This window comes from Myodes glareolus, chromosome 27 (genome assembly GCF_982192425.1).
Source record: "Myodes glareolus chromosome 27, mMyoGla1.1, whole genome shotgun sequence".
Taxonomy (NCBI): domain Eukaryota; kingdom Metazoa; phylum Chordata; class Mammalia; order Rodentia; family Cricetidae; genus Myodes; species Myodes glareolus.
The window spans coordinates 33,970,595-34,042,683 of record NC_142052.1 but is presented as its reverse complement, the minus strand read 5'-3'; the positions used below and the strand labels follow the sequence as shown (position 1 = coordinate 34,042,683).

Sequence of the window (72,089 nt, the reverse complement as noted above, 5' to 3'; positions counted from 1 at the left end):
GACAACAGGAAGTGAACTGTCTCACCGAACATGACTTGAGCATATATGAGACCTCAAAGCCGGCCTCCACAGTGACACACTTCCTTCAACAAGGTCACACGTTCTAAGAGTGTCACTCCTTGTGGGGGCCATTTTCTATCAAACCACCACAGAACCGAAGTAGGAACTTCTTGTGGGTTTTGAGACACCCAGGTTAGGCTTCCTGTTTCAGACTCACCATAAGCCTCTTTTTATCTGGTCTGGATTTGAATTTTAATGGTCAACAATACTCCAAGAATTAATACTCTTTTATTGGAAATGTGCTTATACCACAAGACACACACACATCCACACGCTGTATGTAGAGCCTGCATATACACACATAACCTGGTTTGCCCTCCTCCCTGTCACTAGAGACTGAATCTCTCCATCCATTGGATGATTCAAATGCTAGGGAACTCTTCTTCCACCGAGCCTCAGTCTTCCTTATAGAAAAGGAGAGACTTTGCTTTATATGGATACCTTTGTGTTGTAGCAGGCTGCTTGTTCGTTTTCCCGGACACCCAGACTCCCGAAATCACCATACAGAAACTGTATTAATTAACTCACTATAGCAAATTCCTAGCAAGCTCTTTCATATTAAATTAACCCATTTCTATTATTTTATGTTTTACCACAAGGCCCGGCAAGGTTCCAGCTGGCAGATCGCATCTTTCCCCTCTGGTGGCTACATGGCAGTTCCCTGACTTCCCCTTCTTTCTCCCAGCATTCAGTTTAGTTTTCCCCACCTACCTCTAGTCTGCCCTGCCAGGCCCAAGACAAATTCTTTATTAACCAATTGTAGTCACAGTATACAGAGGGGAATCCCACATCATCTTTGTAAATCTTTCTTTTTGTAAGAAAAAATAATTTCATTTGGCAAAATTGTTGACATGATTTTTTTTTTGTAAAGTAGGGCAAACCCTATGACCCAAAACAAGTTGGGGTGCATCAGTGAAAAAGATGGTTCATGTCCACTATTTCAATATTTACTTATCATTATTCCAAGTCATGTTTTTATCATTTCAGATAATTAGCCAAATGCCAAAGCAATTATTAGATTGAGAAACGTTGTTGGCATCTGGTCAGACACCCTGAAGTACACACAAGGTTACATTGTTCAGGGTGAAGAAATAGTTCAATTAATTAAGTGTTGGAAGGTTTTCGTTTTTTGCTTGTTTTTTAACCTCCCTCGGGGGTCAGCGAGCCACTCGGCTGTCCTTTTCAGAACCTGAGATTTTTCAGCTCAGAAAGGTGAATTAGTTGCTGGTGAGAAACTAAGAGAAAGAATCGAAATGTATGAATGAATCACTTTGATATGAAAATTTTACATCACTATCAGAAGTTTCTGAAAATGTTAAACTGAGAATCCAAGAAGAAAAGACCAAGTCCGTGCTTGTCCAATCAAAGCAAGCTGCATTGGTGGCGGATGGCACCTGGGACTGGCCAGGGAGCTGCCTCGCCCTAAGTAGGAATTTCAGAAAGCAGCTGGTGCTGGCCTCTTGAAGTCCCTTTTAGAAGAGAGATAAGGTGTCCATAGGGGCGAGAGAGTTGGCTGTTGGAAAACCACAATGAAAGGGAAGGAACAAGAGAAAGAACAGACATCGTGGAGATGGGGTTGCAAGCGGTTTGCATCAGATCTAAGAAACAGAATCATTTTTTTCTTTTTCTTTCTTTCTTTCTTTTTTAAAATTTAACTTTATTTTATGTGCATTGATTTGAAGGCATCAGATCCCCTGGAACTAGAGTTACAGACAGTTGTGAGCTACCATGTGGGTGCTGGGACTTGAACCTGGCTCCTTCTAGAAGAGCAATCAGTGCTCTTAACTGCTGAGCCATCTCTTCAGCCCCCTTTTTTTCTTCCTTCCTTCCTTCCTTCCTTCCTTCCTTCCTTCCTTCCTTCCTTCCTTCCTTTCTTTCTTCCTTCCTTTCTCCTTCCCTCCCTCCCTTCTCTCTTTCTTCCTTCCTTTCTTTCTTTTTTTTGAGATAGGGTTTCTCTGTCCTGGCTCTCCTGGCACTAGCTCTATAGACCAGGTTGGCCTTGAACTCACAGTGATCCACCTGCCTCTGCCTCTTGAGCGCTGGTATCAATGGCTTGCGTCATCTTTGCCAGGGCAGGAACTTATTCTTAATTACAAAGAGAAACCTCATTTGGCAAGGACTTAACACAGAACAAACAGGGACTTACTCTTTAACTCCAAACAGAACCCTTCACCCGCACAGGACAAACAGGAACCTCTTCTTAATTGCAAATAGAAACCTTAACTTGCAAGGCTTAACATAAGACAAACAGGAACTTATTCTTAACTGTCTTAACAACAAATAGAATCTCTTAATCTGCACGGTGTATTTTTCCTGTGTGGTCTCCCATTAACTTGTAAGGTATATTGCTCCTGTTTTGGTCTCACACAAGCCTTATGGCAACGGTCTATGTCTAATTTCTAGCCTTATATATATTTATTTAAAAATCACCGAAACTTACATTGTGGCTTTAATGCCAGCAAATCCTATATGATTATTACTTTCTCTGCTGTGTCTCAATACAGGGAAGAAGAGGATATAAAAAAATTGTGAATTTTTTTTTAGCAGTATAGACATTTGCAGACACTATTAATCGTATAGTTCAACACTAGTTTTAAAAAATCTACTCTTTCTCAGGCTAAATGAACAACCATCTCATCCCACTGAAGTTCATTGGAAAACTACACATCCGTACAGATCACCTAACCTCAGAAAAGTTAAAGATGGGGAGGGGGATGCTGTAGGGTAGAAGAAGCCTTGTAGCTAAATCTGCTGACCAATTATTTTCTGGTTTGTCCTAACTGAACTGTATCACTGGGGAAACACACATCAAATAGTTAACAGATATTTCAGTTCGAGGAACTTCTGGCCTGGGAGTGGAGGAACCACCAGATGTTCAGAGACCAGGAGTGCACAGTTAAGCAGGTCTTTAAAGGACCATCTTATGGTGGTCAGGATGGTGGGTGTTCATAGGTCAGTGCTCAGAAGACAGAGGCCAGATTACATGTGCTCAGGAATTGTACGTTTGTATCCAGTCTGGACAAAAATGCAAGACTTTGCCTGAGTTTGTTTGCTCTTCTTTCCTTCCTTCCTTCCTTCCTTCCTTCCTTCCTTCCTTCCTTCCTTTCTTCCTTCCTTCCTTCCTTCCTTCTTTCCTTCCTTCCTTCTCTTTCGTTCCTTCCTCTTTTCTCCTTTCTTTCTTTCTTTCTTTCTTTCTTTCTTTCTTCCTCCTTCCTTCCTTCTTTCCTCCCTTTCTCCTTCCTTCCTTCTCTCTCTTGTCCTCCCTCCCTTCCTTCTTCTTCCTCCTCCTCTTTCTTATTTCTCTCTCGTTCTCTCTCTCTCTTTTTCCCTTCCTTCCTTTTTCCATTTCTTTTTTTTAATATCAGTCAATTTAGTGTGAATGTGATGAAGAAAGGAATGGAACAAAAGCCTATTTTTGCAAGTTTTTAAAAACAGCATACTTATTCACACTGCACAACATGAGTTTCTATATTCATCTTGAAAATAAAACAAAACATTCAAAATGTAAAAACAACTTATCAGTTACTGAAATGGCATCGGTAGGATTTACAGCATTTATAAGCAGACCAAAAAAAAGAGTCGATTGTTACAACTTTTCTGAGTTTGATTTGTTTGACTGAGAAATTGCTGCTGTTTTCTGACCTACCTGTAGTAGGGTGTGTTGTTCAAAACTAACCTGCCAACCTTAGGCTGGGGACTGATTCACTGCAATGCTAAGGATCCACTATAGCTTGAGGGCATTTATGTGTGTATGCGTGGCATGCCAAGTATGTGTTACAGTAAATGCTTTGACGTGGTCATTTTGAAAGCTCTTCAGTCTCAAGGTGGAGTAAAGGATTGTCCTAGTAAAGAAAGGGAAAGTTAGTTGGGGTGTAGCTCAGTAGTAGGCTTGCATAACAAGGCCCTAGGTTGCATTCCAGTGTCGTCATCATCATCATCATCATTATCATCATCATCATCACCATAATAATAATAATAAGTTAATAGTAAAAATTCTAGGAAGTATCTTTTGCAAGAAAATACTAGTGATAATTCTAATTCATGATGATTCTAAAAAAATTATTTGTCTGTTTTCTGCAAGTCCCTTTTGAATCATCAACCACCTCTTGCCCCAAACTCTTCTTAGCATAGAATCATTTATTAGGAGAAATTGCATCCTTTGATGAGACTTTCAAAATGGACTCCGCTATTTGCATGCAAGGAACCATAAGAGAATTTACAGCAAGAGAAGTCAGCATTTTTTTAAAAAAGTCATTGTATATCCTGTTGAATGCGTCCTACCAAAAGGTCAAGCTATCAAGTTACATCTCTTCTGATTATTGCTGAATTATTAAACAGTCAAATTAGTTCAGACAAATGTCATTGTTATTTTTGCATTTTTTTCCCTAATAGAAAAGCAGTCAAGTATTAGGCAAATGTCATTTTTAGTGTTGCTGTTGTTTGGTTGGTTTAGTTTTTTTCCTGTGAAGCCTAGGCTGGTACCAAACCATGACCCTCCAAGTACTGATATTACCAGATATGAGCTGCACACGGAGCTAGAAATTATCTTGAACTGATTCCAGCATAGTTGGACAACATTTCCTTTGGTTCTATAATCAGTTCTGCTTCATACCCTAAGAGTCACTTTTGGATCTCTCCCGATAACTGCCAAGAGTGAGACCACATGGCAAAATCAGAAGGCTCCTGTCACACCCTGAGGGCTTGTGGGAGTTATGTGTGTTATTCTTTTGGTTTGGTCCCTTTAAGGGCAAGCCACGCCCACTCCCAGCCACTTCTGACCTCCTCGTTGCCATCTTAACCTTTTTTTTCTGTCCCCCCCCCTCTCGGCGTGTGCACACGTGTCTCTTTGTTTCCTCTATGTCTGTCTCCATGTCTTTCTTTCTCTCCCTCTTCTTTAAGTAATAAATGTTTACCTTTATGTTTAGCCTTAGGTCTATTTACTATGTCCTGTAATCCTTTTATCCGCCGCACCCGCCCATCTGACTCTCGCGGTTGCATGGCTGGTACGAGCCTGTCTGGGATGAACCTGCTGCCAGTCACCGCGGGGAACCTGCACCGCTCTAGCCGTCTCTGCCTGGACTAGCGGCGGAGGTCACGCAACATTATATTTTTTAAGAACAAAAATGTGAGCCTTCACACTGGGATACTGGCAGGAAGAGTGCAGCTGATTGTATCCGGTGACAATCTGGGGTCCTACCTGGCAGAAAGATGCGCAGGCGAGTGGACTCAGACTCTTATCTCAGAGTAAGTCTGTGAGATCTAGTCATGGCCATTTTAACTCCCAAGAGAAAAACGAGGAAACACTTTCTCCACAGATCGATTGTAGGTTTTTCTAGCGAGTTGATCAGACTCAGCACTTTCACAAATGTGCATTTGTTCATCGCTTTTCACGACACGTGAGTCTGAATTCAGTTCATTGTGTATCGACGGGGCTGCTTCCCTCCTTGGAGGGTCCCCTATTTCCTGTGATGTTGGACGTTTTCTCTATTAAATGACCACAGCTTATGATACACTAAGGCGGCCACATGTTCCATGCCAATGCTTTGGAGGAATTGTGGATATTCTGGCAGGACGGTAATCTGAAAGCCTGTTGGCCTCTTTTAATGCCAGCTGAAGGCCCTACTTCTTGGACTAGGGATCTTTCAGAAGTCAGAAGAACAGGTAATTGCAATTAATGCCCGGTAAGTCAGCCACAGGAAACATTTATTACTTATTCCACAATCCATCCTGCCTCGTTTCCATCCCATTTTATATTCCATGCCCATGAAAACACTGACAGATGTGTTTAATGTCTCTGTATAACAAGGGTTCTCTTTGTTCACAGATACACACCTACTTATTAGTGGACAAGTAATAACATTGAAAAACGCTAAGTGTGTTAATGAACCATTGTCCTTACAATAAATGCCGTTGTCTTTTCCTTACTTGGCTCATTGACAGTGGTCATATAATGGGATCTATTTTTCGTTTACGGCAGGGCGTTTGCACCATTGTAAAAGTCGTACTAGTTCGCTTCATTGCTGGTTGACTCCCAGAGCAACATGACAGGTAGTGGCAGGGGGGAGGAAAGTAAGTGGCACCTGGAGTCCCCAGTCTTGTCCAGGTTTGTTCTTGTTTGTGGGGTAATGCCAGTCGGTAAAATAACATGTGTGCCTAAGGCTTTAGGAAAACCTCATGTGATCGTTTACAAGTAAATTGGAACTACCCACAACTCACCAGGCTGGATGAACAAATCATGTGCCTCACTAAGAGTCTTATACCAGATAACCTTCACTGTCTTCTCCCTCTGTTGCCCCTCCCTCATCTCACTTTGTCTCCTGTCCTTCGTCCCATCCCATCCCATCCCATCCCATCCCAGTCCTATCCTGTCCTGTCCCATCCCGTCTCATCCTGTCCCATTCCGTTTCATCCCCTTCCTAATCTATTATCTTTTTTGTTTACTTGCTTTGGTTTTTCAAGACGGGGTTTCTTTGTGTAGCCCAGGCTGTCCTGAAACTTGCTTTGTAGACCAGGCTGGCTTGGAACTCAAAAAGATCTGCCCGCCTGTGCCTCCCATGGGCTGGCATTAAAGGGATACACCACCATTGCCTGGTTAATCTTTGTTTGTATGTTTTGTTGTTGTTGTTGTTGTTATTTTGTTTTTATGTGTCAGCCTGTTTGTATCTGTGCATGAGTATATACAGGTGGACTTCATGTGCACATAGAGTATCTTCTTTAAACATTCTTAAACTTGGTTTTCAAAACAGTCTCTCTCTGTGCCTGGAACGTGCCTTTTTAATGAGACTGGCCAGACTGGATGGCCAGTAAGCTTCAGGATCGTCCTGTATCTGTTTCCCATCTGTGAGACCATAGCTACTGTTGACCTTGACTTTTTACATGGATACTAGGGACCAAACTCAGATTCTCTTTCCTCCTCAGCCTTTCTTTTATTTCTTAAAAAAATTTTTTTATTAGTTCTTTGAGAATTTTGCAATGTGTCTGGATCACATTCACCACCACCCACCTCTCGAGTCTTCCCAGATCTACTTCTTCCTTTACTACTCAACTTTGTGTCCTTTAAAAAACAAATCTTCCTTTCAAGGCCATTTCGTGCTGCTCAAACACCTGTGGTCTTCCAGTGGAATATGGTTGGCTTATTAGTAGCTACACCCTTGGAGAAAACTGGCCTTTTCTCTCTTAAGAGCTAACAATTGTCAATAGCCTCTTGGCTAGGGGTGGAGTTTTGTGCCTACTCCCAAACCATGCTTGAGTTGGTTTAGCTTGTGTTGACACAGGCCTCATGCATTCTGTCACAATTACTGTAAGGTCTTATCTGCTGTGACCGGAAGACACTGTTTCTTTGTAGTTGTCCACCACCTTTGGCCCCTACAGTCTTTCAAACCCCCCTTCCCCAATGATACCTGGAAGAGAGGCTGCAGTGCACATGCACCACTTAGCACTAAACACTCTGTCATCTCCAGATTACTTGGGTTGTGGTGTCTGTGTTGATTACTGGAAGCTTCTCTGATGAGGGTTGGGAAATGCCTTCATCAATGGGTATAATGATGCCATCAAGAGTTGGTCTACACTATGTCCATTTAGCAGAGTAATAGTAAGCATTTCTCTCTTAAGGTCTGTGATGTGGCTAGCCGTAGGTTCTTGGTCCAGTAATGATGCCAGCAGGTATGTGTTTCACCCTGTGGAGCGGGCCTTAAATCCAACTAGAAAGTAGTTGGTTACTCCCATGACAACTGTGCCACTATTACTTCAGTGGGCACATCTCATCAGGCCAGTCATTATGTAGCTCACAGGGTTCACAGCTGGGTTAGATGGTAGATGACATTGATGGCAATCTTTGTGCCTCCTGTAGTATCCATAGCACCTTCTAGCACTATGACAGTCCCAGGTCAGTAGCAGCTTGATTTCTTCATGTTCTATGACTCAAGCCTGCGGTGTTTTCAGGAAACGAGACTTCCCACTAAATTCTGGAGGGTAGCCAAGATCACTGACAACACCCTGTGATGTTTGGAGATCTTTAGGAGCTCAACGGCCAACAACTCCAACAGAAGTAACCCAGTCCTGGCACTGATTTGTTGTTGTTGTTGTTGTTGTTGTTGTTGTTGTTGTTAGCCTCAGTATCTACTAGACGCACTGTTACCCCATTAAATGATAATTTCATTTTGACTCATTTTATGTATTTTAGGAATCTTTTACATTATAAATTCTCATTACTTTTGTTATTTATTCTTTCCATTTTCTACTTTGCCCTTCCCTTCCCCTCCAACTTAAAGCCTTCCAAAATTCCCTTGTAGCCACTTATATCATTGTATTCTATTTTTGCTTCCTTTAAAATTATTTTCCATGGATCCTCAGCATTTTCTGACCTCTACAGGTATTCCAAATGAAACACACATAGCTAAAGATTTAAAGAAAACAGAATAATATATGTCTTTATGGGTGTTGGTTATCTTACTCAGAGTGATTGCTTCTAGCTCCATACTTTTAAATCCACTTCACTTTTTTTTAAATAACCCATTGTAAATAGACCACATTTTCTTTTTTCTCTTTTGTTGAAAATAGATTATTTTCTCACATAATATATTCTGATTACAGGTTCCCCTCCCTCTGCTCCTTCCAGCTTCTTCCCACATACCCTTCTGTCCAGACCAACTCTTTTTCTGTTTCTCATTAGAAAACAAACAGGCTTTTAAGGGATAATAATAAAATAAAATAAAAAAAATAAAACTAATACATTGAAATTGGGCAAAACAAATAGAAGGGAAAAAAATCTAAGAGAAAGCACAAGAATCAGAGACCCACTAGTGTGCACACTCAGGAATCTCACAAAAACACTTAAACTGGAAGTCATAACATATGCAGAGAACCTGATGCAGACTGGTCCAGGCCCAGTGCTTGCTGTTTCTTCCTCTCTGAGTTCCTGTATTCGTTGATCATTCTGAGTGAAGTAACCCAGACTCACAAAAATAAATTCACTTATATCTGGATATTAGACATTAAATAAACGGCAACCAAGCTACAGTATAGAGAGACTAGGCATAGAGAAAGGGGACTCATGGATTATTGAAAGGCCCTCCTCCCGCCCCTTCCTCCCACCCCTTTCCCTGGGCTTCCTACTCTCTGCCTTCCTTATTTGGTTGCTATCCCTGAGCTTGGCTGCCTGGTTTATCTTAAGGGTGACCTTTGACACAGTTCCCTGCAAGTGCTCTCCCCATACCACCTGGATGATAATTAGGTGTTGTGCTCCCGTCTATGGAATGGGACCCTGCTGCCAAAGGTGAACACAACATAGTTTGAGTACCTGTTAGGTGACTCCCCAGATGTTGTCCCCATCCTGTGTATTACCCTCACTCCCTGGAATAAAACTGAGCCAGCGACTCTCAGAGATTATTTCTGTTGTGCTTACAGCTGTACACACCCAACTTGCTGCTTCCGCTCCCTGTGTCTTTGAAGCCTGGTGGCTAATGGGCCACAAGGAAAAGGGAGACCCCCACATGAATCTCCCTCGGGTGGAGAAATAGAATAGATTTTACTGGCGAACTGAAGTCAGTGGGAGGGGGATGAGAATGGAAAGCTCAAGTGGGAAGGAGGAGGGGAGATAGGGTTGAGTGAGGGAATGAGGGGAGAGACAGCTAGAACTGAAGAACATTTAAGGGGTGGTAAAGAGACCTAGAGCAATGGAAACTTCCTGAGGTATATGAAATTGATCCTAATGAAGTCTCCAAATAATGAGGGAGAAAGAATTCCAACTGGCCATCTCTTGCCACCAAACAAATATTTCAGTACCAGGAATAGGTTTTATCCAATTGAGTTGCTGCCCAGAAAGGTCTCATGGAAATCCTGAAACAACTCAGGATGTTGTCAAGACAATAGGCTGCTCTCCAAAAATGGACAGCAAGGTCCCATTGCTGAAGACAATATCCACACAACTCACTGAAGATGTAGGCTGGTGCCTACATAGAACCTTTACCCCCAGGTTCTGGTATCTTTGACACAGAAAGGTATTGTCTTAATTAAAGTTTTTTTTTATTGCTGTGATAGAACATCATGACCTAAAAGCAAGTTGGGGAGGAAAGGGTTTATTCAGCCTACACTTCACAGCACTGTTCATCACTGAAGGAAGTCAGGATAGGAACTCAAACAGGAACCTGAAGGCAAGAGCTGATACAGAGTGTAATGGTTGTTCTGTCTCTTTAAGAGACAAGCCATGCCCACTCCCTCCTCACTTGCAGTCTTAGGCTCTCATCTCCATCTTCCTCTTGAAGAGGCAGCTGCTGCCTCCTCCCACATCTCCTCCCCTGCCTCTCTCTCTCTGCCCCTCTGTTCTTCTCCCCCTCTCCCTTCCCTTTCATAACCACTAAATAAACATTCAACCTCACTCTGTATGGTGTGCCTATCTGTCTGTCTCTCACCTTCTGCCCACATGGCTCACTGCAGGGGACACCCCAGGGACCAGCCACCTTCAGAGACCTGTGGCATGGTCTCATGCACAGTCCCTGCCTAGAACTGGCTGCTCTCGGGACCCCCTGCCCACTGCCTGCTGGCCTGGATCCCCCAGCAAGCTTCTCGGGGATCCACAGTAATTTTTAATAATTACACAGAGACCGTGCAGGGTTTGCTTTCCATAGCTTGCTTAGCCAGCTTTCTTACAGAACTCAGGACCACCAGGCCAGGGATGGAAACTAATTATGGGCTAATTAAGAAAATGCTTTACAACTGGCTCTTACGGAGGCGTTTTCTCAGTCAAGGCGCCTTCCTCCCTGACGACTCTAGCTTGGATCAAGTTCACATAAAACCAGCCACTGTAGGTACTCTGTAGGCTACAAAAAGGGAAACATAAACCCCAACCCGGCTGCAAAACCTTGATCTACAATCTGTCCTTCCTGTAAAATATGCTAGGGCAATGATGACACAAACCATGTGGGAGCAACCAACCAATTTCTGATTTGGTTTAAGGCCCACTCCATGAGATGGAATCTATCCATGACACTGCTTTGGATTGAAACAGTGTGCACATCTGTGTATGAGTATACACACAGACAGCTATACATGCGTAGAGGTGCATGCATGTGTATGAGTGCACACACAGACACCTGTACATGCACAGAAGCTCACACGTGTTTATGAGTGCACACACAGATCCCTATTCACACACAGAGGCCAGCAGAGGTGTCCAGAGTGCTCCTGGGTGTCCTCCTATGTCACCCTCTGATTTATTCCTTTAAAACAGGTCTCTTGCGGGGCAATAGTGATGCACGCCTTTAATCGTAACACTCAGGAGGCAGAGGCAGGAGGATCTCTATGAGTTCGAGGCCAGCCTGGTCTACAGAACGAGTTTCAGGACAGCCAAGGTTATTACATAGGGAAACCCTGTCTTGAAAACCAAAAACGACAATGCAAAACCCATAATGAAAACAACAAAAAGCAGAAACAAAACCATGACAATAGAGAAGACCGGTCTCTCGCTGAACCTGGATTTCACTGTGGAGGGGTGAGGCTGTTGACCAACATGCCCCTGTCATCTTTTTGTCACCCCCCGCCGCCTTCCACCCCCACCTGCCCCCCTACCCGCTTGCCAGTGCAGGAGGTACAGGTGACTGTAGCCATGTCCATCTCTCATGTGGGTGCTGGGATATGAACGCAGGCCTTCATGCTTGTGCGAAAATCACGCACACTCTCTCAACCATCTCCAGTCCCTGGACTGAGACTTCTACAACCGTGTGCCAAAATAAACCTCTCTGCTTACTTTTTTTTATTTATACTCTCAATTGTCAAAGCAATTGAGAAAGCTGACTAGCGCCCTGTGCTTTTCCATGGTGCTAAATTTCTCCGGCTGTGTTCACGGCCGGTGCAGATATCTGCTCTGCTAGGTGCAGATACCCTTTTGCTGCTTAGTTATTTGGAGTGTGTAATTTAAAGATGAAGTGAAACAGAGGGCCTAATCCTATTGTATGCCAATATGGTCATTGGTTGGGTACTGGTTTCTTATTACATGAGCCTTCAGAGTTCAGACTAGTTATCTGATAACTAGTTAACCACTAGTTATCTGATAACTAGTTAACCACTAGTTATCTGATAACTAGTTAACCACTAGTTATCACTGGTGAAGACTGGCAGCTTCTGGATTCATGGGTCACAATCTCTGAGTTTCCTGACATTTTTAGTTATCTAGTTATGCGTAGGAAATTTGACCGATGCATTGCAGCTCTCAACAGATCCTTCCCATCTCATTCATGTTTTCTCAGGGGGAACGTGTCTTTCTCTCAGGGTTTCTCGTAAGGTTAAAAGCAGGTTGCTAACTAAAATTCCTGAATTTAGATTAAAAGCACGACTGAGCTGGAGGACCCACCTTTCAGTCACTTCCTCCTGTGGCTCTTACATGTAGGCCCTGGTTCGTCCCGGTGCTGGGCCTTCAATGGATCTGCTCACAAAATGGCAACTGGTTCCGCCCATAGCGGATGGGAAAAAGGAAGAAAGAAAGGGAGAAAGAAAGAAAGAAAGAAAGAAAGAAAGAAAGAAAGAAAGAAAGAGGGAGGGAGGGAGGGAGGGAGGGAGGGAGGGAGGGAGGGAGGAAGGAAGGAAGGAAGGAAGGAAGGAAGGAAGGAAGGAAGGAAGAAAGAAAGAAAGAAAGAAAGAAAGAAAGAAAGAAAGAAAGAGAGTAGGAATGAGAATGTAAGACAGAAGCAGTGATGTCTTACAACATTAGTTCAGAAATACAGGTGAACTCCAAATACAGGTGAACTGTAAAAGAGATGACATACGGGTGTGTGCGTCATGAAGAATAGACCATCTGGAGTCGTTTTGGAGGCTGGCCTTCACTTACACTAACTCTCTCATTTAAACTATCCCAGCTCTGCACGGGTTTTCATTCGTCACTTTTGGTTTTCCTCAGTTTCCTTCCCAGGTAAACTGAGAATTCCAAGGATATTGATAGCTTGAGAGAAATTCTCTCTCTCTCCGTGTGTGTGTGTGTGTGTGTGTGTGTGTGTGTGTGTGTGTGTAAGTGGGTGTGGGGGGGCATGTAGTCCTAGGGATCAAACTCAGGTCTTTACACTTGCTAAGTACACCCTACTCCTAAGCTATACCCTCGTGGGACCGGGGGCCCTGCTGACCCACAGAGGCCTCTGGGCACTTGCTGGGTCACCCATATGCACCTCTTGGGCCGGGCTGTCCTTTGTGGAACCACCACCACTGGCCTTCCCCCTTCCGTATCCTTAAAAGAATAACACCCAGGCATGGTGATGCACGCTTTTAATTGTAACTCCCAGGAATCAGAGGCACAGGGACCTCTGTGAGTTCAAGGCCAGCCTGATCTGCACAGTGAGTTCCAGGACAAGGCTACATAGAAGGACCCTATCCCAAAATAAATGAATAAATAGACAGACAGAAGATAGATAGAGAGATGATAGATAGATAGATAGATAGATAGATAGATAGATAGATAGATAGATAGATAGATAGAGACAAAAATTTCACTTAAGGAATTTTTGGAAAACATATTTTAGGCTCCTGTTCCTCATGCTCAAAACTGTTTTAGATTCAACATGGAGAGCAAAAAGCTGAAGATTTGGGATTCAGAACTTAAACTTCAGAGATGTTCATGTCAACTCAGCCCTTCTGGGATCAGAATCAACATTATAGCTGGAAACCTTGGCCAGAAAAGGAATTTGTAACTTTACCAGCTCATCACTTTCTGCACTTTCTCTTGTCAACTAAGCCAGGGCAAGAGATTTCTAAGGCTTATTTCAACTCCTTTCATGTGGCAGACACTATTGGGTATCTAGCCAACAAGTGTTCCTGTCTTTCTTGCCACTGGGATCTCAATTTATGTGGAATACAGTGGTAGACCTTCCCACTGGAGTGAATAGGAGATATATATACTCCTATGGGAATGACATTAGCAGAGAAGCCATGTGTTATTTGCGTGATTTTATCTGGCAGGAGGTACGCACTCTCTGCCACCCCTCGTGAGAATGTGGCACAGCTTGGCAGTGATGCCAGAATAATACTGTATGGGAGGTAGGCAGGAACACGTGAACAGCCTCGATCTGTGCCTAATCAGTTATGAGCAAATCCAGTAATCAATCACCGATAGTGTCAGGCCCACAAGAGAACAGCTGCCCTTGTGGCCCACTAAGGTGCTGTGGCTGCTTGGTTTGGAGTCTAGGAACGAAGTGGCAACCTGCCCAGCTCCAGAGGAAGAGTCAAAAATCACACTAAATAAACTCCCTTTCTTCTTTCCAGACATAACAAAGTCAAATGGCCTAATCTTAGGCACTGAACTAAACAAAAATTGCCTGTCGAGAACTTCTGGAAATGGTTTTGCTTTTTGGTTTCTGAATAACATGATTTAGTAGTTGGCCAAAACTAATGACTTTTCACCTCTAAACTTTTAATTTAATCAGGACTTCTGGATCTTTCTTCCTTTTTAAAAACTATTTATTCATTGAGACAGGGTCTCTCAACATAGCCCTGGATGTCCTGGAACTCACTATGTAGAGCAAGCTGACTTTGAACTCACAGAGATCTACTTGCCTCTGCCTCCTGGGAGCTGGAATTAAGGTGTTCTCCATGTCCAGATTCTTAATTTTTTAAAATAATTTATTTTAGAGTTTTAGATATGAGTATACAGTATTTGTATAATTTCCATTGTTCCTTGCCCCCTCTAATTCTCCTTCCTCCGCCTCCCTCTCAGATTCATGACTTCTTCTGTCTCTCTCTCTGTCTCTCTCTCTCTCTGTCTCTCTCTCTCTCTCTCACACACACACACACCCTTCTGCATCCATTAGTGTTGTTCATGTATACACCTGTTTAGCTCTGACTACTTGTGACTGGACAACATATCAGGGGAGGGAAAAGAAGCAGAGTGCTGCCTACACATTTTTTTTTTATGAGTAGAGATGCATAAAGAGCCAAGTACATGAAGTAGAAAACTAGATACACAGAAAGTCCTGGAAAAACTCACTATGCTACTGGAAACTGTTTGTTTTGGAAGAAGAAAATATGAAAGTAGAGAGAACTATTTCTAATCAAACAGACAACTCCAATGCTTCTCAAAGACAGACACAACACAGACATCCTTAGTTGTACAAAAATCCGTTCCTGATGTTGTGCTCTGGCAAAATCCCCTGGTGTCGAGAGAGCAGCCATGGGGAGGACGCAGCCTCGAGTTAGGCACACTATATGACTGATTATAAGAATGCATCCTTTAAAATGCTGGCAATCTGGGAGAACAGCCAGGGAAGTGAACATGGAAGAACAAAGCATATTGACATGTGCGCACACACGTGTGTGTAGATGCCGTAATGAAACCCTTTACTTAGTATGTTAGCCTAAAAACTTAATGAGATAGACCTCCCTAACCAAAGATAAAATAATATGGCGGACACGAACTACCTAGTAGAAATGCTAGCACTCGAAACAGACAAAACTGGATTCAAGCGCACACTTGAAAAAGCTCTTTATGAAACCTTTGCGTTTTTGCTGGAAAGTATGATGTCACCTGAGTTATTGTAGGATCTCAGGGACTGGTGACACACCCGGTCTTCTGAAGCACTCTGAGTGTCTCTTGCCTGTGAAATTCAGAACAGGTGCAACCAGAATGTGCTTAGACAGATAAACAAGGGTAGGCGGGAAAGATGTCCTGATTGTAAGTGTGATCTGAACTGGGAAACTTGAATCCTTTCACGAAGGGTTTCCTCACCAGAAAGTCAACCTAGTTAACTCCTAGATCAAGAAGACGCTCAGAGAGGCCACAGACGAAGACTTCCGAGGTCGGTTTGACCTCAACTGTCACTTGCTGTTGAAACTTGAAGCCCACGAGCAGGAGATCTTCCAGACAGGATGCCTTCCAGGCTTGACGATCAAAGGGCAGCATTCCAGATCCTGAGTGCAGCCGACACACGGACACACGCGACAAAGCCTGCTGAATTGTTTTCTCAATCACAAACCATCTTGTATGGCCAGAGCTGGCTCCCAAGTTGTGGAATTTTTATGACTTAGTTACTCCAGGAGATTGAAAATAGAAAACAAATCCTTATTTAAATGTGTCTTATACAGTTAACGCTGTGACATAGTTTTCTCTTACATTTTTTCCTTTGCTTTTATTTTATGTTTAGGGGTGTTCTTCATGCTTGTTTGTCTATATACAACATGCATGCAGTACTCAAGGAGGTCACAAGAGAGCACTGGGTCCCCTGAAGCTGGAGTTATAGGTTATGAGCTGCCATGTGGGTTCTGGGAATGGAACCTGGGTCCTCTGGAGAAACGGTCAGGGCTCTTAACCATTAAGGCATCTCTCCAGCCCCTGAGTGATTTTCTTTAAATTTTTTTCTGATGTCTTTTTAAAAAATGCAATATTTGTATTAATTATTGGAGAATTTCAGAGAGTATATTTTGATCAAATGTACTCAATTCTTCCCCCAATTCCTCCCAAATCCATCTCCACCTCCCTTCCTCCCCCAACTTTGTGTTATTATCTAAAATTAGAAAAAAAATATGATCTATGGAATCCATTTTTTTGCTGCCTATATACTATTGGGTGTGGAGGATAGTTGACCTACCAGGGGCCATACCCTTAAAAGAAATCAACTTCCCTTCCTTAGAAGGCATCAAATGGCTCTTCAGTGAGAAGTGGGGAGCTTGTGGATCCATTCTTATGGGGTGATTTCTAAAGGATGTGTGGCCAGGAGTCCCTGGTCCTCTTCACGATGAGACAGTGCAGGATCATAGTAATCTATTACTAAGCACAAGGAGAAGCAGGATCATTTCAGCGTGTGGATGGGCATGTTTCTGAACACCAAGAAGACGATGCAAGGATTCCCTAAGAACACACAAGAGCAAAGCAAGACAGGCGAGTATAACACAGCCCCATCTGTGATCAGAACTGCATTAGGATCAGTCACTAAAGCAGCCTCTTCATCAGGAGACTGAAAAGTCACGCTGGGATGCTGTACAGTATCTCAGCAAAGCAGAAGCTATCCAAGCTGGATGTTCCCCTAAACTCATCGGTTCTATAGCTGCGAAAAAGTGACTGAAGACTGTTTTCCTCAGAGGGTGTGGAGTGTTGCTTCTGGCTCACTGGTCCTGTGTCACAGGCTCGCACCATTTGTGCAAATAAAATGCAGAAGGAGAATGGTATGTGTCTGTGCCAAAAGATGCTGTTGCTGTTCTGAAAGCCAATGAATCTAGTTTTGTCAAACCCCGGGGGTTTGGAGATGATTTATCCTCACACAGCTCTTTGGTCTCTCCAGGTAGATGTCAGTGGCTTTCAGAATCATGTGACCTTGTCGTGTCCGCTTTGACCAGCAAAGAAAACACAACACCGAACTCTTCTCAATGCAGTTTAATCAGGAACCTTGAATAGTCTTCTGACCCCGGGGAAAGCCAGCCCACAGCTAAAATAGCCTCTGGGTAGCCAACCCCAGCATGCTACGTGGGAAATGCAGTTAGGTCCAGAAATGCGGAAGCAAGCCAGATCCTTAGCCTTAGCCATGTATGGAGTTGTTTACAACCTAGAGCACACACCATGGAGGGGGGGGCAGAAGGCAGATGCCAGCGTCATCTTTAAGGTGTGGCACAAAGCAGCTCTCTACATGACCTCACTTACAAAACCAACTCTCCTCACCTTGTGAAAGTAGTCACTATTCTGGCTACTTCTAGCGTGCACGGACCTAAAGGGATCAGCAGTGCGTGCGTGTGGGATGGCAGGATGGGTGTCCTCACACTGCTTCCTCACCCACCTTACCCTTTCACTTACTCCTGAAGACAAGGCTCTCCCAAGCTCTGGGACAAATGCCTACACTTACCCTTCGGCAACTCGGTGACAGCTGAGTCAAAGGTATTTATAGCTATTGGGGATCTCTCTGTGTGGGAAAGGAGGGTTGGATTTTCTCTCATGTTGTCTGAGTAGCCTTGGGGTTCAGAGAGCGACTGAGAATGAACAGCTATGGTCCACCTTGTGTAATGTCTCCCAGGGTCAGCATTTTAATGCGTATTTCTATTGTTCAAATCCTGGGCTTAATTTAGGCCTCATGCTTCAAAATGTTCATATATGGGCTAGAGAAATAGCTCAGAGGTTAAGAGCACTGGCTGATCTTCCGGAGGTCCTGAGTTCAATTCGCAGCAACCACACGGTGGCTCACAACCATCTGTAACGAGATCTGGTGCCCTCTTCTGGCCTGCAGGCATCCAAGGAGGCTGAACACTGTGTATACAATAAATAAATAAATAAATCTTTAAAAAACGTTCATATATTTAGAAGTTTATAAGTCTTCCTCACTGAACGAAGTGATCCCCTTGTGGATTCCATACTCACATCTCGAGAAAGAAAAAACAAAAGGTGACATCATCGTAGCTTGTCGCACACCCGACTTTTCCTGTCATTATCGAGTATTTGGTTTATATCACAGGTAATACGCTTCCAATCCATTCTTATGCCCTTACTTTTGCTTAACTGATTTAGGAAGACTGAATACGTTAAAACGCTAAGAAACAGGATGAAGCAGCCAGGCATGATGGCTCTCTAATAGCACACCGGACGCTGAAGCAGGAGAATGGCATAGGCGTAGGAAGCCAGCCGAAGCTGCACAGCGATTCCAGGCAAGCCTGAACCAGAGTGCGAGTCTCTGTTTTAAACAAACACATGAACTGAGGTTACCAGCCGTGACAGTTCACAGTCTATCGCTGGCATTATTGGGCACTCACATGGGTTCACACGGGATGAAGCCCAAGATTTGGGCCGTGGAGCGAAAGGAAGGGAATTAGAGTCTGAGTACTGTCACTTAACCGTCATTTGATTTTTGGGAAGTCCTTTCTGAGCTGTCCCGTTCATTCTTCTGCTAACTTATAGTTAATCAGATCAATCAGGTGTTCTATCTGTTACATCGTGTAAACTGCAAAGGGACCCGATAGGTTTGGTTCTGTTAGTAGCACATGCCCCAGGGTAAATTGTACAGTGAGATGAATGTGGATGTATAACCTCATCTGTGGATTCATCTGCTGGTGAGTTCAGAATCGAATGAACTCTTGGGAGGAGGTGGGGACCGAGAAGATGGAGCCAGTATAGAGGCAGGGTGTCGCTCAGGACCTGTCCTTGAAGGCTGAGCCATGCTCTGGTTCAGAATAAGTTTTTGCTTCTTTTAAGTGGTTTCTCAGGCGTGTAACCACAGCAAAGAAAAGCTAGCTAAGAATGCAGTCGGAATCTGCTCTTTAAATCTTTTTATTTCTTATATTCATTGTACATAGTAATGGGTTTTATTGTATTTTATTTTATATTATGTACTTTAACCACATTCACCCCATCCTACCACATTCTATCACAAGTCTTTTATTCCATGTTTTTGATTATGTTATATGCATATACATTATTTGTTATCAATTTATATATACTCAAAATTTTATAGGAGGTTAATGTTAAGTCTGGCTTATCTCATGTAATACAATGACCTCTGGTGCATTCATTTTCTTGTAAATGTCATAACTTCAGTCTGTTTTGTAGATGAATAAAACTGTACTCTGTATATATAGCATACCCTATAGACACACATATCACACTTTCTTTATCCATTCGTCTGTTGACTGATACCAAGGCTAATGAAATGACTTGATTGTTGTAAATACTGCTGCAATAAATGCGCATGTGCCATATCTGATCTGCTCTGAGTCCTTTGAGTAAGCACCCATGAGCGGTATGGTCTAGTCCTAGGGGAGTTCCACTTTCACTGTTTTGAGGAACCTCCATACTGATTTCTACAGCGGTTGGAACCAATTTACATTCCCACCAGTGGTATCGAAGGCTTCCCTTCCCTACATCCTCACCAGCATCCGATGTTCATTTTCTTAACGGTGGTTTTCTTACTGCTGAGAGACAGAACATCAGTGCAGTTTGAATTTCTCGGGTGGTTAAAGATGCCGAACAGTTTTTATATTTTTTATTTATTTACATTACTATTTTGCGACAGTGTCTTGCCGTTCCGCACTGGATGGCTTCAGACTCACAGGGGTCTGCCGCTCTTGTCCTCCCGTGCACTACTGTGATGGAAGGTGCGCATCACTGCACCCGAGATTTTAAAATAGTTTTATAGGTCTTTTTTGTTTGTTTGTTTTCACCTTTCGAGAACTATCTCATTAGCCTGTTGTCTGACTCTGAGGATTTCGGTCTTTAGTGCCAGAGTTCTTTTCTATATTCCAGAAATTCATTCTCTGTCAGATGCACAGCAAATTCAGCTTCTTCCTGCCCATGGGCAATCTTTTCACTCAATTAATTGTTTCTTTTACTATCAGAAATCCGGTTACCTTGTTCAGCTACAGTGGATGGCCAACCGTCTTACAATTGCTCTAGAAGCACAAAGAACTTCATCTGCTTGTTAATGGTGGAAGAATTCCCCTTCTTCTCCAAAAGACACAACTTGAGAGTACACTGAAATCGGACCTAGATGATTTTGAGTGAGAAACTTAAAGGGTTGTCAAAAAATGTAAGTCATTTATTATCCGTGTGCTGTTCAAGTCTCATGAGTCGCCGTGTATGATGTAGTTACTCTTGTTGGTTTCTAGTTTTGTTCCACCATGAACGGATAAATTTAATACTTACTTGTATCCTAAAATGTGCTTAATTTCAGATAAAGTCTCATGGGCAACGGGTATAATAGGGTGTAACTGCAGTGTTTGGGTATAATAGGGTGTAACTGTCAAATTCATTATATCTATTATCTTTACGGTTTTTTATTTTGTCTTACTAATCTGTCTTTTAGTGAGATCAGAGTACGAGAGTCACCTACTACTACTGTGTTGGAGTTGATCTATGCCTTTACACCCAATAATATTTATTTATGAAATAGAATGTACTGATGGTCAGTGCATCTAGGCTTACAATTTTCCTCTTCTTGATTTGTTTCCTTAATGAAAATAAAATGTTCTTTAAAAATAAAACAACTTGGGGCTGGAGAGATGGCTCAGAAGTTAAGAACACTGGTTCTGAGTTCAAGTCCCAGATACCTCAAGGTCGCTCACAACCATCTGTAATGGGATTTGGTGCGCTCCTCTTGGGTGTAGGCATACATGCCAGAACACTGTAAGCATAGTAAAGAAATAAATCTTAAAAAAATAAGTAACACAGCTCTTTTGGTACCCTTGCTGTGAAGCCCATCTTGTTAATCTCAGTGTAACCACACCTGGCTATTCTTGTTCCTTTTGCTTAGAATGCTTTTCCATCCTTTCCCATTAACCCTGTGTTTTTCAGGGTTATTTTTTCCTTGTTATTGAGGTTTCTTTGAACAAATAGATGTCTTTTTTTTTTAACTGAATTTGCTTGTCTTTTGATTGGATAATCAAAATAGTTATCATTGTTATTGTTGACAGGTGCATTTTAATTCCTGTCATTTTGCAATGTTTGGTATTTCCTTATTCTTTGGTTCTTGATTTACTGTTTTAGTTTAGTTTGTTTTTAGTTGTGGCCTCATGATTGCATCTATCTCTTTTTCCTATGTGAGGTCTCTTCCGGCATCTTCCCTATTACTGGCTCGGTGCTCATGAATTACTGCAGTTTTTATCTATTATGGAAATATTTCTTTTTTCCCTTGGCTATAATGGGCCGATCTGATGAATGCAGCAGTCCAAGCTGGCAACTGTTGCTTGACATACATCTTGACACTTACTTCCTATTGGGGAATCTGCTGTTGTTCTAACTGGTTTGCTTTTACGTAAGACGACACTTCTCTTGCTATTTGACATTGTAGTCTGCCTATGATGATGATAGCCCTGACCTGAGAATCAGACCAACTTACCTAGTTGGTGGCTCTGACATGGACAGAATAAGCCCGAGAGACACAGAGAGTTGTGACACAGGCCACGCCTTTAGGTCAGGCCTCAGGCTGCCATGACAGCAGGAGACGACAGTGTGATAAAGACCAAACATAGAACAATTCCCAGCTCATAAATCACGAGCCGTGGAGCCCACCTAGCCCTGGAATGAGCTCTGTTCCAGAAGAAGTAAGCAATCAGATTCACGGTCTCCAGGAACGCTATTTCAGGAGCGTTAAGAACCCTGGCCTTCCTGCTAGGCAGAGACATTGCTTCTTGGTACTCGTCAAACTGGAGTTTCCAGTTGCCGTGTAAATCATTTCATCTGGTCCTCATTATGACACCCGAGTGTACGTGGGTGTGAGTGTGCTCATGTTTGTGAGTTATTGTAATCCACAGGAAATTTGTCTTTGATCCAGAACACTCTGTATGTTCTAATCAAGATTCATTAAGACGAACACTCAAAAGCTCAATGATCTTTGAGCGAATTATAAAATTATTGCATGTGTTTCTAGTCTGGAGAATTGACAGTCAAGACGTAGCCTCAACTGTGGGTGCATTCTCACGCGCTTCGCTAAAGAAATGGATGCAAACCATAACATGTTTTATTAAAGGGAAAAAGCAAAGCAAAACAAACCCTACAAGTGTCAGGCAGGTCTGGGAAGACAACAGAGGAGACATCACCATTGTTAATGGAACCACACTCTCCATCCTCAGGTACAGTTCCTACCACAATACCCAGAAGTCCTCAAACAGAAGGAACAGGAGGGGGCATTGTTACAGACTGAATGTTCATATTACTTCCAGATTCATGTGTTGAAATCCTACCATAATATGCTGGGATTAGGAAATGAGGCTCAAGGACTCCCTGATGACTTTCTAGAAGTGAAAAGAGTTGCGGGTGTCTGTAGCTAAAAATCCCTGTTCCTGGAGGGGATGACAGAACAGATTAAATAGCTGTAGGAGCAGAGGTCAGGGGCGTAAAGGCCTGGGTTCTACTTATGCTAGTTAGCCTTTGCCAACTCAACACAAACTCGAGTTACCTAGGAAAAGGGGACCTTGATTGGGCAATTATCTCTACTGGGTTGGTGTGGGGCCTTTTCTTAATCCATGATTGATGTGGGAAGGTCCTGGCTTAGCCCATGTGGATAGCCCCACCCCTGGGTGGGTGACGCTGTGTTGTGCAAGAAAGCAGGCTGGACAAATTGTAGAGCAAGCCAGTAAACAGCTCTCCCCTGTGCTCTACTTCAGTTCCCGCTGGAGTTCTCGAGTTAACTTCCCACAATGATGACCTGTACGCTGTGAGGTAAGGTAAACCCTTTCCTCCCTCAGTTCCCTTTGGCCAGTGCTTTAGTACAGCAATGGAGAAGCTAAGCATGATTCGACTGCCCTAGGAGTCATACCAAGGCAAGGTGCTGGTAATTTTTCAGAGGCCTGAGGGTAGACTTTGGTCCCTACAGGTTCAAAGAGACTCATTCTGGTATAATAGTAATTCTCCCTACATACAGGTTGCACAAAAAGATCCAGGGCAATAATCATTCCTTCCTGCTAGCTTCACGCTCCAGGTTTGCCTCCGAGGTGGGCTTATATCTAAGAGCCAAGACTCAAGGCAGCGAGAGGTACGAATGGAGGTTCAGAGGATCCAAACCAAGATCTCAGATCTCCACCAGCAGATCCAGCATGAGGGCCTGAGATACCTTCTTTGCTCTGACCACTCAACATCAGCTCAGAACTCCTCCAGCAGGTCCAGCATGAGGGTCTGAGACATTCCCTTTGCTCTGTCCGGTGAATGGGCTTAAAAATATTAAAACCTCAAAAATGGCAAACAGTAAACATAAAAAATTAAACACAACCTGAAGCTGCCAAGACTCATCATCCTTTGGATGGTGTTTGTTCAAGAGAAGTGGTGTCAGAGGTCCTTCTGTCTATGTGTTGCTTTTATTGGTTAATGAATAAAGAAACTGGATTGGCCTGATAGGGTAGAGTAGAGCTAGGCAGGGAAAACTAAAGTGAATGCTGGGAGAAAGAAGGAGAGAGTCAGAGAGAAGCCATGGAGCCGCCGCCAGAGACTGACATGTTAAAACCTTTCTGGTAGGCCACAAGCCTCATGATAAAATATAAAATAATGGTGATGGGTTAATTCTAGATGTAAGATCTAGTTAGCAATATGCTTAAGTAACTGGCCAAGCAGTGATTTAATTAATATAGTTTCTGTGTGGTTATTTTGGGAGTCTGGGCAGCCAGGAACGAACAAGCGGCCTCCTTACAACAGAGGAGACATCACCATTGTTAATGGAACCACACTCTCCATCCTCAGGTACGGTTCCTACTACAATACCCAGAAGTCCTCAAACAGAGGGAACAGGAAGGGGCATTGTTACTGACTGGATGTTCATATTACTTCCAGATTCATGTGTTGAAATCCTACCATAATATGCTGGAATTAGGAAATGAGGCTCAAGGACTTCCTGATGACTTTCTAGAACAAAATAGCTCCACCACTGACTCAGATGGCACTTACCTTTGAACTTCCTGGTCTCTTGAACTATGCAAAATATATTTCAGTTGTTATAAGCCATTGGGTCTATATTATTCTGATCACAGAATTCTGAAATTCTTAGCAGACTAAGAAAGGCAAGCTCTAGGGACATTTAATTACATTCTAGATTTCTGTCTCTACGAGTATCCTGCCATGCAAAAAGAAGGAGGCTGACACGGTTTAGCCAAGGCAAAAGGATGTCACTACCACCTGATGTTTGATGAAATTGGTCAATTTAAATAGAAAGATCAGAGAAATCTTTCCTAAGAATAATGGTAGTTTCTTTCATGAGTCTCAGATGATGATGTACGTTGTCCAGGAGACAGTGAACAGAATCAGTTCCAGAAAGAGGAAGACAGACTCTAAGTTGAGCACCAAATGGGCCAATGGATTCCTTGTCCTTCACAAACGTCATGTAGTTGTTGACTGCTTTTACTCTTTACTCTTTATGGAGGCCTGTCACCCACCTTTATTTGTGTGTGCAAATAAATCACACATGGAATCGTATTATTACTTATGAATGCCCAGCCTTAGCTTGGCTTATTTCTAGCTGGCTTTCCTTAACTCAAATAATCCTGTCTAGCTTTTGCCTCTGGGCTTTCTCCTTTTCTTACTTCTGTATATCTTACATTCACTCTTACTTTGTGGCTGGCTGGCTGGCTGGCTGGCTGGGTGGCTGGGCCCTGGAATCCTCCTGTTTTTGTTTTCTTTCTTGCTCCTTCTTCCATCCATTCTCTCTGCCTGGAAGCCCCACCAATCATTTCCCCTGACTTGCTATTGGCATTTTATTAAACCAATCAGGTGTTTTAGACAGCCAAAGTAACGCAGCTTTACAGAGTTAAACACATGCAACACATCTTTATGTCATTAAACAAGTGTTCCACAGCATAAACAAATACAGCACATCTTAAAATACTATTTTACAACATTATGCCAGCACTATTTGTTGAATGTGCTTTTTTTTTCATTTTATACTTTTAGCTTCTTTGTCAAAAATCAGGTGTATGTAGGTGTGTGAGGTCTTTGATTCATTTCCACTGGTCCTACTCTCTGTTTTTATGCCAATGCCAGGCTATTTTCAGTACTATAGCTCTGTAGTACAGTTTGAAGTCATGGATTGTGATGCCCCCATAAGTTACTTTATTGGGATTATCAGGTGGTTTAGACAGGCATAGTAACACAGCTTCACAGAGTTAATAGCAGCATAAACAAAAGAAACACACCTGAAAAGTTAAAAGCTTCCTTTTATTTAGGCAGAAAAGGGGAGTTGATGTGGGATTCTCCTTTGTATGCTATGAATATGTTTTATTACCCTTGGTTAATAAAGAAGCTGCTTTGGCCTATAGCAGGGCAGAAAATAGCAAGTCAGAAAATCCAAGCAGAGATAGAGAAGGAAAGAAGGCAGAGTCAGAGAGAAGCCACGTAGCCACCCAAGAGGCAAGGGGTTACAAACCACAAGCCTCATGGTCAAATGTAAAATAATACAAACAGGTTAGTTTAAGATGTAAGAGTTAGTTAACAAGAAGCCTGAGCTAATGGGCCAAAACAGCGTTGTCATTAACACAGTCTCTGTGTGATTATTCCAGTCTGGGCAGCTGGAAAATCAAAGCAGAGTCTCTGCTTGCATAATAGTGCTTCCCATTTTTTTTTAATGGGGAAAAAAACCTCTCTTTTAACTAATTCCTCCCTTTAAGCATTCCCAATTTTCTTACCAAATCTACTGCTGATGTTGATGAAAATGTGAGGTTTATTGTTGCTGCATAGAAAAATAAAAGTTTGGCTGGATTTCAAGGCAGTTATCTAGTTTGGTAACAACCGGAGGAGGGGGTTTAAGGCGAGCCCACCAGGAGAGAAAAAAGAAAAACCTAGCCAGTAGGGCAGTGACTGCAGCCATGTTTAGCTCCAGCCTATGCCCTTGGCTATAAAGACACAGGCAAATATTTTTTCATAAATTCATACACCAAACGTTGAATGTCAAATGTACCACGAATAATAAAAACCCAGAGACAATGATTGGGGCTCGACCCGAAGATCAGAAAACAAAGCAGTCAGCCACTGGCTCTTACTTCTACTTCAGACCAAAAATGGGCAAGATCCTGCCTCCACGAATCCTGAAGACTCCACACCCCACACTCCACTGAGTTCCTGTCTCTGCTCCTTTATATTCCTGTCTCTGCCCAGCCATATCTCCCCTGTCTCCCCTCCCTACTGCTGGGATTGAAGGCCTGTGATCCCAAGTGTTGGGATCACCTCTGTGTGAGTTCTGTTTCTTTTTTAGACAGATTCAATCCTGTTGTAGCCCAGGGTGGCCTTGAGTTCACAGAGATCTGTCTGCCTCTGTCTCCCAAATCCTGGGATTAGAGGTGTGTGCCACTATTCCCTGGCCTGTAGGACTGACTAGTATTGCTGCTTTGCCCTCTGATCCTCTGGCAAACTTTATTTATTAAAACACAAATAATATATCACTAAAAATTGTGTCAATGGCTCAGATGAGTGAGTGTTGAAGGAGGCCATTGTTGGTTCCCAGCTGCTCAGCCCTGAAATAATCACACAGAAACTGTATTAATTAAATCACTGCTGGGCCCATTAGCTCTAGCTTCTTATTTGCTAACTCTTACATGTTAATTTAACCCATTTCTAGTGATCTGTGTATCGCCACATGGCAGTGGCTTACTGGGTAAAGTTCCAGTATCTGTCTTCTGCGGGGGCTACATGGCTTCTCTCTGATTCTGCCTCCTTTCTCCCAGCATTCAGTTTAGTTTTCCCCACCTAGCTCTGTTCCCCTATAGCTCTGCTATAGGCCCAAAGCAATTTCTTTATTCATTAATGGTAATTACAGCATACAGAGGGGAATCCCACATCAAGGGAGAGCTGTTCCCAGGTCCTACATGGAGTTCCTTTTGGCATAGATGGCACTCACTACATTACTGAGCTATGCAAGCCAGACGGACATTTCTGGAGAAACAAGGTGTTTACTTTCCTATGGGAACTACAGCGCAATATCAATATTTGTATTTCAAATGCTTGTTTTGGGAGCACACATTCATTCACCCTTCCGTTTAATTCAGGCGACCGTGGAGTGCCGGGGGTTTATGAAAACCCCACAAAACAATAGGAGGAACCGTTGCGCTTTCATGTCTGATTATTGCATTTTGTGAGCCCGATGCTCTGATCTCCCAAGGAGTTTCTGAATCAAAGGTGTGTCGTCTTTGAGCTGGCTCACCAACCAGAACTGTGTTTCCAGACTTCCTCTCTGTGAAGCATGGATTTAGTATGACAGAGCAGTTGATCGCTTTGGGGTGGGGTAGGAGTCCGAGCCACATGGCCGGGCTCCGGGGTCTAATTTAATGTTGTGGTTGCGCAGAAGCAGAACTGCGAGATGTCATGTTGTCTGATTCTGCAGTTTCGAGGAAGGAACTGTGATTCAGAAGGCAGCGGCTTGCTCACGGGGTTTGGCAAACAAATCAAGCAAGAAATGTGACCACTGCTGAGGTCTTGGATTTGCTGCTTGTTTTGATTTTGTTCTAGATAGGCCCCGCTGAATACAGTCAATCCTAGCTGGGGCTTTCTGCTTTGTTTCTATCTCAGAGCCGTTTCTTTCCAGCGATGATCCTGTCGGGTTTTAAGTCCTTTCCGGGTCTTACTTCTTGCCGGTTCAGCCAACCTCATAGGATAATGCGGAATCCTGTTTTAAACACATTCTTTATATCTTTTAAAGATGTAGATTAAACAAGAGGCTATTAAGACTTTGCTATTGCGTATGTATGGCTCCCAAACCAGAAGATGTCTAATGCGATACTTTCCTTAGTGAGCTAATTAGACGTAATGTTTCTAAGGGAAACTATTTGACACTATACAGATAGATACTACTGTTCTCTAAAATGATTTTCCTTTCAGTTGCTTGAAAGTCGTAAGAAGGCCCTGCAATTGACAAAGAGACTTCGAGGAATGAAAAGTCTGGAGAGGAAGTAGAGCAGTTGTGAAATGCCATTGTAGAGAGCCAGGCAAAACGGAGCTTCCGTGACCCTGCGGGGAGACCTCAGACTGTGAGGCAGGAGTGCTGCGGGCTGGAAGAGCGGCTCCCCGCAGGTGGCTCTTCCTTCATGCTGGTCCACTCTGCCCTTGCTTCTTGGGTGCCCTTTTCTTCTCTTTCATTACTTAACAATTTTTTTTTATTTTTTGTCTTTTTTTCATTTATTTATTTATTTATTAAAAATTCCCACCTCCTCCCTGCCTCCTTTTTCCCTCCCCCTTCCCACCTCCCCCTCCTCTCTAGTCCTAAGAGCAGTCAGGGTTCCCTGCCCCTTGGGAAGTCCAGGTCCTCCCCCCCTCCATCCAGGTCTATAAGGGTGAGGATCCAAACAAACCAGGCTCCCACAAAGTCAGTCCATGCAGTAGAATCAAAACCCAGTGCCGTTGTCCTTGGCTTCTCAGTCAGCCTTCATTGCCAGCCACACTCAGAGTGTCCAGTTTGATCACAGGTGTTCATATGTGTGGGTATGGTGTGATCTTTCAATACAAAATACATGCATAATGATCAGACTGGAATAATTAATTTATTGATCCCCTTGTACACTTTACTTACCTTTCTGGGCCTTCATTATTTGTGATAGGGACATTTAAGTTATTCGCTGGTTTCAGAGCCAACTGATCCCTGTCCATCACTGCTTTCTTCATGAGCTACAGAACATTAGAAGTTATTCCCTCCGTTATATCTGTGCCCATCAATCGTCCTTTCCTTAAACCTCCACTTGAGAGAAATTTAATTTGGCATAACAAGGTAATTTGATCATTTTCTTGGCTGCACGCGACGGAGTTAACACAGGAAGACACCGCTTCTAGAGGTTCAAATAAGGTAGCCCTACAGAATGACCACTGCATTATGAAACTCAGGTCATTTCAACCAGATGGTTCTATTTAACTTAGAGGATTCTATGAGAAGTTCCTCTGCAGTCGCGGTACAAAGACTTGGAAAACATCCACAAGATTACACCACAGTCTGCAGCTCTCACTTGGGTGCTAACCTCTAGTAAGAAAACAAACCAAAACCCAAAACAAACCAAGGAAAATCCAAGAATGGTGTTCCATCGTAACAAAAAACCTGTTTTAACTAATATGAAACCATCCCAAAGCTTAGATTTCTTTTTAATCACAACTTGTTTATTCTCTAGTGTATAATGTCACACAGTACACTTTCCCCTTCCTATCTGCAAAATGACAGACATAATGGGGAAAACCATCTGCCTGAGCAGGGAAATTCTTCAAGGAGAGGGGTTGGAGCTCAGACAGCTTTCAGGACGTCAGCTGGTTCAGAGCCATAAGGAGCCGTAATCAGTGGGGATTAGCCCTAAATCTGGGCCATTTTGTTTACTTCAGTTCGTTCCCGATGACAGACAGCTGTTGTGTTGGAGACAGTTTTATTCCCAGAGTGCTTAGCGTTCGGAATTTGCCAGGCATAATTCTTGGGGTTTAAGTCCACTTTTGATAGACCAAGGATTGAAAAGCTGTACCTCACATCACAGACACAATGATGAGGGTGGTTCATGCCCTGGTAAAGATGAGCAGAGGGAACAGTGTTTGGTGGGTTTTTATGTGATAATGTGAGTGCAAGACCATCAGTTCTAACAGATGTAATCACTGTTAGTTGATAATACAGAATTTAGTCATGTGTAGGGGAGGGGACTTGGAGAAATTTCTTATTAATCTTTTCCTCAGTTTTGCTGTGAGCTGAAAATTGATTTAAGAATGAGGGCTGGAGAGGTGGCTCAGTGGTTAAGGGTGTGTACGTTTTGCAGAGAGCGCTATCTGAGCTCTCAACACACCTCAGGCTGCTCATAACCCTATAGAACTCCAGCTCTGGGAAAAAGATCTCCTCTAGTGGCCTCTGTGGGTATTGCACTCATAACTCCTTATACACTCCCCCATATACACACGATTTATTTTTTACAAGCCTTAAGTCAATAAAGAGCAACTTGTTCTTCTAAAGGGACATAAGACGGATGGATCGGGCTATGAAGTGATGTTCAACGGCACAACTGATTTTTCAGTTCGGTACAGTCACGTTTCAAAGGACATGAAGACAAATCGACCCGTGGTTCTACTACTGGGTAAACATGCAAGGAAAATGACCACCACAGAAGGAACGAAGCGCCGACACAAGCCGACATGAATGCTGCCATGTTTGAAAACGCAGTCAATGCTCTCTATGGGTTCCCTTAGTGGCCTGGGCTCCAGCTGAGGACTTAGGTGACAGGATTGTGGTGTCTGAAACTAAGTTCCTCCAGGGACTAATTCACTGATTAACAGCCAGGCAGACGAGGTCCTTGAGGCGTCCTTGAAGGGTTAACTTGTCCCGCACCCTTCCTCCCTTCCTGCTGTCACTGTACACAGGGAGCCTGACCCCACACCCTCCTCAGGCAGGCTCTACTACTTCACACAGTTCTGTGGTGAGGGGCCCAGCAGACCATGGACACAGTGCACCTCAATCAAAGCTCTCGTCCTTTCAACCGGGCTACAGTGAAGAACCTTAGGGGAGCCAAGCCAGAGCTCACACAGCATGACTCCGTTGAGATGAACTGCTCGGAAGTGGCAAGTTTGTCAAGGTAGATTATTGCTGCCTAGCAGGCAGGGTGGGGAGGCTGAAGGAACTGGGTGTGTGTGGGGGGATTAGAGGCATGAAATTGCTCAAAAGCTGGATTGCATGATGGTATACAATCATGTAAACATACCGGACCTCAGAGAATTGTTCACTTTACATGCGGGAGTGGGGAGTTCTATCTCAGTATAGTTAGTATTCAGTACCAATTAAAATGAGGGTCATTACTGCTAATACAACACAAGGCTACTGACTGGGGGGCTTCTACTTTGTCTTGAGTGGTAGAGACTGGGAAATCTGACCAAAGAGAGTCATGTCTAATGGGCGAATAAATCAGCCACATCTGGCAAATAAATGAATTTTGCTGTCAAATTTAAAAGTAACAGTGACAAAGCCTCTTGACTTTTGAATTTCCTGTCTTCAAGTTAACTTGAAGTTCGTGTGTAAAGTACAGTCAGCTCCGTCACATCACCTAGAAACAATGCCACCAGGAAAGAAAGGTTCCTCCTTGATTCAAAACAGAAACCTAGGGTGATAAATGCATAGACGCCACAATTGCAAGGCCCGACACCAAGAGAGCTGTACTTTACACTAAGAGTGTTCTAGAAAGCCTGGCCAGGTGGTTGGCGAGTTTGCTCGGTGACTTCAGAGTACTTGCTGCTCTTCCGAGGACCCTCATGCCGGCTCATCATCATGGGTAACTAGCTCCAGGGGCCTGGTGCCCTCAGTTGATTTTGGTAGGCACCAGGGAAGCCAGTGGTATACATACATGCGAGGAAAACATTCATACACATGAAGTAAAAAAACCTAAACACAAACAAACCTGACCCGACCAGAGATAGCAGGTCTATAAACCTACTACTGACTTGGGGCGCTGAGAGAGGAGTCTCAAGTTCAAGGTTAGCCTAAGCTACTTATCAAGACTCTAAATAAGCAAATACACAAACAAAAGACTTTTAATATTTTGTCTTAAAAATAAAATAACTTTAGAAGTTTGAGTATTAACAGAGGGTAAAACCTAAGTACATCATGTCTTTGTATTGTCCACAGCCTCGGCCTACAGAGCTGCTAGCCAGCTGTAGTCTACTTTTCTGAACTTTCTCAGCTCTTTCTCTTCATATTTCGACAGCTGATGTATAACATCGTCCCTCAGATCCGTGTTATGCGTTTCCTGGGCTTTTTCGGTAACATCGTTTTCTTCGTCTGAATCGTCGCTGTCTTTGTTCTCTTCCATATCTACTTCATCGGGAACTTCTTCCGCACTTCGACGACAACAGAATAAAATATGAACACCGTTAGACATTTCGGAAGTAGGACGCACATTGACATACCACACAGAAAAGATGACCCCGCGATGAGTCTTTACGGAGCATGGCCATAAGGGGCAGGTGGACTTAGAGAAGGTGTGATTCTTAGCACATCTCTAACCATGCACAACACATCTCCCCCAGTTAGTTACAGATAACTGTACTTAATAATCTATGTCATCAGCTGCATTTCAAAGTGGACGACGTTCTCGAATGACACCGAAGAAGAACCATCTGGAACTCTTACCTTTTGGTCTCTTTAGACAGCAGCAGCGAGTTCACAAACAGAGAACACAGGAAAGAAGCCGACGGCAGCACGTGGGCCGGGGTGTGGAGTAGCTAGAGGTAGCAGAGAGACAGACTTGGTAAAAGATCCTCCTTCGGCACAGGGCTACTTCCCTTCCTAATCCCCTTATTCTAAATGCTAAGCTGAACACAAAAGGCTTCCCGGGGAATAACGAGGTCAAAGGAGGCAGGCCTTCCAGCTGCCCACACTGAGCAACCCAGGTCCAGGAGGGAATCCCCGCACTGCGGGACAAGGATGAATCCCATGCTCCTGGAGGCAGAGCATGCAGTTTCAGGGGCCCCTGCATCTGCTGGACTCCTTACTCACCTCATTAATGGCAGGGATGTTCTCCGTTAAGGGGAGTTGTACCAGCTCGTTCTCTGAAGTCTCACTGGACCTCGCATCCTGCTGCTGCCTGTGTTTTCCCAATATAAGAGAAAACGGGGTCGTCGGCAGACTTTCTTCTGCCAGCAGCTGCGCGGAGAGAAGAGAAAAAGACATTATTTCAATGGAAAGGTGGAACTTCTTTGACTTAACAGGTAAGTGCCACTGAACTGTAGGTGGCTCTGGTGAAGGGGCAGAGATCACTCGGAGTTATTCTCCCATCAAAGAAAAGCAAATGATGCCTAGGGTCCCACTTTCTACATGGGAAAGCCAACCACAGATGCCGAGGGGAGAACCATGGCGGCCTTGCTGGGGCTTAGAAAGACCACAGCGGGCACGCGCTCACAGGGGCAGAGGAAGGGTGAGAGGCCACATGACATGCTGGAAGGAGAGCATCTTAGTAGAGCCAAGAAAGCAATATTCTCAGAACACCAAAGTGAAGAGGTGACCAAAGACAGAGCAGTTCTTTGGGATCCAGTGTCCTGAGGGAAACGAATCCCTGGGTGAACGCAGGTCCTAGATGACCACTGTGTAGCAGATTCACAGAACAATTAGTCCAGACTGAAGAAATGCACAGGCTTGTGAAAAGCTTTTCATGACTTGAAAGAATACTTATGTGTCTGAAGATTCTGAAAGAATTAAGTTAATTTGCATAAATGCTAGAGTATCAGCTTACAGACACGCACTCTACAATTCTTTCCTACAGCCCAGCTAACCCCTTTCATCCGAGCGGAATTCTAAAAGCCGGCTTTCTTTAGGAAGACAGCATAGTGCGCGCAGACAGCGGCAAATGCCTACCTGTTTGCTTGTTGGTGTGAGTTTCTCTTCCGGAGACTTCGTACTGAAGGTTAACAAACACTGAAACGACAGGTCAATTAATGGAGCATATGAACAACATTAAATGAGATGACACAAGGGAAATATCAAATTTCCATTTTGATATATACATCTGCTCACAGAAAAGCTAGGAAAGATTTAAAGTTGCTTGAAAGGTCCTGTGAGAGTTACAAGACTTTGAGTCTCAAGACTATGTTTTTTGAGACATGTAAGACCTGGTAATAAAATAATGGCCACCAGTTTCTTCAATAGCAAATCAAGCTATAAAATTAGGGAAAATGTTAATAAACACAACTTAAAATGGTTCTGGTGCTTGGGGCTTTGCTGGGGTCAGAGTTAACAGACGGCCTTGCGGATGTGGGGGTAACGCGCTAAGACAACCACGTTCACAGCACCGCTGGGCTGACGTTTACCTGACGACTCCATTTGGGAAATAACTCTGTAAAGCCATAGTTCTACCTAGTAACCAACTTTCTAAAGTTATGTCCATAAACTGGTCACGCTCCGAGGGAGTTAATTACCTGCGACTGCGTTAGGAAGTAAAACTGGGACCTGTTCAGCCACTGGTGAGCTTCTGAGGTGAAGGACTCCGGGACGTCGCGCGGCACGAACACGCCCCACTGCACTTCCTCTCTGGAGATGGTCCTCTGGACGTACAGCGGCCTGGGCTCGCTGGGTTTAAAGACGAACACTGAGGGGAACAGAGGAAGATGGCACTTGGCCTGTGGAGGTTGCCTCTCCCTCAGCCTGCAGGCTCACACTCAGCCTGTACCCAGCCCTCCAGGTAAGAGCCCTCTTCGGACTGTTTCAAATCTGCTGTTGTTTCTGCTGAATCTACCGAGCGCCTACTGTGTGCACCAAACAGGGACAGAATGAGGACTGGAATCCGAAAGAGAAAAGGAATTCTGTTCCAGAGACCAGGGGCATAGGAAGAAGAGACACCAGAATACCGTCCAAGCGTTTGTCTTAAGGATCAGGAAAGAGATGCAGACATTGTCTCAGAAGCAGACGAAGCCCAGGCAGACATCTAAAGGAGACTGTGAAGGCTGAGTGGGAGCTGGCCCGTGGAAAATCAGTGATGTACGAGAACACTCTAGCACTAAGCATGAAAGCACACGCTATAGGTGTCTGGCAGGAAAGGAGGAGCTGTAGACAGGTTTCTGATCCACAGCGCAAGTGCTTCAGCTTATAGGGAAGACACTAGAAAGAACACTCGGAAACAGGCCTGATGCCATCAGAGCGTGGTGAGTACTTACAGTCTGAGCCCGCTGCAGACTGCATAACCGCGGCAACATGGTCTGAGTACGGGTCAGCTTCCAAAACGCTAACATTTAATTTCGCGCTCCACTGCACTGTGGGAAGAGGAAACACATCTGAGAACAGGTTGGTCAGGAGCTCTTTCTGACTTTACGATGGGTCCTCTTCATCCTTCCCGGCACAGTCTAGCACGCCACTATTCTATGGAAGGAGTTTAAGCTCTCCCTAACAACAGACTCACACTGCCATCCTCTGAGGAGGGTTTGGTGAAGTGTGCAGCAGACAGCAGGGCTACAGAAAGAACTTCAGGTCCTTCCGCACACTGTCACCAAGCAAGGCTCATTCAGATCCAGGGATGCGGCTGTTCTGCTCTCACACACATTTGGTACAGACCACATCACGCAAATCAGTCAAAGGCCAGCAAAGCCTCATTTTCTAGGAGTTCCGGAAGAGATTGCTTTCAGATCTTACACTGCCCGGGATCCTACCATCAACAGAGCGTTGCTCAACTCAGAAGATGAAGGTGGAGGCCTGCACCCGGGGCACACTGGGCACAAGGGTCTCATTGTTTACAATACGTAACCTACTACCAGCCCACTGATCCGAAACTTTCGGTCAAGTGAAAGATTACGTACATATTATTATGGGAAGGACACAGCCACAGGACCCTTACGTCCTGAAACGCCAGCGCCTAAGCGCAGCACCCCATGCGCTCTCCTAGGCCGCCCCAGAGTAAAGAGCAGCTACTCTCCCCGCCCACAGGCCGTCACCTCAGCATACACACAGCTTACATGAACAGCTGAGCAGGTTCCAGCAGCACAGGATGGCGTTCTCAGTCGTGCCGAGAAGGAACTTAGAGCACGTCAATCTTCCAAAGCACAGGTGCCTAGGTCAGAAGCACGCCAGGGTGAGCGGTGGGCAGTGCCAGCACATTTACTTACACAGAGCGGCGGGCTGTGAGCCCTGGGCTCAGTCCTATTCAGCGTAGATCAGGAGCAGGCACGGCTTTCCCTTCTGTGCTCCTAACTGTTCTGGCGGCAATGGAACAGGGGCTAAGGCAACACAAGGGGTGTTTAGGTACTTGTAGTTCTTTAGGGAACTTTGGTGACCGACTCTTACGTGCTGCGTCAAGTAACAATCGCCACACAACACAGAGCAACTTATGGAAAATGTGTGATGACAATTAACAAAACCTTACGGTCTTTACCTACAGGAGAAAATCTGTACTCAAATTTTTAAAGAAAGTTTTACAAAGTAAATTTAAAATTCGATATATTGGAGATGAGATGGAATCAGTCACCTGTCAGCACCGTGCTCAGGTCTGGGTACCAGCAGTAACGGATTGAGCATTCCATTGTGCTCTACGGGAGCACAGAGGTTAGCACAGCCTAATTGCTTCCCAGGACCTCCATTCAATTGTTTACTGTTCTGAACAGAACTGGATATGGTCGTTCAATGTCGTCGATCCTGGCTTAAGAATGCTTATAAACTGCTTATGCGCGCACGAGTCTCAGTTCTCGAACGCTTGTATTAGCTTACCCTTACTCCCCAGCATAAGACTGCTTCTATTGGGGAACGCATACATCATTACCGAAGTTTAAAGACTTACTTAAATTACAAAGATACACAGACTTTGGTAGCAATTCAAACTAATTTACCCACCTTATTTTCCCAGCTCGTTGGCAAAACGTACACTTTAGTTCCCACGTTTCTGAATCCCATACTGTAACTATTTCTTCGAAGCTAACTGCTAGCAAGGAGCTGTCTTCAGAGAAACAGCAGTTGGTTGCTTGGTACTTGTGATAACTGCCCACAAAGTCACAAGTCCAGCCAATGGCTTTTTCTGTGGAGAAACAGGTCACAACAACAACGTCACAAATATTAATAAATAGCATTACAGACACGTTATAAGAGCTAAACAAAGAAAGCAAAATAAAACCAAAAACCAGATTCCCCACACTGAGAAGTTTAAAAGTGCTGTTCTGGTATCTTCCCCTTCCTGGAGACCTTGACCGCCCCCTAGTGGAGAAAAGAAAGGTCCAGCAGCGAGAGCCCCTTCAGCTGCCCAAAGGCACAGACTCTGGTGAAAGCGTACGCAGAAATTTAACACGAAAAAAAAAATTAACATGAAAAAAAAAATCTGCTGAAATTAAGCAGCAGTTTATAGAACGTAACAAGGCAGAGAACCCCTTCTCAAAGAGGACATTAACAACGTACAAAGACATCACTTCTTCCAACGGAGACTTCCCAGCACCATCTACGTGCTAACTTACTGTATATGTCGGAGTCATCGGCTAACACCCACACTTTGAAGTGGCCATCTCTGCTGGCTGTGACCAGCATGGGTCTTTCGTAGTTTTCTGCGTTATTGAAACAGAGAGCTGTGATGTGGTCGTCATGTGGCATGGCGATCTTGGTGTTAAGAGAGAACCTAGCAGAAGGAAAACCACACGTTTACTCTCAGAAAAGATACGGGAGGCTAATATTCCGTGCAAAGCGCGATGGTATCTTTAACATGGGAGGGTGATAAGATTGTCACCGACACACTCAGGTCAAACAATCACAGGGCAGGTTCTAGCATCACGTGCGTCCGGGGTGACTCAAACGCTGATCATTATATCCAGCGGACAGCTCACTGGCAAAAATGAGCCAAATGCACAGCAAGCCACGCTGAAGGTCTCTGCAGGCTGGTTACAAAGAACGTAGAGGTCTGCTTCTAAAGACAGACACCCGAAGGAAAGAACGGCCTTGAGAGGCTCCACTTAGGTTTATAAGGTGAAAATACGGCATCAGTCCCAGCACTGCTGTGTGTCCCGAGAGAGCAGCAGAACGGCGTATCAGGCGCCTCAGTGCGAAGAGAGGGGACTAGGAAGGACAATCACTTAACGCTTGGGCCTCTTTCCTCATGCGTGATAAGTGCGGCACAGGCTCAGGTGGCCGCATTCTTTAGAAACTTCCCAAGCCGGCTGTGGTGGTGTGTGCCACGACTCCCAGCCCTCGGGAGGCAGACACAGGCAAATCTGAGTTTGAACCAGTCTGCTCTACGGAGCAAGTTCTAGAACAGCCAGGGCTACACAGAGAGAGATCTCGTGTCTGGCACACAAAGGCCCAACGAGCAAACCAGCGGGGATTATTTACTTAAACAAATGACTCATGTCTATAACAACACGTCTATACTCAACTCTGAGAGACACTGAGGCACATTTGGGTTCAAATTCTGGATTTGCCTAGAATTGTGTACTGTGTTGTGGGGCTACAATTCTTTCTCACGTTTCATCATTTCTGGGATGACACAAGGCCTACTTTACACGAACACTTTCTCAAAACGGAAAGCTAAACAAAGCTTTACTGTTAGAATAATGTCCCAACCCCATCCCTATGTGTCAAAATGGACCAGAAAGACCAACGGCTTTAACTGTGGGACAAGAATCAAGTGAGGCCACACAGTAGGATTACCCTTGCGTCTTCTTGCTGTAAACCCACAGCTTCATTTGCATTTCCAGCTCAGATGGGTTTTCTTGCCGTTGTTCGACTGTGGCCAGCCAAGTGCCCGAGTGGCTAAAGGCGGCCTTCTTCAGTTCAATCTGGATCAGCCCGTCATCATTGATGTACTCTTGCTGGATGATATCTAACTGACGAGGTCAGAGAGGATGAGATGCTATTAATACAAGTGCCTTTAATTTATGGCCATATTTTTTCCAAGAAAACTTCAAGGCTAAATTAAATTCTCTATCGCTTTAAGAGAGGAACAAAATAAAAAAAAAAGAACGACGGTCGAAGTAGGCTAAGCCTTTTCATTTATGACGGATCTTTTAATCCCTTACAATGGGTTGTCTAGTGTTTGCTAAGATAACGAAGTGGTTGCTTTTTGTTAGGGAGCCCTTGTTTGAACAGCTGATCTGAATAGTAGATCCAAATGGTCTCAGATGTATTCGACGGTTAGGATGTTTACATAGTCACAGGAGGTATCTGGGGGCTAGGACCCAAGTCTACACATAAAATCCATTTATGTTTTATGTGCACTTAAATCTATTGCCAGCCTGGGGGTAATTTTATATAAAGTTTCAGCATCATGCTGTGGTATAACTTCACATGAAGTCAGGCATAGGATTTTCCTCTTGTAGCATCAGAAGGTACTCAGAAATTTTAGATCTGAGAACATTTAAGAGTCTGGATTTTGGCCAGACATGGTGACCCATGCCTTTAACCCCAGTACCCAGGAGGCAGAGGCAGGTGGACCTTTGGGTTCAAGGTCAGCCTGGTGCACAGAGTGAGTTCCAGGACAGCTAAAGAGAGAAAACTGTCTTGAAAAACAAAAACCGAGCAACCAAACAAACTAAAAGACTTTGGATCTTGAGACTGGGGATGCTCAAACTGTATTAAGTGTAGTAACTGCCGTTTCAGAAGATGCGGGGCTATTAACGTTTCTTTAAGTTTGTAAGATATGGAAAGGGAAAAGAGAGCCAGTTACTGCAGCACTAACATAAGAAGACCAGGGCAGGCGCACGGAAAAGGTGGGATTGTGCCTTTTCAGGACCCAAGTATTCCTGTTTAATCTGCACTAAACTTTAACTCCAGCATGCGAATGACAGTTCCCCACACAGCAGACACGATTTGTATGTCGATCCACACAGGCTAATGCCCTACCACCGCGACTGAAAGCTCACGCGTGGGCAGCAACGACGGCACTAGAGCAATCACAGACACTATCAGCCACGTGCAAATACAAACGCATAGGATCAACATCGGCGTTCCCAAGAACCCAAGGCTCCAGCAGCAATGTGAAGACCTAACCCTCATTTTAAAACTTAGCTTACAGATCAAAACCTTACATTATACAACTGCTTGTCACCCTGGAGGGAGTAAAACTGCAGGTGGCCAGGCTTCCCATTCAAAACTAAGGCCTTGGTTTTCGGGTCGACCATCAAGCCAGTGGATATGCTCCTATCTGCAAGAGAGGAGACGGTGGGTGATTCACGTGTGGGCAGCGGCTGCTTGTCAGGGCAATCCCGCATCCCCGACAGTCCGCAGTACCTTTCACTAGGCCTTGGATTACTGCACATGCGTCGAGGTTTCGTTGAATAACGGTTATCTCTGTTAAAGCAGGGAGACAAATCATTAACACAAATAGGTAAGAGTACCAAGGTGAAGAGGACCCACCCGTGTTTATGTGACTTTGAAATATGCCAGAACACAAGACAATCCAGTAAGTTCAACTACATCCGTGTTACTAGAAAACCAGAACTAAATTTTACAAGTTAGTTGAACATTAGGGACGGGGATAGAAGTTTCTGGCAAAGTCATTAACCTTTTCTTTCAAAGTCTGTGTGTTCTGTGTGTTGAGGGGCAGGTGCAAGTGCTCTAAGATGCTCGGTGAGAACGCTGGGTATCCCCAACCTGGAGTTCCAGGTGGTTGTGGGCCTGATGGGGGTGCTGGGAACTGAGCAGGGTTCTGTAAGAGGAGGGCATCTACTACCCGCTTTTACAGACTGCGCTCAAGGACAAATCATGGCGTACAGACTGGTCTAGCTGGGAAGGCACGGGAAGAAGAGCCATGCCTCTCCTCCCATCGTACACCTCCATGCTCCCTCACCCCCTAGAGCTGTGACGAAAGATGCTCAGAGCCCTCACGACAATGCCATTACTCGTGGGAGCAGGAAAGCCCACTTCAAACACGCCTTCCATTTTAGAAGTTTTTGAAAATATAACTGCCATAGCAATAAACGAACACATTTAGCCTTATGTCTTCATGAAAACAATTTTGAAAATGATGGATCTGGTGACATGTGAGGTTAAGGGGGGGTGGAGGAAAAAGCCATGTATTAGTAAGCCTCTTCCTGTTCTAGGTCCCTGTTTCCCGTCCAGAGGCTGCTGTCTAATGCATTGCCTCCTCGCACCGAGACTCAGACTTACTGTTGTCAGAGTGAGAAGTGCAGAACAAATCTCCGGCAGGGGAGACGGAGATGTGCTCAATCGTGGAGCCCAGGCGAGGCAGGAACTCCTTGTTCTTCTCGGCTCCGTCCCGCCACTCGACCAGCACACACTCGCGCCCGCCGCTCAGCAGACTGCTGCCTTCACAGCCGAGGACACACGGGCAGAGTTTGGAGGGAAACAAAACAGAGGCAAACAGAATCAGCCTTTAGGGGATTTCTTTGGAAGTTTACAAACGTGCCCTCCTACCATTTTAACTGCTTTCATTGATTATCTTGTCTTATTTTAATTTTATTTTTAATTGACATAGCTGAGCAGATATACATGGTACAACATGATGCTTGCGCACATATAGAGTGTAATACTCAAATCATGTCATTTGAACATCTGGCACCGTGGGCATTATCGATTCCTTGTGATGAAATAATCAAGCTCTTTTTTTTATCGTTACAATAGTAATAGTGACAGCCACACTATTGTGCAACAGAGGAAACAGAGCAAAGATGACCTACAGATAAAATGTCTGTCGGTCAAACATCTAATAAGGAATTGAGATTTATAGGGTATAAATAACTCAAATAGTTAAAACGCATAAATAATACAACTGAAGAATGGACCAAAAGAAAACCCTTTAATATGGACATTTCCCAGAAGATACACAGAAGCCCAACAGGGGTATGAAAACATCCTCCACATCAGTAACTATCAGAAATGCAAACAGTCAGAATGAGGCGGTGCCTTACTGCACCGGAATGTGGAGAAAAGGAATTCTGAATTCTTGCATGGTCGTTACAGAAAACAAAGTCTAGACTGTACTTGGCAAGCTTGCTCTGGGTATACACCCAAGAGAAATGAAGCCGGCACACTGAAGAACGCAATTTATTACTATCACGCACCAAAACTCAGGCTCGATAATATGAACTAACCGCGCTCAGCCCAAATGAAGAATATTGTCAGCAACTTTGGGAGGAGGTAAGACAGGATTTAGTCACATGATGGTCACAGTGTATCCTACTGTATGTTTATGACCATTCCTGGCCCTGAGATGGGCAGAGACCACAGTAGGGAGATGAGAAGGAAGGGCAGGTTAGATCAGGGGAGAACCAAGACATTTCATGAAATGCACACACACATGGACGCGTATACCAGCACACCAAAACCACATAGTATTGAGTTGTATTTCTGGAGGTACGAGGAAAGGAGGGTAAAGGTGAGTGAAGAGCCCACATTTCTTCACCTGTAGGGTTAGCTCCCCTTCCTTCTCTTTTGTCTCGACCCTTATGTCACAATGGTACTCAGCAGACACCAGTCCAAAGCTTCAGCAGACTGAGTCTAGCTCCTGGCTCTGAGGAGCTAGCCCTAAGTTCACCTGCAGTATCCAGAGCACACGGGCATCTAAGACCTGCCCAAATTCTATTTACTAACCATCAGACCTGTCCGGTCAGTTTCCAGGAGGAACAGGAGAAGAACAAGCCCACTTTCCTGTCCTGTTGGCAGGCACGCGGTCTACCCTGGCGTCCTGTCAGAATTCAGACATGACTGACAATGATTTTGTCACACGGGTGTGTGGGCACTAACAGTAAAAGAGGCCATGCACTTCCCATGTCTGCCTCACAGCCACCAGGGTCTAGATCTAAAGGAGGGAATACCTGGGCTGGAGAGATGGCATGGTCGTCAAGGGTAGGCTCACAACCAAAACAATAAAATAGGGAACACTCAGTCAGTCTGTCCATCAATTAAAACATGGCTTCTAAGTTACACCCAGGCCCAAATTCTTACTAACCACCAGACTGTATGCTAACTAGCCACTGCCTCAGCTCCTCACGTCCTTCATCCGTGAAAGGACAATCTACAACACACTTCACAGGGGTGAAGACAGATGATGGAAAACACGGGCAGCTATCTGCATTTGATAGACGGCAGCAGAGTTACGGACTAAACTCTACTCTAAAGCTGGCCTAGACTTTACACGGGTTTTCCGTGTCAGGAGAGATGAGCACACATGTACACTCTAGAATCTGGAGAGTTAAACTACATGCTATCGTGGCAGGCAAAGCACAACAAAGAGTCATAAAAATAGTGTTCCTAGCCGGGCGGTGGTGGTGCACGCTTTTAATCCAGCACTCAGGAGGCAGAGGGAGGCGGCTGTGAGTTCAAGGCCAGCCTGGTCTACAGAGTGAGTTCTAGGACAGGCTCCAAGGGAGTTACAGAGAAACCCTGTCTTGGGGGAAAAAACAAGTGTTCACAACTTGACTCCCATAACGTGTTGTTTGTGACAGGGTCTCTCTACAGAGCTTAGGCAGGCCTTGAACTCATGGTGATCCTCCTGCCATGGGCTCCCTAGAAACGGAATTACAGCTGTATACCATACCTGGTGCCTCAAACAATTTTAAATCTTAAACTATAAACGTTGTGAATCCCAACATTTGATTCAGACACTTCTAAACATCCTTTTAATTATCCAAGTGGCCTTACCTGACACCGTAAAAGCCAAATCCATTACCATATCGTGGTGCCAATGCAAACACGTGTATGTGTACTGCTTTTCATCATGAAAATTCCTCCTGTTGCAGAAAAAGTACTTTTTAACATTGCTTTTCCTCTTATAATATACCCTGATTCTGGCTTCTTCTCCCTCACTCCTCCCCGCCCCTCCCGTCTAGACCTACGCCCTTTCCGTCTCTGATGGGAAAACCAACAGGCTTCTGAGAGAGCAATGAAATAAATTAGAGTAAAACAAAAATTAACACATCAGAATTGGATTAAAAAAAAAAACAAAACTAAGAGAAAGCACAGGAACAGAGACCCACTCGTCTGTGCTCAGGAATCCCATAGAAACACTGAACTTGAACCCGTACTACATAGGCAAAGGACACTCTTTCTGCCTCCTCTTCCAAGGGGTTCCCTGAGCCACGAGCAAAGCTCTTTGATGGAGACATTCACTTAGGGCTGAGGAAACAAAACTCGTAACTTGACCTCAGATGCAAGATAGGAAATGATGGCATGCTAAATAAAACAAATCGCCATCTCCAGCATTCTGGCTTCAGTATTGGGAAACCGTTTGTTATTCCTAACCACAACCCCCTCTACAGGTAGGTTGTTATGATACCACACCACCCAGTAGGCGCGCGCAATGTCACACTGTTCTGTTTTAGTTCAAAGGCTGAGAGCCTAAGATGGTTCCAGGTGACAGAGAGTGCTTCCTTTCTCCAGAAGCTTAGGGTGAGGTGTCTTCCGGGACCTATGAAGGGAGAGCGCGGCAGGCAGCACAGCCTGGTCCTCCGCAGCTGTGATGCTCACACTTCCTTCTCTCGAACCCAGGGGCAGTGCTGCTCTACAGGGCGAGGGGGAGGCAGAGTGCAAGGGACCCCATGTTTCCCCGAGCTCACTGACCAAAGGCGGATCTTGCCATCCATGTGGCCAGATGCGATGCAGTCTTCCTTTGGGTGGCAGGCGACACAGGTGAACCTGTTCCTAGCGTTCTTCTTATTTTTGGTGGATGGTAACGTAAAGCTAGGAGAAAGAGAAACAACTTTCCTTGGGTTCTGAACCAAGCATTCTGTTTGGCTGACATCTATCAAAAAACAGCACAAACTTCATGTGACTCGTACCTCATCCCAAGAACTGGCCAATGGAAGCTACTAAGGTAAGTCATGAGGACAGTCCTTTTAGGACCTTTTCCTGGCCTGGGGACAGCTTATTCAATTTTCTCTCTGCACCAAACTTTCAGCATTAAGCTTACGGCCATGCTTATTAAGTCCTAACTGCAACAACCGACTTTGTGTCCTAAAGGGCCACGATAGAGAAATCAATAGTTTGCTCTGTCTATGTGGGCTCACTTGTGAAGACGGGAGGATCTTAGAAGGGAGGCTGGGAAGATGCCCGTGGCCGACAGACACCGTCTACACAACACTCAGCTGGCACCGCAGCCTCTAAACACGGATCTTATTCATCCTTACAACTCAGTGAGACATTGTCTCTACTTCAACATATTAATTTGAAGTACATGGTGTCTGAAATTGCTAAATAGTTTAAGACCATGCTGTGATTTTTTTTTCCCTTGTCACCCTGACACAAGCTAGGATCACCCAGCAAGAAGAAACCTCAACTGAGACAATGCCTCCGATTGGCCTGTCGGTAACCGTGTGGGGATTTTCTTGATTGACATTGATGTGGGAGGGCCTAGCCCTCTAGGAGTGATGCTACCACTGGGCAAGCAGGCCTGGGAGGTATAAAAAGCAAGCTGGGGAGCCACAGAGAACAACGATAAACAACATTCTCGGCCTCTGCTTTATCTCCCCCCTTGAGTTTCTGCTCTAACTGCTCTTTACGACGTACTGTGAGATCAAGATGCTAGTTGGACTCGCCCTTTCCTCCCCGGCTGCTTTTGGTAAAGGTGTCCTTCTCAGCAACAGGAAGCAAACTGCAACAAAGCCCCAGTAACCTCATGCCTATTTCGGTTCCTACGGCCAACGAGAACCATCAGGCCAGGCCTTGTCAATCTAAATCCATTTTTACACCAAGTCCACACTTGGTGCATGACATATATGGGGGCTGGGATGGAGGAGACCCCGAGCTAGGATCCCCACCTACACTGTGGGTTCCCACTTCTAGAAATAAGACCCAGGAAACAGGTTTGTACCACACCGTAACAAGGGCTCAGGCAAATACAACCAAGTTAGTAAAAGGGAAGCCTTACTTGCATGTTTTTTTCTTTTTGAGAAAGTAAATGGATAAGTAGAAGTCCCGCACCGCAGCGATATAGTCTCCCTGTGATTGAAGCAGAAGGCAGTGTTAGGAGGAAAGCTCTGAGACCACACCGCTGCAAAATGACATGCTAGACTTCCCACGGAAAGGGCTGTCTTACCTTTACAATCAAGAGGAAGCAAGCCCTAAATTCTATGACACTCTCCAGCTTTAATTGCAGTGACTTACATTTTTTTCCCACTAGGCATACATATGATACCACGCCATGTTTGAGTCTGTCCACAGCTGCTGCCACAACCAAGACCTAGAAACATTTCCTTCACCCTGAATGTCCCTTCCCTGTCTGTCAATGTCCCAACTCTCACCAGCAACGGCCATTTTTATCATCACAGCTTAGTTTACCGTATGTTGGCGGAGGTGCACTCAGCTGAGTAAGCGCACCAGAAGTCTGTTGTCTGGCTGGCGGGCTCTGGTCGTCAGTTCGTGTTTCAGAGCTATGGGAACATCCGTCACTCTCACACACACTCATTTACGGTCATGCTCTAATCTAGGGCCAGGTAGTCTAACGCTGATTTCATCCTGACACCTTTGGCAACTGCAGCAGAGGTGAGGCGGACTCTAACTGATGACCAGCAACACTGAATACTGACCTACCATGATGAAGCCATCTTCGCTAACCCCGCCCAGGAGAAAGAGAAAGGAATCCTACAAACCCCAAGGCTGACGTAATAGATCTTTGGTGGCATTTTATTTTAAAATAATAAGTTATTAACATAACTTATTAGATAACTTATTAGCTAGATAATGGTACAAATATCATCGAGTACCTGTCAAAAACATGCAGGGTGCAATATTCAACTGAAAAGAGAAAAATATTTCTGATCTTATTTCCTTTGGGAACTGTCATCTTCTATGTGTTAAAAAAAGTCTAGAAAAGTCTTTAAACATTATCACTGGTGAGACTGAAGATGTTCTTTCCTCATATTTTTCTGTAATACCTGAATTTTCTATAATGGGTATGTCAATTATAGATACAGAGTCCATATTGTCTAAAGAGACATAGCCTAAAAAGGAACAATTTCTTTTTCTTTTCTTAAAAACGGGACAATATTAGTGGTTTTTATATGAAACAGGCAAAAAAGAGTAAAAATACCAGACATTGTTATTTGGGGGAAAGTTATAAAAGAACAAAGGGCAGAATAGATAACACAAGGATGGTTCTAAAAGAATATAGACCATAACCAGAATACTTGTTAAAACAATGTCATAGAGCTTTAGTTACCAACAAAAATATAGCATTGTACCGGATCACCAGTGTTGGGGGAAAACTTACAGGGAACAGATTTTAAATATATGCAGAAACTAACAGAAGAAACGTACCTCATTTCCGAAGTCAATGCACTTGGGTGACCGGTTTACATAATCCAAAACGAAGGTTCGCTCCCTAGCTTCCACGTTCTGGCTTGATGACTTGGGCAGTTTCACGGACACCAGCTGAAATACGTCTAGCCAAAGGGAGCCATTTGTGAGAGTTTCTCTAAAGCAAGCACACTGAATCATACAAAACTGCTACTCTGTACTCTCAAATGCCAAGACTGTAACTTAAGGTCATATTGAACAAAAAGTTTAATTCCTCATTTTTTTTTTTTTTTTTTCAAAACAGGGTTTCTCTGTGTAGCCCTGGCTGCCTCAGAACTCGCTTGGTAGACCAGGCTGGCCTCAAACTCAGAGATCCACCTGCCCCTACCTCTAGAGTGCTGGGATCAAGTGTGTGCCTTTGATCACTGTCTGGCTGAACTCATCATTTATATATATATATATATATATTTTACCTACCTACCTAATGTCTATGAGGTTTGCTTGCTTGTATAAAAGTGCTCACAGGGGTCCTGGGAGCAGAGCAATGGGTGGCTGTAAGTTGCTCTGGGGGTAAGGGAACCAAGTCCGGGTCCTCTGCATGGGCAGCAAAGGCTCGTAACTGCTGAGCCATCTCTCTAGTCCCTGAGCTCTGGATCTGAATAAAGTCTGAATCCACACCTTCTCGCCACTCCTGGCTATAACTGCAGAAATGAAAATCTTATGTGTACCGAGCTGAGGTTTACAACGGCGCTTGCTTTTAATCCCAGCACTCTAGAATAGGAGGAGGTTTCAGCTAGAATAGCTAGAATAGGAAAGGCAGCAAGGTTTCAGCTGAGTCTGAGGTCAGCCTGGTCTACACGGCGAGTTCCAGGACAGCCAGGACTATAAAGACCCTGTGTCAAGAAGCCAAATGAATGAATGAATGAATGAATGAATGAATTGGGACTGAAAAATGAATACACACAGGGCAGCCAGGACTATAATGACCTTGCCCCCCCTCAAAAAAATAAACAAACAAATAAATAAAATGGGGTTGAAAATGAACACACCACTGGCAAACTAAGCAACCAAAAGTCAGAAAGCCACCTGAGCGCTCCCTGAAATGTGTGGTTAGGGATATGGCTCCGTGGTGCTTGTCATGATGCACGAAGGCCCAAGCTAGATCCTTGCACCAATTACAAAAGCCATGCAGTGGAGGGTGCCTGGCCAGGAGGATCCTGGGACTTGCTGCAGCTAGACTAACTGAGTCAGCGCGCGACGGGTGCAGAGAGAGCTGGTGTCTCTCACAGATTAAATGGAGAGACACGGGAAGATACCTGGGGTCAACCTATGGCCTCCATGTGTGTATCCGTGTACATGTATGTATGTAAACCAGCTGTAGCCTGCTACAATGTTCACAGTAAGCATAAAACTGGCAAACAAACCAAGAAGTTACTGATATTCAACCATAAGCAATTTAAAGCAGTTCTTTGGTATACATGTAATTGTACCATTTAGTACAAAACGAAAATAGTTTTCATATTAAGGAGATTCATGGGCTTGTATAGTTTTACACTAAAGAATTAGATCTTGGGCAGTCTAGTTGGCAGCCTATAGTACCTATATCAAAGCTGCTTTGCACTTTTAATTCTGGTACTACTGTATCTTAGGGAGTGAGTGGCACTCTTGAAGTCCAGCATTAGAAATTTTCCTTGGGTACCTCCATGTAGACACTCCGTTATATTAAATTCTATGATGGAGAATAATTATCTGTAATTCCTGACAACATTGTAGACATTACTGAAATGTTGATATGTGATCGTTTCAATCACAGCAGACAGAATAACAATTCAGCCACACGCCACTGGTTCTTAATATCAATTTATATCTATAGTATTTGGTATGACTGCAGATCAACAAATAAAAGGACACTGATACTTATCAAGAATGATATTAAAATTCTGCAGAAAAGCCAAATTCTTGCTTGGCTCTTACACTGAGCTCCGACTCCATTATTAATTAACTGAAATATACATATGCATATGTGGTAATTATTATTCACTGACGACCTCAGAACAGAACCCTCCACCCTGATGGAAAGATGACAAATTTAAATGCCAACTCAAAACCGCTAGCTCGATATTAAAAGCAGCGCTGAGTAGCATGGCTTTGTGAAACCGTAAAGATCCAGCTGACGCCCACGGAGACTGTTAAGTGGATTATGCTGTACCTGGATCTTCTTTAAGGATCGTGAGGAAGACGGAGTCTTCAGCGTGGGGAGGAATGAAGAGGGCGTGGAGTTTAGGTCCAACGGTGAACGTCTGAAAGAGATCACAGATCACACTATGCCCCGTGGTACAACGTGAGGCTCTCCCTGCTGTTTCCCTACCACAAGACAGCGCCTGTCTACAGAGGCCAGGCGCACTACTTGCTGAACAATCTTTAATACACCTTCCTGACTCAATGGTTGCAGTGTCTCACTGACTAAACCTACCATAATTTTAAGAGTTTGTTCCACCATAAACAATTTAAGGAGGATATGCATGGACGGACACACACACACACACACACACACACACACAATATGTATTTTGGTTCTCTTCCCACTGACTACACATATAAATTCTCTCTAAACCGTGTTCATTCCGCTCTTCTTTTATAATGCGTATTTTGGTGTGGTGGGGGAGGGTGGGGAATCACTGTTTGTTTTACATTTACACTTCTAACATTAATGGGATGAACCATCACACCATGGCAACTGGCATTTCTTTTCCTGTTTTGTATAATCCCTAGCTTACACCTGCCCCTCCTCCCCTTCCCAGAGCATGCTGGGAGAGAAGCCAGCACCTTCCACAGACTCCACACCACTGAGCTACAGCCTCAGTTTCCGTGGTCATTTATTTCCCATCCTGTTGGTCTAACTAGTCTTTTCTTATTGGTGTTTAAAATACTTTCTCTCAATGCTTTTATTCGTCTTCTTTCTGTGATAGGCTCTTCAAATTTTTATATAGTCAGAACTAGGTATCTTTTTAAATAATGTAGCTTTACTAATTTGTTCAGGAAGTCCCTTTACGACTAAGTCTTAGAGAAAAAGAAAACTAAAGAACAGTACACATACCTTTATCAAAATGCCATCAAGATAGTCCCACAGCTTAATCGTGCCATCAAAGGAACAAGAGTAGAGCTAGAAGGGTGAAATAGTAATGTAATAGATTACATTACATAGCATTCCAAAATTATCAATGAATAGCTAAAGGCCTAAAGGGCTGCTTTCTGTTTGCTGCTCATTACTCATCGATAGCCTTTAAGGGATAATGGAACTTCTAAAATTTGAATATCCCTATTTAAAATTTAAGTGCAAAGCTTCATGAGCCCCCCAGCATGATACTCAAAAGGTATCAGATTCAACTTTGGGATTTGGGGCTGTTGAGCCAGCAAAGTAAAACAAATATTCCCAAAATTCCAAAGCTCCAGTGTCTGAGATACTTCTGCCCTGAGTATCTGAGATGAAGGAGACCAGCCAGGGGTCTCTGCAAAAGAATCTAATTATAGCAATCTAGCAATTCCAAGTCCTAGGCAGGGACGAAGGGGGCGGGAGTCAAGCTTCTGCTCGGATGTGGAAATGCAGGAGTGAGGAACGCTCAAGAATTCGTTCTGCTGTCTCTAAACCCAATCCTTTTTCAAATTGGGGTCATGGCATTCATCTTACCTAATAAGTATCTCAAAAAGTGCCTCATATAGCCAAATAACCCTTTCTTTTTCTTTTTCAAAATCCAATCCAATCTTTTCAGAAACACAGTAGGAAATCTTATGTGCCGATTCTACAGCAACACCAAGGTGACATCAGTTGCTGTACAACCACAGACAGGTTGACAAGGGTCTGCAGACCCTTCCCGGTGAGCACAGATCTTAATAACATGTGGGGTTATGATAAGTAACCTTAGCTTTACTAGGGCTACACAGATTTTGTGTTGGTAGATAAAGACAGCTCGGTTATAAGGCTTATGAATAATTTCAATTCGAAAGAGTGAACTGGGTAATGAATTCAGAGATTGAAATAAAACGCATTTGGATAAGACAGTATTGTCTATTCAGGCAAAATAATTATGTTAGGTTAAAAAAATGACAGTATTATCTATTCAGGCAAAATAATTATGTTAGGTTAAAAAAATTAACGGCAGCTATGTTATCTAAGAATCATACACGTGGATTAGTAAAACAGCCAAAAGCACAAATGCTGTCAAAACAATGGAGACCTCTCCAGCTGACACACTCTTTATCCCCCAACCTCATCCCAGTCTGCTGATCAAGCTGCCCTTATCTGTATGGCCTTTGGTAAGTGGGACATACGTCAATGGATAGTATAGACAGCATTAATTGGAATTTTCTTTTCTTTAAAAAAATAAAGTGGGGTGGATATGGGATGAAGGGTAGATCTGGGAGGAGACAGGGGAGGGGGTGAATATGACCAAAATGTAATGTCTCAAATTCTCAAAGAATTAATAAAGTATTTTTAAAAAGAAAAACACCTTTGTCTGACTTTATTATTGAGACAAACTTTTATACAATGTATATACATTTTTTGACAAAGGTTAATAACACACTTAATAAATTTTTTATTTTAACTGAAGAACACTTTTTTTTCATTAAAAGCCTTCAAAGTATGCTTATTATAATTCATTTTGCCAAGTTCTTAGAGGACAGGTTTAAAAACATACCTGGGTCACACCAAACAGTTATTTGGCTCTGATTTTTAAGAGGAGCTCACGTAACTTTGGAGAGAAAACAGGAGTGTCGCTCTATGCCCCACTGTGTGACATGGTCACAGCAGCAACACAAATCTTGTCTAAACCCAGCTACAGCCTCCATGCTGCTAACTGATGCAGAAAACGGGAACTCAGCCAGGCGGTGGCTGTGCACACCTTTAATCCCAGCACTCAGGGAGGCAGAGGCTGGCAGATCTCTGTGAGTTCAAGGTCACCCTGGTCCACAGAATGAGTTCCAGGACAGCCAGAGATACACAGAGAAAGCCTGTCTCAAACAAACAAACAAACAAACCAAAAAAGAAAAGAAAGAAAGAAAGGAAGAAAGAAAGAAAAAAGGAACTTGGCTGGTGGGAATGCAAGCTGGTACAATCCCTTTGATGTCAGTGTGGTAATTTCTCAGAAAATTAGGAAACAACCTTCCTCAAGGCCCAATAATACCACTTTTGGGTATATATCCAAAGGATGCTCAATCGTGCCACAAGGACATGTGCTCAACCATGTTCATAGCAGCTTTGTTTGTCATAGCCAGAACCTGGAAACAACCTAAATGCCCCTCGATCGAAGAATGGATAAGAAAAACGTGGTCCATTTACACAATGGAGTACTCCACAGCAGAATAAATAACAACAGCTTGAATTTTGCAGGAAAACAGATGGAATTAGAAAACATTATTTTGAGTGAGGTAACCCAGACACAGAAAGGCAATTATCACATGTACTCACTCATAAGTGGTTTTTAAACATAAAGCAAAGAAAGCCAGCCTACAAACCACAATCCCAGAGAACTTAGACAACAATGCGGACACTAAGAGAGACTTACATAGATCTAATCTACAGGGGAAGTAGAAAGTAGAAAAAGACAAGATCTCCTGAGTAAATTGGGAGCATGGGGACCTTGGGGGAGGGTTGAAGGGGGGAGAGGAGAGGCAGGGAGGGGAGCAGAGAAAAATGTAGAGCTCAATAAATATCAATAAAAAGAAAATAGGAACTTGTTATAGCAGGAGGATTGAAGGGGGGAGAGGAGAGGCAGGGAGGGGAGCAGAGAAAAATGTAGAGCTCAATAAATATCAATAAAAAGAAAATAGGAACTTGTTATAGCAAGAGCAAAATACTGAAATAATTTTAATTTTTTTTTAATTGAAACTTATGGACCTGTGTTTGGATATTCACAATGCCAATGTGATATGGGGACCCGGGAAGGTACCTAATCAAGAAACCCATTTAACTGCACCTATATTTCCGAACCACAGACAAACAAGAACATCCTTCTCAAGTAATAGCTCTTAGCATCATGTGGCTGAAAGAGTTCCCAGAGTAGAACACAGGCAGTGTAGTGCTAGCCAGTGGTTCTCTTTCCACCAAGAATAATTGAAAAATCCCCTGACTAGGGAAACCAGGAGATTATTTCCCTGGCTATAATCTGTAAAGCAGCCCTAAAAATTTAACCTAGTTTGTTTTTGTCAACAGTAAGACCAATGCTAGCATGTTCCATCCCAGACTGGCACCTGCAGATGGTTGTTGGGGTTGAGGAGAATTCCTGACACCAGGTTTTTGTGCCCATGTAGAACGTGCACACACTCTTCGGTGGTACTGCTATACACCTTAATGAAGTCTCCGGAGACACAGAAGATATACCTGGAAAACAGAGAGGAGAAAAGCTAAGTCCCACATATTACACAGAGAGCATAATCTTTTTGGGGCCTACTATAAAGAGAACAACACGCAACTATCTTTCAAAATAGCTTAAGAACTAGTCAAATGCATGTGTTGTTAAACTTAGGAGGCTATCGAAGATGGACTCATCGATTAACGCAGAAAACCACGAGGCGCCAGATACAGAATCGCCCTACAAACAACTGAGCGGCTCCCTTGCTGAAAGGCTGGAGACACTGACACCCAGCTCCTTCCTCTTCAGTGGTTCACCGGCTGCGTGGGCACCATGCTCCAAAATGGTCCACGCTGACCGGAGACAGCAGATGAGTTAAAGGCTCCGCTCAACGGCGAAACTCTGATTTTGTTCAAACCCTTTTGGAACTGTGACTTCCTCCCACAAAGCAGATGCTCCTTCCCAACCCAAGCGATTACACTCATAGTATAACTTATCATACGGCTCAAAGCAGTAAGGACCAGGCGGACTCTCCTCTGTGCTCCCAAAGCACTAAGCATCGCTGTCCAGAGGCTTTCACTACTAGTAGGCATCTCTTCAAGATGCTACAAGGTAGCGGCCTGGATGCCAACTGACATGCAGTAGGCCACTGAGCTAGGCAACTTTGCAAAAGGTATGTGCCTACAGACATTTCATTCCTCCCAAACTGTGTGAGGCCGATTATCTCCTACAGATCTAACATCGGCTTTTACGTAAAGTTCCAGAAAAGAAAAGAGGTTGGCAATAGAAATGTTGTTCTCCGGGACGAGGGGAGACGGCGGAATCATTAGAGGTCTAGCCCCTGCACCCCGATCACCCCGCAGGCAGGGTCCGGGGAGCCCAGGCTCACCCATGTAGCAACCAGGCCAGGCTGCCCCGGAATCCCCGGGTCCGGACACACGGAGCCCATGCTCGCACTCGGCCTCCAGTCCCCTCCCCGGCCCGCGACGCCCTGTCTGCCCAGTCCCCCCACATACTTAGAGTCCGCCGAGAACACAGCTCTCCTGAAGTTCAGCAGGCTGCCGCCGCAGCGAACCACGCGGACCCGCTCCTCCACCATCTTCGCGCAGGCGCAGGAGCCGCCGAACGCCGGCCGCACTACCGACTTCCTTCCCGGGTCGCCTAGCCTGCCGCAGTCCGCCGCGGGCTTCTCTAGCTCCGGGACTCTATGGTCAGTGTGGTCAGCGTCGCGACTGCGCCGCCATCTTTAGTTTGGGCACTGTCAAATTAAAGCCGCTTGCAGAAAGGGTGGAGCCGAACAGCGGCGCACGAAATTAAATCTTACCAGAGACTGCTACGGCTATTTAATACAAAGAGCTATGTCTTCGGCCTCTTCAACTCGCCCTTTCTGTCTCTGTGAGCGACAGCCTGAGCCATTTTTTAATTTAATTTAATTTTTTATTTTAGAAAGAGCCCTTTCTTTAGCTGCAGTAGTAAATCAAGTGGGCCTTTTTAGGTGTTGCTTCGTGGCGTTTTTGGTGAGCATCGCTAAACTGCCACAGGATCTCTGCAGCGTTCTGCCATGTTCTTTTCTTTGGCTATACAGTCCAGGATTGAAGGTGGTGGCCCACGCCTTTAATCCCAGCACCCGGGAGGCAGAGGAAGTCGGACCTGCGTGAGTTTGAGGCCAGCCTGGTCTAAGTGAGTTCTAGGAGAGCCAAGGCCACACAGAGAACCAAAAACAAACAAATGCACCCTGACGTCAGGACTGCTGCAATGGCTGTTGGGTTTGCAAAGGTTGTTGATTTCCTTTGATTTTAGCCCTGAATTCCAAGCATGTTGATGCCTCTCTAACACTTTATGTGTCCATTATGTTCCTGGTTCCTGCATATTAGGAGTATGTGTCTATGTTGAGCCGTTCATGTGTCAATAATAGTTCCCATTTGTGCTGTCTCTGAACTATCCCAAGGGAAGAGCCGCTGATATCTTGACCCCAACAGGAGCAAAGGCTTGGTATGTTAAAAATTCACCATAAATTTATGCTGATTCATATCAGGAAAATATATTCTCAAGTGTCAAAACAGCTTTAGACATCACAAAAGCAATCAAACAAAAGACAGAGGGAAATTTATTTTTTGTGCCTACCTCAATTGTCGTCGAAGAGGCTTCACCCAGTAACAGATGGAAACAAATGTGGAGACCCACAGCCAATCAGGGAATCCTCCGAAAGAGAGAAAGAAAAGATGGTACGCCAGACAGGTCAAGGAAGTCACAGGAATACCCACCGAATCAGCGAACCTGGGTTCATAGGAACCCACAGAGTCTAAACCTACAACCAGGGAGCCTGTGTGGAACTGACCTAGGTCCTCAATGTGACAGTGTGTGGCTTGGTTTTCTTGGGGGATTCCAAAGAGTGGGAGCAGGCGCTGTTCCTAATGCTCTGGATGGTGCTTGGGAACCTCTATGCCTCATTCTGGGTAGTCTTGTCTAGCCTTAAAACAAGGAGAGGTTCTTAGTCTTAATGAAACTTGATATGCCTGTTTTGTTAATTTCCTCAGGAGCCCTGCCGCTTTCTGAACCGAACCAGTGGAGTGGATGGGGGAGGGGGCAGAAGGGAGGTAGGAGAGGAAATGGGGAAGCTGCAATTAGGATGTAAAATAAATAAATTTAAAAAAAAATTAAATTTGCGGGCTGGAGAGATGGCTCAGAGGTAAGAGCACTGGCTGCTCTTCCAGAGGTCCTGAGTTCAATTCCCAGCAACCACATGGTGGCTCACAACCATCTGTAATGAGATCTGGTGCCCTCTTCTGGCATGCAAGTATATATGCAAGCAGAATACTGTATATGTAATAAATAAATAAATCTTAAAAAAAATAAATTTGCTTAAGAAGGAATGAGGCATCCTGATTTGGTGATGGAAACAGTTATTGCAGAAGAAAACGATTAACCCAGAGAATGTCCAAGGGACTGCGGTGCCTCACAGTACCATCCACAGATAAAGATATCTGCCCTGCTCTTCTGTGTAATATATATTTCCAGCAAAGCTTCCCTGAGGATGATTCTGATTTTCAGAGTTACATACATGTTTAATATCATGCATTGTCATATAGTATCAATAGCATTTAGTATTCTCCATTGTTCCAGAACTTATGGCCACCATGTTTTTCAAATTTCTTTTCAGTCTTGTTTTAAATGAGAGAAAAGAATGCCCCAGTTTTCATCTTTTTAAAAAGTTTATTCTCAATGTTAACAATCAGCTTGCATAATTACGAATAAAAATATAAATTATAATAAAATTGTTTTATAAGAGTGTACCTGGCTCATATAACATTAATATGACAGTAGTTAAACATTTTGGGACTTTGAACTAAATATAGCTGATTTAGGGGAAAAAAAGAAACAAACATGACTGCCCATGGACGCCGTTCGTCATCTCTCCCTGTGCATCCCTTATCATGTGGAGAGGGAGTGCGTGTGTTATGGTTTCGATGAACGAGTTATTGGATCCTTGTTGTGGGGTATTTGTACTCTGCATGAAGGTGTATTGCTGTGATTGATACAAGAAAAAGCTGAACAGCCAATAGCTAGGCAGGGGATACAGGAGTTCTGTTCGTACAGGTCTTATAGAAATCACTCTTCTGCTAACGCTGATGAATCAATGCCTTGCCTACGGCTGCCAACATCACAAGGTACTGGTAGATGCTATGCTCTTCCTATGAAGACCTAATTCACTTTGTAAAATAGATTTTTAAAAACTGGAATTTGATGAAGTCTATAGTGTGATGGATGGAGAAGTATGATGACATTTTAAGAATGTGGTTGATAGCTGGGCAGTGGTGGCTCATGCTTTTAATCCCAGCACTTGGGAGGCATAGGCAGGTGGATCTCTGTGAGTTAAAAACCAGCCTGGGCTACAGAGCAAGTTCCAGGACAGGATCCAAAGCTATACAGAGAAATGCTGTCTCAAAAAAAAAAAATGTGGTTGACAAAATCAGATAGAAGACCAAAACTTGATCTCTTTAACAAATAAATTTCAAGAGAGTTTAACAAAAGTAAGAGGAATAATAAGTCTATTTTAAGGGAATTGGAAGACATATTGACTATTTATAATATCTGACCCTTAATTTTTCCTGGTATAAATAGCTGTAAAAATATTAAGAATCAACTAAGGGAAAAGTGGTAGGGTTAGGGTTTATTTAGGAGACAAGCTTTTCAGAGGTCTAGTGCCAATGTGATCAACAGATATTGCATAGTAGAATATAATACAGTATTTTGAAAATTGACGAAATGATTACTTTTTTAAAAAAAATTATTTATTTATTTTGTATACAATATTCTGTCTGTGTGTATGTCTGTAGGCCAGAAGAGGGCACCAGACCTCATTACAGATGGTTGTGAGCCACCATGTGGTTGCTGGGAATTGAACTCAGGACCTTTGGAAGAGCAAGCAGTGCTCTTAACCACTGAGCCATCTCTCCAGCCCCCGAAATGATTACTTTTTGAGGGTCGGACATATGCTTATCTCATGTAACTGATGATAGTGTTCATTTAACAGGAGGAAAAGCACTGCCTAGATTTATAGCCATCGGTACGATGCCATAAGAAAAAGATGAATATTAACCAAACTAAGCTCCACTGAAAGCATATCTGAATAGACTTGGAAAACCGGATAACTTCAGGTTCACTTTAGTCAGAGAGGGGAAATGAAGAGAAGAAGGCCAGGGAGTCAGACTGTTAATGTGACAAAATTAGGTTGAGCTAAACAACAACAAAAAAACCATACCACTACCCTTCTATCTCTGGTTCTTCCCACTAAGAGTCTCAGCTTTATAGTGGTTGCTCTCCACAGAGCAATGGCAAGGCCCTATTGCTGAAGACAACACTTACATAACACAATGAGATGTCATGCTGGTACCTACCTAGAGCCTTCGCCCTTACTGATAGTGTTCATGGCACTGGAAGGCACGCTGTACTTGACCAGAGGGGCAGTGTAAGCACTAGTCCAGCTACAACACTCCAATCTGCAATGGGGACTTGTCTGCGAGATATGCTGGGGCAATAGTGGCACAAAGGTGTGTGAGTAACCAACCACTCTTTGATTGAATGTAAATTCCATTTGATAGGAATGAAGTCTGTTCCTTTTGATGTGAAGGATCTTTGAAGGACATGTGATTAGGAACAGCGTGAAAATAGTACTGGGAACCACTTCTATAACTCCTGTGCCCTAAAGATTCTTGTTACACTGAGATGCTTGAAAAAGACATAAGGGACATATTATTTTTACCTGAATTTTTATATATTTTTATATCCATATCCATACACATATACATATATGTATGTATATGTGTGTGTGTGTGTGTGTGTGTGTGTGTGTAAAATATATGTATATAGTTTAAGTGAAACTATGCCACCTGGGATGATAATGCTACCCCAAGAGCCACATACTATCTAACAAAAACTTCAGTGTCATGAACGAGAAACCTCTTTGGTGTGGGAGAATTGTCTGTATTCTGTCAATCATGTTTTAAATAAATGCTGATTGGCCAGGCAGGAAGTATAGGCGGGTCAAACAGACAGGAAGTAGAGGTGGGGCGATAAGAACAGGAGTATTCTGGGAAGAAGGAAGCTCTAAAAGCAGTCCTGCCCAGATCACTGAAGAAACAGGATGTGACCTGCCCTGCTGAAAAAGGTGCTGAGCCATGTGGCTAACATAGATAAGAATAATGGGTTAATATAAACTACAAGAGCTAATAAGAAGCCTGGGCTAATGGACCAATCAATTTTATAACCTAATGTTGACTCTCTGTGTGATTTTCTTTGGGGCTACTGGCTGCGGGAACCAGGAAGGACAGAAACCCTCGCCAAGCAGGCCTCATGCTACACCTCTTTTCAAGCTATTATTGATCCGGGGAGCCCAAGAGACCCCAAAACAAAGGCTCTTGCCATTGCCCTTGGTTGCCTCTCAAAAGTTGGAGGTAAATCCCTGCTGCTGAATATGCACATATCACATATTAGGGATGGAGAGCTCCGAGGAAGAAAGCTGCATCTGACACAAAAAGCTTCTGCCTGAGGACTAGCTTCATCATCCCAGACAGAGCTTTGCAAGCTTCTCAGGGAGGAAAAGATTTAGTAGTCGTCTGATATGGTGTGGGAGATCCTTCTGTCTATGTCTTGCTTTTATTGGTAAATGAATAAAAAAACTGTCTTGATCTGTGATAAGTAAAAAGAACAGAGCTATGTGGGGGGAAACTAAAATGAATGCTGGGAGAAAGGAGGCAGTCAGAGAGACGCCATGGAGCCACTGGCAGAGATAGACATGCTGAACTTTGCTGGTAGGCCACAACCTCATGGTGATATACAGATTAATAAAAATGGGTTAAGTTAATATACAAGAGTTAGCCAATAAGATGCTAGAGTTAATGGGTCAAGCAGTGATTTAATCAATACAGTTTCTGTGTGGTTATTTCAGGTCTAAGCTAACCGGGCGGCCAGGAACCAACAAGCAGCCCTCAGTGCAACAGTATCCTACCCAGCTGTAATGCCTACAGACTACAACAATGGCCAGCATGGCAAGGAAGAGCTAAAGTAGTGCCACTGATGCCTTGGTGGTAACCACCAGCTGTCTAATGGGAATTAAGGCCCACTCAGCAGGAGGGAAGTTATGCTGATGCCGTAAATTCAGCCCACCACCCATGCCTGGTGAGGTTTTAGATCTTGGAGGAATATCTATTGGAGCCACTTTCCTAAGTCAGTTTATTTCCCTGCTGCATTCTAAGGACAAGTTCTCTTAGCCACAGCCATGTGTAGCTCTCATCCCTCATCAAAGAGGTTTCTTTTCAGAGCAGGCAGAGATGATTACAGAAATTCGCCTCTGGTCAAAATTCAGAGAACAACTCTCTGCAGAGTTCCCAGTCTCACCTGATGCATCCAGTAAAAACAATTCCTCTACTTAAGGCTCAGAGAACATGGTGGCAGAGGGGGAAGAGCGATTTAAGAGCTAGAGAACCAGAAAGTCAGCTGCAAGGTTGTGTCTTCTAGATATGACAGGGAAGCTACACCCATAAAATCTCAAAACTACAGCTGTCGGAACAAGACCTGAGCAATGCAAACACCGGTTGACATTCAGTGCTGATGAATTACACAGAGTATGTTCCCGTAGAGGAGAGATAGGCCATTAAAGGCTCCTAAGTGAGGGAGGACTAGTTTTCCCAAGAGGTAAGCCCCCTAATTGGTTATCCAATCCCAAGTGGTCAGCCCTAAAAAAACACAAGCGAACATTGCTAATTGAACATTTATTCACTTGTATATATGCATGTAGCAATAATAATTAAAGAGGCCATGAATTTGAAAGGGAACAAAGAGGGGGCAATGGAGGGTTGGGGGGGAAATGATGTCATAATGTTTTAACTAAAGGAAAAAAAATAGAGAATTTTCTTTTATCTGGTGACTTTTTCTCTCAGGGATGTACCTGAATGTCCCTTCAGACTGGCTGCCTTTCTCCAAAAAAATACGCTCCACATATTTTCTTTTTTCATTTTTTCTGAGTCAAGGTTTCATATAGCCCAGAGTAGCCTTGTATTCACTATGTAGTTGAAAATGGTGGTGAACTCCTGGTCTTCCTGCCTCCATCTCCTGGGAGTTATAGACATGCATTCCCATGACTGGAGTTTAATAGTCTTCTTTGGAATGTCTGAGTCAGACAGACATATCTCAACTCAGTTTGGGGCTAGGATAATATTTTTCCACAAAACTGAACTGTCTCATGAGAAATGAAGTATTTCTGGGAAATCCAGACATTCCCTTGACATTCTTGGCCAGGAAAGTTAGTGGGTAGGTGAAATGTACTTACACATAATGGGTCACTTTTTTTTAATATTTATTTATTTTATTATGTATACAATATTCTGTCTGCATGTATGCCTGAAGGCCAGAAGAGGGCACCAGACCTCATTACAGATGGTTGTAAGCCACCGTGTGGTTGCTGGGAATTGAACTCAGGACCTTTGGAAGAGCAGGCAATGCTCTTAACCTCTGAGCCATCTCTCCAGCCCCAATGGGTCACTTTTTATTGTATTTCTTAAATCAAAGGTCAGGCTCATGAGTCTACCCCTCCTCTCAGGGTTCATCTTGAGGACAGTTTCTGGCCAGACATCCTGTTGCAATTTCCGGCTAAACATCCTGTTTGTTCCTGTGCTCCCTTTGCCCCCCTGATGATTAGCTATAGGACTGTTGTGTACTCCATCTTGCAGCCTAGTATTGACTGTTGTGTAGTTATCAGTGGTCTTATGCATAACTATAATTAATAGGAACAAACTAAGCAGAGAAAACTACAAAATGTACAGTGTGAGGAAAGAGGAGCACCAGAAAGTATAATGGAGCTAAGTCCACTGGTCAAGATAATAAAAAGGATTAAAGAAAAGCCGGAAGCTAAATGGGATGAAGGGAGTGGTGACCTCAGGGCTGCTGTGGAATAATCCTCTTGTACACTGTGAAGATTTGTCATTCAACTTGGCTTGATAAAATACTGAAGTACTGGTCAGGAGCCAGGCAGAAGTATAGGTGGGGTGACCAAACTAAGGATGATGGGAAGGAGGTGGGTGAAATGAGGGAAGTCATGAGGAGACACAGAGAGGAAAGATGAACATACTATACTGAGAAAAGGTACCAAACCACATGGCAAATTAATACATAAGAGATATGGGTTAGGTATAAGAGTTAGCTAGTAATAAGCCTGAGCTATTGGCTAAACATTTATAATTCATATTCAGCCTCTGAGTCGTTTATTTGGGACTGGGCAATCAGGAAAGAAAATGTCCATTGCATATGGCGTTCCAACATGGGGCCAAAATTTCTACATAAAACCTGACATTTCACAGGATCCCACTCAGCTAAACTTCCGATTTATGAATTTTTTTTTAAAAGCTTAATCAGGGAAGGAGACCATCAAAACCAGACAGATGCTTAAGTTGTAATTGAACGAGGAGGCCAAGTTTCAGTCCTAGCAAGCAACAGACCATAGCAGCTTCTGCCACATAGTACTGGCTTTAGAGTCAAGGATAGAAGATGGGGTTCTGGATTCTCCCTTCATGACTAAGGAAAGCTGCTGATGTCAGGTGGGTGACTGGGGTGCCAATTTATGGAGACCCCGAGAGGCCATTGCATGAAGCTGTGGATTTTGCTGAAAACCCCACAGATGTTAGAGATGCCAGAGTCATGGATATCTGCCAAGGAGAGCTGCTAACAGAACATGGAAAGTGTGAAGCCAGCCCAAGAGAGAGAAGTGTGTTGCAGTTCCCAAAGCCGAAAGGAGTTGGAAATCTGAACAGCGCTTTGAACATCAGACATGGGGATGCGGAGTTTGAAGTTTGCCAGCTGGCTTTTGGTCTTGCTTTGGTTCACATGTATTCCTGTTTTGAATGGTAATGTATACCCCATGACACTGTATGTTGGAAATTTGTGATCTGCTTTTGATTTTGATTTTACAGAAGATTGCCTTGAGTCTCAGAAGAGACTTTGAATGGTAAGCAGTGTTGAGATTGTGGTTGAAGCTGGACAAATGCATTTTGTGTTATGCTATGGGGACCAGAGAGTGGAATGCAGTGTCTCTTCACAGCAACAGAACTTTGACTAAGACAATAATATAGTAAGACAACAGACAGCTACTCACTACTACAGTACATCTGAGCAAGGATGCATTATGAACACTGCATAAATATCTAATAAGGAAGCTGCAATTCTGGCTTTCCTGACTTGTGTTATCTCTTCCATAATTGAGTACGTCCTCCACATAGGCCTCTAGAGCTCTTTATGAGAGTGTTTCCGGCACCAGTTAGATGAAATAGATGAGATGAGTAATCAAAACAAATCAAATCAAGTTGATAGCTTTCAAATCTCAAGACACCCAGGCAGTATCTCAGAAGTAACACTGTGTAGAAATGTCTCAGAGAAATTCCAAGTTACTGGAGAGGGGGTTTCTGAAGCCCGGAACCCACCAAATCCTCCCACCTAAGATGTTATATTACAGGAACTGAGTTTGTAAGACACAGAGACTTGTTAATAGACACTGGGTCTGAGTGCTTTGTATCTTAAGTGAGGTTACGTGTGCTCAGAGAGAGAAATGCCCTTTAGCAGGGCTTCTACATGTGGTGTGGGTTGCAGCTGTCTCTGAATCTTCATGGATCCCCTTATATATACACAACTACTCTTGAGTGCCTAAGTTCTCTATATAAAACATGTAGTAGGCTGAGGCAGGAAGCTCATTTGACTCCTGCCTGTGTATTTAAAAAGACTTTCTTATAAGGAGATATCAAGGCAGAACCAACCTTCTCCCGGAAGTAGGCAAGGCTTCCAGTGGAGGACTTGGGACACAACTCAGCTGTCCCAACTCGACTCTCTCTGGAATGAACTACAATCCAGAAATCCCAGAAATCGAGGGCACATCAGTGATCTGGAAGACACAGGCTTTCAATCTGAATCTTGAGGTTGAGGTGGGATGACACACCTTTAATCCAGACCAAACTTTCCGTAGGAAATCTATATATTGACAACGGGAGAAGGAAGGTTCTTTTCTTCTTGGCCTGCTTCCCCTTACCTTGTCAATGCATCTATTTCTTCACTGGCCGTGGAGCCTGCTTCTTCAGGATTCAAGCATGTATAGAAGACCAGCTGGGACACCTTATTGTTCTTTAAAAAAAAAGGCGGTGTGTTCCCTGGCAGGCTCACAGAGCAGCCGCTAGTCCAACAAGGATGGCTGTGGGTCCCTGCAAGATCTCCAGGGTGGCAGCCCCATGCGGCTGGGCGAGTCAGGCGAGCAGGTACGGCTGATAAAAGGCTCATAGGACATAGTAAATAGACATAAGGCTAAGAATAAGGATAAACATTTATTACTTAAAAAAGAAGGAGAGAGAAAGAGAGGCAGAAATAAAAAAGAGAACAGAGAGAGAAAAACACATGTGCACACGCCAGGAGAGAGAGAGTTAAAGATGGCGAGTAGGAGGTCAGAAGTGGCTGGGAGTGGGTGTGGTTAGTCCTTAAAGGCACCGCAAAGGAATAACATTCCCGGATCCTTTTTATAATAAAAAGTAGAAGGTTAGACATTACAGTTTGAAGGAATTGGGGCAGCGAATTCTCAAGACTGCTTCCAGCTGATTTGTGGGCGTTGTCTTTGGGGGGCGGGGGAGATCCGAGAAAAGGCTGGGTGCTGTTCACATCCTAGCATAGCTGGTCTCTGTTCCCGACAGGTGTCTGTTGCATGGAAATGTCTGGTGTCCCTTGTACCTGGTTAGGGTGTTGGCAGAACAGAGGACAAAGTTAAATTGAGAAAAAAAAATTTTAGGACCAGGGAATTGAGGGGTTATGTATCTGACCTGTTTACGGTGGGTTCTTTAATTCAGCTCCCTGGAACTCATAAGAACTCCTTGGGTTCGTAAAAACAGAAATTTTAGACATAATGGATAATGACATATTTTGTATAATGAAAGGTATTTTTATTTGGTGAAGCAACCTGGCAAAACCTCTTGGCTATCAAACTGTCAGAGATCTTTGAGAAGGATAAGATTTTACTTGAGTTACTGATTAAAAAATGACAGAGAACTTACTTGGTTGGCACCCAGAGCTACTCTTTTGGGTCCTCCCTGGTGGCTGAAGGTTGTATTTGACCTTTGCTGTTTAGCGCAGAGCCTGTCAGGCTTCAGAAGACCCTGTGCGCTAAGAAATCTGTAGGAAGACAGGCCTACCTTACCCTGGGCAGCTAGGCTGTCGATTCCAGTGATTCTGTTCATGTTTGGAGGTCTTTAGTTTAGGTGAAAGGCAATTTTTGCCCAATGGTCAGCGCTTGGCAGTCAAAGCAAACTGCAGATGGACGCTGGTCTTTGACTGTTTGTCTTCTGTCTTCTTGGAGGAAACAGAGTGCTTGCTAGGAGCCAACCTGTCTCTTTTTGTTATGAAAAGTTTTTTTTTAACATTTAAATATCGCATTCCCCAGATCTCTGAGCAGTTGAGGGCTGATTATAAGATATAGCTGCAGTATAGAATCTGTCTGAAAGGTTGGGTCTGAGTTTGACTGTACTGACTCTTAATAGGTAAGATCCATATTTGTAAAAAGACATACAGAAAGAAAAAAAAACTGTAACATTAAGATTAGTGGCAGAATTGACAATGGTAGAGAATAGCTTAATATTTAAAAGTACATACCAGTTTAAAATATGAGACTTATGATTTTGTAGTCTGAAATGAAATGAACACTTATTATACATAGAAAGATCGAACAGGAATTAGGCAAAGTGCACGCTTCTGATGGGCCCTATCAGAAGCGTGTCACTATTCAAAACACCTGTAATCAGAGTTAAGGAGAGGATTTCAGTGAACACCGAGGAGTGGGAGAGGAAAGGCAGGACATACATAAGAATGAGAGAGCTTGGTAGTGTGATCTGGCTCTCAGTGAATCTAGCGATAAAGTCACCTGACCCCAATGAACATGGCGGCGGCCACGTGTTGTGGCTTGAATGGAAAAGCCGCAGGAATTTTAAAAGCCGGGGGCCTCCTGGTTGTTATCCAGAGTCTGAATCATGAAAATCCGTATAAACAGACAATTTAAAGACGAATAGGTGTGGAGGATTTTAAGTAAGGCATATTTAGGCTGGTACGACTTGCTTTCCCAGGTCAAGACTGTAAAAAACCCACAAAAACCGTGGCATCTCGAGCCTACGGGGAATGGCTCCCCATTTAGGTGAGATGCAAGCGACCATCCGAAACATGTGCCCAGGCGTCCGAGGTGCCCATGTGGGATGGTATCGGCTGAACCGGATCAGCCAATTACGTCCGTGAGAAAGATAGGAAGGAAGAAAAGATTGAAATAAAGAGGAAGAAGGCTGGAGACCCGGGGCCTCCAGGTGTGGGAGTGCTGGGAGCTGACCCGGCCAGCTGTCCTAGGCATGGGCTTAACAGGATGCAAACCATAATGAACGCCAGTGAAGGGGAGGAGAAGTTTTTACACCCCCCACCCCCAGCCTAGAAACACCAGGAGGACTGGTCAATCCCAGGTTTAAAGGCTCAGTTAAGCTGGCTGGAGTGGGGAAACTTACAATTAGAAGTCAGTGTTGTTTGTAGGAATGAGTCCAGGCAGTTGAAACACGTGAGTCGGTGTTGAGAAGGCCCTCGGTCCTGATTCAGTCCTGGAAGTTGGTGCTCAGAGTCCCGGACAAAAGGTGAAGCTGGGACCCTTGCCCTTGGCGGGTGAATCTCTCGAGTCCGCGGCACCAATATTGTTCTTTAAAAACAGCGGGTGTGTTCCCTGGCAGGCTCGCAGAGCAGCCGCTAGTCCGACAAGGATGGCTGTGGGTCTCTGCAAGATCTCCAGGGTGGCAGCCCCATGCGGAAGGGCGAGTCAGGCGAGCAGGTACGGCTGATAAAAGGCTCATAGGACATAGTAAATAGACATAAGGCTAAGAATAAGGGTAAACATTTATTACTTAAAGAAGAAGGAGAGAAAGAGAGGCAGAAATAAAAAGAGAACAGAGAGAGAAAAACACATGTGCACACGCCAGGAGGGAGAGAGTTAAGATGGCGACCAGGAGGTCAGAAGTGGCTGGGAGTGGGCGTGGCTAGTCCTTAAAGGCACCGCAAAGGAATAACACACCTAGCCTCATGGGACTGAGCAACTACAAGGTTCTTGAACTTTCCGTTCAGAGCTAGCTATTGCTGGATTAGTCGTACTGCAGTCTGTATGCCATTCCAATAGATCAATAGATTTTACACACACACACACACACACACACACACACACACACACGTATTCTATAAGTTCTGTGACTCTAGAGAACCCTGACTAATACACCAACCCAGCCACAAAACCTTAGACCTACCTACAGTTTGTCCTGCCTGCAAGATATGCTCCTATAAAAGGTGGCACAGAACTCGTGGGAGCGGCCAACCAATGACTGGTCTAACTTGAGACCCATGCCACTAGAGGGAGCCCAACCCTGAGGCCCGTGACCCAGAGGCCCAGAGAATAGAACCAAACATGACGGGCAGAAGAAAAAAAAAAAACAGACGAAATGATTGATAATGACAGTCCAGACCCATAGACAGGAGTCTAGCATGGTCCTCATCACAGCGGCTCCATCCACAGCTGATGGGAGCAGATGCAGAGATCCACAGCCAGACATCAGGGAGTCCTGCGGGAGACGGGGGAGGAAAGATTGTCGGAACCAGAGGAGACACGGACAGCACCAGAACATGGTCCGCAGAACGAACTCACCAAGTCTCATGAGGGCTCACAGAGTCTGAAGCAATAATTAATGAGCCTGCGCGAGTCTGACCTAGACCCTCTGCATGTCTGTTACTGAGGTGCCGCTTGGTGTTCTTGTGGGACTCCTAGCAGTGGGTGCAGGGGCTATCTCTGACTCTGTTGTCTGCTTTTGGGACCCTTTTCCTCCTACAGGGTTGCTTCGTCCGGTCCTTTTTTATTTTTTATTTATTTTTCAAGACAGGGTTTCTCTGTAGCTTTGGAGCCTGTCTTGGAACTAACTCCTGTAAATCAGGCTGGCCTAGAACCCACAGAGATCCTCCTGCTTCTGCTTCCCAAGTGTGTAAAGACGTGCACCACCACCGCCCAGCTCCTTCATACAGTCTTGGAATGAGGGAATGCACATAGTCTCATTGTAACTTGTGATGCCATGTTTGGTTGATATCCTTGGGAGGCCTGCCCTCTTCTGAAAGGAATTGGTGGAGTGAGTCTTGGGGGAGAGGTAAGATGTGTGTGTGTGTGTATTTGTGGGCAACTATGCAGTGATATTTCATTTGTATTTTAATAACTAAAACTTGATTGAAGGTCAGAGAGTAAAACAGCCACCCTGGTCAGCCTTACAGACCAGGCAGGGGTGACACGCACCTTTAATCCCAGTTGCCACACTAGTTTGCCATAGAAGCCGGGCGATAGTGGTGCACGCCTTTAATCCCAGCCCTAGAGAGGAATATAAAACGGGAGGAGACAGCTCTCAGACGTAGTCTCAGTCTGAGATTCCTGCAGGCTGGATCGCCATTTTGGACAGAGGTAGAGGTAAGAGCCAGTGACTGGCTGTTTTGCTTTTCTGATCTACAGGTTGAACCCCCATTTCTGTCTCTGCGTTTTTATTAATCGTGGTACACGACTAGAAAGAGAGGAGGGAGGGGAAAGTTCGGTCCTATGAGAGAAGAATAAAGAAAAAGAAAGCAAACAAAAAAAAAGTTTCTGTTTAACATTGTTGTTTCCTTTGGCTAAGCAGTGGCCCCTGTGTGGGCGGGGGCAAGAGATTTAAAAAGAAAATTTCTCAGGCATGACTTTCAACGTTTAGAAATATATTTTGTTCACATTTTCTCCTTTTCCAAACTCTCCCCAGTTTCTCCTCCCCCACCCACCCAACTTCATGCTTTCTTTCTCCACAAAAAAATACCCTCTAAAATAAAACAAAAAAATGAAAATCAAAATGAAAACGCAGTGAGACAAAAATATACAAACAAAAACAGCAAAGCAAAGCAAAGCAAAAAGCAGCCCTTCAAAACAAACGAACAACCCCCAACACATGGAGTCAATTGGCCTTGGCCGATTACTCCTGGGCATGGGGCCACCCCGGAGTGCTGCTGACAGACCAGTGACACTCTGTTGGAGAAAACCCGATCTCCCCTTTGCAAGCAGTTACCCACCAGCAAATAGCTCCTCGGGACTCATCTGGCTCGAACCCGTGCAGGCTCTTAGGGATGTTTAAGGTGGCGTGAATATGTTTGAGAGTCGGAGAGCTCTGGGCCCTTCTTGAATGGAAAGCCCCACTTGGCTCACGATTAGTAACATCTGGGCCTACGGCATCACAAAGAAGAAAACATGGCTGGTCGCAGTGTGAACATTTACTGTGTTCTTTACGATTTGTGGTTTTCTTTTGAGGGCTGGGTAACTTTCCCTTGTCACCTTGCATGTGTGAGGACCAAGAAGCTGTTACTGGAACTTCACTGTGTGGATTCTTTATTCTCTGTGGTGCGCCATGACTCCATTAAAAAAAAAAAGTCATCCAATAAAATCTAGCCCACATTAAGCTATTAAAATTATCAATCTTTTTTTTGAGAACACAGATCAAGTTCTGGAGTTTTGCGTTTGCCTCTGAGGCTCATTCGCCTGGCACAAGTCCCAAACCTCAGTCCTGCATTTCCCTGAGTTTGTGTTGAACCCATGTGGTGGAGGGTTGGGTTTCTTCGCATCCTCTGAAGATCTCCCTCTCAAAGTGCACCTCGTCAAAACAGAATGCCTCGGTAAAGCACCAAGAGATCGCTTCCATCTGCGCATACTCCATTTTGTTATTGCATTAAAGGTCTGGTTTTTCTCCCGGAGATGGGTGGTTTTCTTTGATTTCAGGACTCTAGTTTTAAATGGCCTAGTTAAAGTAAAGGAGTAGCGGACATGGCCTACAAGCTATCTCCGGTTTTGCAGATAAATTATGTTCATATAAATTCGTACCCGTGTGACAGAGGAGGTAGGTTTGTATGGAATCAATGCATGCTACATGGCCATGACTAGCTACCATCATAGGCTTAGTTCAGGCCTCTTGGCTTGGCAGCAAAATCCTACCATAAACTGTTTTGATTTACCTCTGTAATACATTGTCTTTTTCTTGATTTAATGAGCTTTAGGACAATTCAAGATGTCTACCTTTATTTGTCAATTTATAGTACTTGTAATCTGCTGGCTTGCCCAGGTGCCTGGGTACCCTGTCCCTTTTACAGGCAAGCCCCGCCCACTCCCTATCCCTGCCCCCTTCCTCCTGCAGAGGCAGATCTGTTGTCTCCACTATTCCACCTCCTCTCTCTCTCTCTCTCTCTGTCGGTCTTCCTGAGGAGGCAGCTTCTGCTTCTCCCTCCCCCTCTCTTTCCTCTTTCTCTGTACCCCCTTCTCTGTCCCCCTTCTTCTCCACCCTTCCCATAACCACTTACTCTTTTTTTTTTTTTTTTTTTTTTTTTTTTTTTTTCGAGACAGGGTTTCTCTGTAGCTTTGATGCCTGTCCTGGAACTAGCTCTTGTAGACCAGAGTGGCCTCGAACTCACAAACTTGCCTCTGTCTCCCAAGTGCGCTACCACCACCGGGCTAACCCCTTACTCTTACACTATTTCCAACACCTACCAAATAGACTCCATACCCAAGCTCTCTCTGCATGGCGTATGTGTCTGTCTCCCACCCACCCGGGGATTGTCCTGGGGTCACCCGTGTCATGAATGATCGCAATACGCAGCCGTAGGCGCTTCGGTTTGCCAGCCATTGTAACCTCTTTCCCGTAGGTCCACGGCTTCTCAGTTCTCTTCTGCAAACGTTTCCACAAACCTTCCTAGTTTCTGCTCACCACACTGAAATCCTTTCAATGAATGGTAGGTAACCTATCGCCACCCAGTTTTGCAGCGACTCGAATTGCTACACATTAATGCTCTGTTTGCTCCTCTTTTGACCCAAGATAATATGTTCTCGTTGGGTTGTTGACTCCTATTTGATATTAATTTATTAATTGTTTTTACGGTGCAAATCGCCTGTGGACAGATCCTACATTCTTCAAGTCCTTAGCGGTTCTTTCCTATTTGAAGTCTGAGGTGATGAAAATGACTTCAGAATCAAATGCGAAGCTAGGGCTTAAAATGAACTACGTCTGTAGAAATACAAGACTGCCACTTGGGGGCAGCAGAGGCGCATCGTTGTGCTCCAAGGGTTGGGTGGCTGTATCCACCAAACACGACCTCATTATTAAACTGAAAAGTATTATGGTTATCTTCCTAACTAATAACGAAACTTTGTGAAATGAAATAGAGTGGGAATTTCTCAGCCTAAAGTAATGAATAAAGATATTTATTTTTAAGATCTCTTTTCTAGAGAAAAATACAAAAGTCTAGAACGCCTCCTTATTGTAACCATATTCCTCTTTTTCACGGCCTTTTCTCTCTCTACTATAAAAGTTTCATGAGAGTCAGGATGATGTTTTGTGACATTTGGGTTTGGGAGTGGGGTCATTGGTGACTTACAGGATATTGTGCTCTGTAGGAGGTGAATCTACCGAGTCCAGCTGTGGACGCAGCTCTTTGACACGCAGGCTGCGTTTTCGGCAGGGTGCCTGGGTTTAATTTCCATGTGCAAAGTCATACTTCAACTATGTAAACCAAAACAGATGTTCGTGCTCTGAGAATGCGTTTGGCTCCTGAAGGAAGGAACCGTTCCCTAGCCTCTTCCTCCACCCCTTCTTTATTTTGAAAGACCTTTTGAACAGAAAAGGTCTCGAGAGAGCCATCCAGTGTGTTTGACCCCATTACTGTGAAACAGCTCATCCCTGGGAAACAGTTGCCCCAAATAAATGTTGGAATCTGTTTGAAACGTCTTTAATACCAGTATGGTTTTCTTTCCATCTTTATAAACTTCCAGCTTTGTTTACTTTATTTTATTTTTTCATTTAGGAGTCCCAGTAATGAAAGTTTTAGTAAAACAAGGAAGAGCTTTCCGAGTTTGTTCCGATTCCTGTTTTCTAATGCTTAGTTTGAATAGGTGCTTATGCAATATGCACATGACTTTGTAACTGTTCCCACTGCAAATATTAAAGACTTATATTGGTATGTGCACTTTAAGTGTCTTCCAGTGTCTGTACTTTGCTGATGATCAACACAAATACGTTTCTAATCCTGTGATGATTTATATTTCCTGCAATTT

The 72,089-nt window shown here is 44.0% G+C and overlaps 1 protein-coding gene across 1 annotated transcript; it reads right to left on the bottom strand.

Annotated features, from left to right (window-relative positions):
- Positions 1-31,927: 31,927 nt before the first annotated feature.
- Positions 31,928-54,572, bottom strand: Wdr75 (WD repeat domain 75). The gene is made up of 21 exons (XM_048456006.3): positions 54,424-54,572; positions 53,307-53,436; positions 50,155-50,220; positions 49,267-49,357; positions 47,079-47,203; positions 45,691-45,761; positions 44,385-44,504; positions 43,467-43,555; positions 40,974-41,132; positions 40,095-40,154; positions 39,893-40,008; positions 38,517-38,692; positions 37,334-37,491; positions 36,723-36,903; positions 35,852-35,946; positions 35,060-35,155; positions 34,325-34,494; positions 33,765-33,824; positions 32,910-33,056; positions 32,544-32,635; positions 31,928-32,251 (listed from the first exon to the last, which is right to left on the bottom strand). Exons 1-21 carry the CDS (start codon positions 54,504-54,506, stop codon positions 32,047-32,049), a joined length of 2,490 nt encoding a protein of 829 aa, XP_048311963.3. The 5' UTR covers positions 54,507-54,572; the 3' UTR covers positions 31,928-32,046.
- Between the last annotated feature and the right edge of the window lie 17,517 nt (positions 54,573-72,089).

Coding starts and splice junctions, on each gene's coding strand:
- Wdr75 (XM_048456006.3), bottom strand. CDS start 54,506: ATGGTGGAGGAGCGGGTCCGCGTGGTTCGCTGCGGCGGCAGCCTGCTG. Junction 50,221..53,306: donor ACCCCAACAACCATCTGCAG/GTGCCAGTCTGG, acceptor TCACCCTTCTAG/CTCTACTCTTGTTCCTTTGA. Junction 44,505..45,690: donor AAAAAGAAAAAAACATGCAA/GTAAGGCTTCCC, acceptor TCTTTCTCCTAG/CTTTACGTTACCATCCACCA.